This window comes from Telopea speciosissima, chromosome 8, assembly GCF_018873765.1.
Source record: "Telopea speciosissima isolate NSW1024214 ecotype Mountain lineage chromosome 8, Tspe_v1, whole genome shotgun sequence".
Classification (NCBI taxonomy): Eukaryota; Viridiplantae; Streptophyta; class Magnoliopsida; order Proteales; family Proteaceae; genus Telopea; species Telopea speciosissima.
The window spans coordinates 22,946,890-23,018,978 of record NC_057923.1 but is presented as its reverse complement, the minus strand read 5'-3'; the positions used below and the strand labels follow the sequence as shown (position 1 = coordinate 23,018,978).

The window sequence follows — 72,089 nt, the reverse complement described above, 5'->3', positions numbered from 1 at the left end:
TCTACCCATGATAAGAATCATTTCTTTTCATAGGTCAAATATTTCTTTTGAGACGATCTTTATCTTTTTAAGACTTGTCCAGATCAAGTAATCTGGAGATGTGTTCTTGATCATGAGCAACAATCTGTCTTATCTTTTTGCCATGATCAGGCTTGTAGAGGCCACTTTGGGCCTAATAAGACTGCAGCCAAGGTTTTATAGTGTGGATTCTATTGGCCTAGTCTATTTAAAGATGCTTTTACTTATTGTAAGGCGTGTTCTTCATGCCAATCTTTAGGGCATCTTTTTAGGAGGAATATGATGCCCCTCAACCCAATTCTGATGGTTGAAGTGTTTGATGTATGGGGTATTGATTTCATGGGGCCTTTCCCTAACTCTTTTGGTAACTTGTACATATTACTTGCTGTGAACTATGTGACCAAATGGATTGAGGCTATTGCTTGTAAGATCAATGACCACAAGGTGGTTGTGAAATTTCTAAAGGAAAATATTTTCTCCCGTTTTGGTACTCCCCGTGCTACCATTAGTGATCTGGGCAAGCACTTTTGCAACCGGCCCTTTGAGGCCCTCATGAGGAAATATGGTGTCATTCACAAGTTGCCCACCCTACCATCCCTAGACTAGTGGCCAGGTTGAGGTCTCAAATAGGCAGATAAAACAAATTCTTGAGAAAACCATCAACCCGAACCGTAAGGATTGGGCTAATAGGTTGGTAGATGTGTTGTGGGCCCATAGGACTGCCTTTAAGACCGATCTTGGTCAATCTCCGTACCATCTGGTGTATGGAAAGACGTGTCACTTACCTGTTGAGATTGAGCACAAAGCCTTTTGAGCTATTAAAAAACTCAACTTTGATATACTTTCTGTAGGTGCTCATAGGAAACTCCAACTATATGAGTTGGATGAATTAAGGAATGATGCATATGAGAATGCAAGGATTTACAAGGCAAAAACCAAAGCTTTTCATAACAGGAATATTTTGAGAAAAACTTTTGAGGTAGGTCAAAAAGTTTTATTGTACAATTCTCGTTTGCACATCTTTCCAGGTAAACTGCGTTCTAGATGGGATGGCCCTTATATTGTTTAAAAAGTTTATCCTCATGGGGCTGTTGAGGTTGCCAATCCTAGTACATGTGCTACTTTCAGGGTAAATGGCCAAAGATTGAAGCCATACATTGAGATGCCTACTCCACTGGTAGAAGAGGTCATAGATCTCCATGAGCCTCTTTACCTCGGAGAATGACCTCCTGGTATGTTTGCCCTCCCTTGTCCTTACTCTTTCTTTTCTGCATGCATTGGGGACATTGCATGAATTAAGTGTGGGGGGTGTCTTGGACTTGAATGGTGAATTTTGTGAATTTTGATTGTGGCGGTAGTTTGGTTATGTGCATAAGTCTCTTTGATTGCAAAGCGAGAGAAAGAGGGAATTAGGTGCCCTAGCATGCGAAATAATAAAAAAATTCATTTTCAAGGATGGTAATTGGTTTGTATCCGGTGATGGGGATTGAGTTTGAAAATATGAGTGCTACTTCATTTGATGGTTAGATTCTTCTATGTGTTTTATGGACCTTTTGATCTTTTGGCTAGTAGTTGAGACCAATTTATTTATGGCAAGGCATGAAAGTGAATGAAAGAAAAAAAAAAAAAAAAAAGAGAAACAGAAAGAAAAGTGGAATTCCTTGGGACTAGATAGGACATTGTGCCTCATGAAGCAGGGTGACTTGATCGAAATTCCTTGGAAGGAAACTCAAAAAAAAAAACTCTTGCATCAATGTCTTAAAGTCTTATTAGATAAATGCAAAAAGCGAAGCTACCAAGTATTTGGGTGTCTGGTGTATGCTCCATCATGTCATTCAGAGAACAGTAGTAGAGTAGAAATAGAGTTTGGGGTTGAGAAAGAAAAAAAGCTTTTGCCTTAATGTCTGAAAAAAAAAGTATGGTAAAAAATACTCAAAGCCTAAGTCTTTGGTTCCATCGATGCTATGAGTGGTTTACTTGAAGGTGAGTACTGTCCATAAAATATGAGGAATATCCCTTGACCTTGATGCATGCTTGTTGCTTGAATTGATGTGGGGTGATAAAATTCAAGTGTGAGGGAATCTTTGGCTCCTTGATCTTTAGTTGAGTATTTCTTTGAGATTGTGTGCACTATCTTACTTATGCCATGAGAAAAATTTACATCATTCTTTTTGATTTATTGAATTTTGGGTGTATATTCACTGCAAACACCCACGAGACACAATTTGTCCACTAAGGGTAACCTTGGGGTTTAAAGGCTTGTTGCACATGCTAAGTGCAACCATGATTCCTACGAAAGTAAGTTAGGATTTTTTGCATTCTAGGTTAGTTTTTCTTTTGCTTTACTTGAGGACAAGTAACGTTCAAGTGTGGGGGAATCTGATGAGCACATTTATGTGTGAAATCTTAGGGCATAAAGCATACATTTTATCACATTGGACAGAGTTACTTTGGTGCTTTCTTGTGCTTTTCAGGTTTTGGACTATTTTGGGCTGTTCTAGACTATCAGGAGCTGCATGTCCCAAGTTACAAGTAAAGTTGCCATTTTTCTTTCCATGGCTGTAAAGAGGACTAAATGTGGAGCAAGATGGATGTGACAGAACGCAAGTACGCATTCGTTTAGGCCACCATGTAATCGATTATTCTTTTCAGGCCAGGAAAGGATAATGGGTCAGAAAGGAGCTGTAGTGCAAGCCCATAGTCATTTTACCACTGCCCAAGAACATTTTTGACATTATAGAAGATATTTCTAAGCAATGGTGGAGATCTACTGCAAGTACAAGACCGTTACGGCAATTTTTCATTCTTGAAGAGAGAGAAGGATTGCTACCCACATGGAGGGACCCACACTGCCACTAGATTCCATTATTTTTTAAGGCCCACTACTGTCCACAATTTTTATTGGGCTGCACCCAGTGCTCCACGATTTTGCTTGAGGACATGATGGGCATTGTGTTATTTGATTGAGTGAAAATCCTAGTCATCACCCTTGCTTTCTCTCTCCTCCAACTTTTCAAGAGCAATTTTGGAATTCTACGTGGGATAGATTTCTTTTGAAAGATATTCTCTCATCTATGGAAGGTTGAAAAGTCAAAGATGCCTTGATCTCATTGCTTGGAGAAGATATCTACAAAGAAAAGGAAGCACAAGTTAGAACTAGAAAGTTACTTTTGTAAAAATAGAAGGTTTATGTTGCTAAGATCCTCTTCTCTCCCTCTTTCTATTTTTTCTCTTTTTTCTTGGGAGTCAAGCATTGTAAAGGAGGAAAGAGAAGAGAATATTCTCTTTTCTTAGGGAATATTTCTCCTACCACTTCCCTCTTCTCTCTTCTTTCTTCTCCTCCTTTCCCCTTATAAATACCCCCCTACTTCTCTTGTAAAGTTTGTTCATTCACTTAGTGAAATTTCTTCTCTTCTTCTCCTTCTAATTTGTGATTTTTGGTTTTCTAAGTTCTAGTTTGCTTTTATGATTTTTATTTCATGGTTGTAATGCTTTTGATTCATGCTTTCAATTCATGTCTTCAATATGGTTGTAATAATTCTAGTTTAGTTTCAAGCTTTCTAGTCTAAGTTCCTATGTTGATGACAAGACTTGGAGATTTAGAAGATGAAGCCATGGTAAGTTTATTCAAGTGTTCATGCAAGGCTTAATTAATTCATGCATGCAAGTTTAATCCGTTTCAAGCACATCTAGGTTTTTATTCTCTAAACCCTTAATCTCATTCTCCCTCTCTTCTATCTCCTTCTCTCTTCTTCTATCTCATTCTCTTTCTTCTTCTTTTATTTTTTTTATATGGTTGTGGTGTGTGGCTGCAATTTATCCCTTTCAATCTGTGTTAGTTTGATAGGTTAGATGGATATGTGTTAGGACGCCAATTTAATTCATGTCAATTCAATTCGTTAGATGCTTGTGAGTTAGGATGCGTTAATTTTCATTAGTTTAATTAGTTTAATTTAACACTTTAATTTGGTTCACTTTGCATTACTTTTAAGTTAGTTAAATAGAGTGGCGTATATCTCCTTAAGTTCGACCCGTAGCTACAATTGACCCGTATGCTTGCGGTTATTATTTTGTGCAAACACTTCCCACCCATTTTTATCCGACGAACAAAAGGGGCCTTGGGAAATATAAGAAAGAGAAGGGTGAATTGTTATTTTACAAAGAGTAACTAACTTTACTTAGAAAGTAATGCATTTAATGCCCCTCATTTACCTATTTTATTGTTCCTTGTTCAAAGTTCAAACATCATGCATTCAACTTTGATTTTATTTACATTATGTTAAATGTATTAATTATTAAAAGGAACATGATTCTTCACTTTGGATTTTATTTTTATATTAAATATATTAAAAAAAGAAAAACCTGACTCATTTTTCACCAAGTTTGATTTGCTTGACTCACCAGGTTTTGAAGAGGACGAGTTGAGTCAAAAAACCTGGTTTTCCAACTATGCCATATCCATTAAATTCGATCAATTAATTATTTAATTAGCAAATCCCAAAATTACCCTCACATAATAACACTTTATTATGTATCAACCCTCCACTAATTAACATCATTGTTATAGAATCTAGGACATGTATTTAAATACTGTCTAAACCTCATTCCATAGTATATGTCCATATTAGAGTGTCTGTGTATGTGATCTGATCCGCAAAATCGATTAAACATTTTAACTAAAATATACATATAAGTATCATTTTATGTGAAAATATATGTTTGCAAACCATTTTTAAAATGGTACTGGATTCAGATTTTGATCCGACCATCCACAGACAATCTCTCTCGATGTTCCCCAATCAGGAAGTGGAGACCATGTTGAGTGATTCTTTCACTCACAAAATATTCACATGTTCCCAGCACATCGGCTTTGGTTCATAGAACCTTAGTAAGTGATGAACCAAAGTACGTGTTCTCATTTTGCAGTGACAAGATCCTCTCAGGTACTGGGTCTCGGTGACACATGTCTATCCCAAACATATATCTGATAGTAACACATGTGGGAATCGACATAAATAGATTCTTTGCCAATACACATCTATATGTGTACTCGCATTCATACATTGACATCAACATGTCTAGGCGTACCCAATGCGATAACTATATGATAAGGGTGCCCAACCCAAACCCTAATCGTGATTACCATTTAAAGTGTAAACTTAGGGACATATAATGCTCAAAGAGTTTATATCGCATGTGATAAAATTAAACTGAAATAAATAAATAGTTCAATTTACAATAAACCGAGTTTGATGGACACATAAATCCAACAGAGGAATGGTAGAATATTTCGCAACAAAACACAACAAGTTCAGTCATTGTAAAGGGGATCAAAGCTGATGTTGTGGATAGATGCCGCTCAATTTACTTCAAATCTGTGGGGAGTGTATTGCCCATGCTCAGACATAGAGCGGGCCGAAATGACTGCCCCACCCCCCATGAAAGGTAGAAATCCCAACCCCTGATGCCAATACGCATCCTCTCATTGGCCTCCTACGCGTAAGGGCCACACTCCCCACAGAGAACACTGACCCATTAATTTTCTATCAAAAAAAAAAAAACGTCTGATTGAAGTCTAGTAATGATCTTATTCCTTACCAAAGATGAAAACGTAGGCTACAATTAGAGATTCAAAAAAAAAAAAAAAAACCCCCCAAGCGCCGTGCAGCTTGAACCAAATGATTCACTCAAATAAAGCAGAAAACTTTTGATCTTAGCTGTGCTTGGTTCGGGCTCAAGGTTGGGTTGCTTTCGACTTGGGCATTGCCAACTGAAACTCAGGTTGGGCCCACCTAGCCTGCCAGCCTTCCCCATTCACCTGATTGATTTACTTCTTTCCAGTTGCCACAGATGCCTTGCCCATCATCTTTGATGGCATGGATGCAACATAGGCTATGGAATAAACTTGTATCCTTCAACTTTCTTGTTTATCCTGGGCCTGATCCATAGGCAAATATCCCTAATACCCCTTCGTTAGGGTCTGTTTTTCCTCCAAGTGAAGCTATTTCTTCTTCTCAGACAACCATGTTGGGCCGGCCCATCAAAATGGACCACCCTAGTTGAAGAGAGTTTATTTTCAATCATAAAAATTTGGAGATGGCCCATCATATTGGCACCTCTAGATGTTTTTTTTTAATGGTAAACAAAGTTTTGCTGATAAGAACTTGTAGTACACATGGATTCCAAATTACAAGTGCTTCTAGAAGCTATGGAGTGGAAATTGGCCAATCAGTCGTACACATCAATGATCGGGCCCTCCTACCAAGGGAGTCAGTGAAACTGTTTATCTCGCTTGCAATAAAAGCAAAAGTACATGATTCTGAACTCAATGCCAAATAAGTGAATTTTTATCACCTCAAGTACAGTACATCTCAAGGGCATAAAAAAGGTACATCTGATGGTGCACCTTAAAGTGATTTTGTTTAAAATACTCTCCCAAGTGCATGTGCACAGTCAGATGTACCTTTTTGGTGCACCTGAGGGTGTATTGTACTTGAGGGGATAAAGGTCCCAAATAAGTGATATCCTGGATAATAATAGGGATCATCGTAATTGGTGGATCGATGTGGTCACCAATAAAAAGTAAAATCAGTATTGTGTCAGATTCTACAATTAGGTGGTCCAAACTATCTTCAATATTATGTAGATGTATATCTGAATTGTCATTGCTTCACCGATGAGAATGGTTGAAAACATAGCCGGTATAAAAGTAGCATGTATTGGTCTGCTTCTACCATCACGAAAAGAAAACCTAGTACCTCCATTAGAGCTATCAGACTGTAGGGATGCATCACAATTAAACTTTGGAAGAGGCTACCATGATGATTCATGTAGTGGCATGTGCGCAATCGGGATGATATATAGTAAGGGATGTATGAATCTCGAAATTCATTGAAAGCCCGTTAATCGGGAGACCATGAATGCCTTTTGAAAATGAAATCATTGCGCGCCTGCCAAATATATCAGGAAATAAAGCAACGACATGAATTCAAAACAGAACTGAAACCAAGATTGGCTAATCACCATGACAGACATGAAACAGTAGCAGCAAATGAGAAGTGATCAGAGAATCATACAAGTCTGTAATAAAACATGTGTGAATTCTTGTACAAGTTTCAAAATTTCAAGAGTGAGAGGACAAAGTGACACCCAAAAAGTAGGCAAGTGGTTTGGGTGCACCACTTTAACCAAGCAAGCATATAACCCTCTCTCTCTCTCTCTCTCTCTTCAAACTCCATAATGTCCACACATGTTCTCTTATGAAGAGAAGAAAATGATTAAGAGATTAACCTTAACCACTTCAACAAAGACTGCCGTCCCTACATTATGTCTCTCTCAAACCTCACAGGCATTACAAGTAGATTGGAAGTTGAGTGATTCATAAAGTCCATGCTTACGTGAAAAAAGGGTTCTTAAGGAGATTCACCACAATGAAGCGTCTGTGTCGAAGATTAGGGTTTTTTTTGTCCTTTTATTAATCTTTGGTTGAAAGCATGTTACTTGGCACAGGAGAGTGTGAGTCGTTCCATCATTTTCAAGCATTGGATCAGATAAGAGATATTGAGAGAAAAAAAGAAGAGATATTTTTTTTTTCTAGGTTTTGCTATGGACTTGAATTTAGAATAGGAAAGTTTGACAGAAGTCGGTGGTAGCTACTCAATTAAGTTTAAAGCTTTGGATATTCAGATATTGGGAAATGTGAGGTTGGATGTGAGAGGAGAATAAGAAAGCGAAGGTGATGAAGAAGATGGTAATTTTATGATGAATTGAAGCTTGAAGAAGAAACATTACCTGATATGTTTTGGGTTTAAAAGCAAAAAGATTGAAGGATGACCATCACTTACTACATTTGAAGTTTGAGTATCCGAATATTGGGACCAAAAGAAAGAGAGAGAGACAGAGAACTTTTTCCGGATCTGGCTCTTCAACCGTGGCGAGAGCTGGACGGTCCAATCGAGCAAAAACAAAGGGGTATGGTCATTTCACAAGGGACCCCCACCTTTGAAATGACCTAAAACCTCCCTTGTTTAACTGGGATGGACCCTCGAACTCCCACCACGGCAGGAGAAGAGCCAAAATGGCTTTTTCCTTGTTTTCACGAAAGAAGAAAGGTATCTTGACCTGCACATTGGAATCCATATCATGTGGAATCAGAGAGGAATGATTGAAGTTCAATCATGACCAAATTGCAAGTGGCGGTCCCAAAGCACAATAGAAGGTTGAGAGAGAGAGGAGAGGACATCCGGACATTATATACTTCGCTCTCAACTGACCTCAAAGGTCCAAATTTTGACGATTAGCCATATTTTTCTCCAACCCGCGCCTGCATGTCTTGCCCTTTTCATATTAATTAACAGTTAACATAGACATAGACATAGACATGCACAACACAAAGATATACATACATACATACATATATACTTACATAGAGAAAGAGGGATCCACCACTTTTCTTTCATGCCATATAGATTATAAAGTATTGCTGACACCCACGAGGAAATTCCATTGCAAGGGTCCATGCCAGGTGATAGAAAAAGAGTTCACTTGTGTATGGATTGGAAGTAGTTGGTGTAAGATTACAAATTTGAGCGGCTAGTCAATAGGGGTTTTCACAGGAAGGTAGGGATAAGCAAGGATTCAAAACTTGGAATGGTAATTGAAATTGGTCCCAAAAATCTTAGAATCGAAACCTCATATTTGAAACCCAGCAATTCGGTCCCAAAATTTACATAATTGGCAACTCTGGAATAGCTGGAATTGAGATTGGTCGGTCAATTCTGATCCAAATCGGCTGATTTGATCAATCCAATTCTGATTGAGTGAGTTTGAGAGAAAATATTGATTTCATTGAGTGAGTTTGAGTTTACAATGAGAGCTGCTTATATAGCTCAAGAGAGGAAACGGATGAAGAAAGAGATAAAGAGAGAAAGTGAGAAGCTATCTCATATCACATGTGATAATACAAGATTGAGTTGGATTGAACATCTATAATCACATGTGATAGGGATAGAAACAACCAAGAGAAGATGAATTAAAATTGGAAGACATATGCTATATAGACGGCATGGGTCTCTTCTAGTAGATCCCATTATTACTCCCCCTCAAGTTGGAGCATGGAGATTGTGAATGCCCAACTTGGAAAGAAGAAAGAGAAACTGATCGCGACCAAGAATCTTCGTGAAGATGTCCGTGAGCTGTAGACGAGAGGAAATATGTGAAGTGGTAAGGCACCCAGATGGAATTCGTTCACGAACAATGTGGCAGTCTATTTCAATGTGTTTCGTCTGTTATCTGAAATACCGGATTCGCGACAATATGAAGGGCAACTTGATTGTCACAAAAGAGGCGCATTGGAATGGAAGAAGAGACGCCTAAATCCTTTAGCAGTGTACGTAACAAAATGAGTTCACAAGTGGCCACTACCATGGACTGATACTCCTCTTCTGTCGATGAATGGGAGACGGTAGTTTACTTCTTGGACTTCCAAGATAAAGGGCTGGTGCCGAGAAATGTGATGTAGCCAGTAATCGAATGGTGGGTGGAAGGGCAAGCAGACCAATCAGAGTTTGAGAATGTGGTGATAGTGAGGGAGCTCCTGGCGGAGATAAAGAGCCCTTGGCCCAGTGAACCTTTGAGATATCACACTAGGAGGAGGGTTGTGTCCCAGTGAGGCTAGCGCGGCTGGTGAATAAATTGACTCAAAGTGGTCATGACATAGGATATGTCGGGCCGTGTAATGGTAAAGTATATTAGGCGACCAATGAGACGCCGATAAGGAGAAGGATCGGTCAGAGGCTGACCAGTGTCAACGGCCAAGCGATGATGTTGTTCCTTGGGAAAAGTTGTTGGTTTAGCTACCAATAGCCTAGAGAGGGTAAGGGAGGGGAAGAACTGGGAGAAGAACCGGGAGGAGAAGAGAGCACACCCTCGAGGGTGGGAGAATTGGGAGAGGGTAAGGGAGGAGAAGGGACCGTGGTGGGGAAATTCTCAGGGGCGAGGAGAGGTATGACCGAAGGTGAATCAGTGGGGGAAGGGGAATGGGAAAAGGGAAAATGGTTTCATGAAAAATGACATCGCAGGAAACAAAATAATGGTGAGTGGTAAGACCATAAACATGATACCCCTTTTGACCATATGGATAGCCCACGAAGATGCAGCGAATAGCCCTAGGATCGAATTTTGTTCGGCCAGGGGCATGGTTATGAGCGTAGCAAAGACACCTAAAAACACTTAAGTGGTCATAGGAGGGAGAAGGATGAAAAATAAGCTCATGAGGTGTCTTGCCATGGAGATTAGGGGTTGGTGGGCGGTTAATGAGGTAGGTGGCAATAAGGATGCAATCCCCCCAAAAAGGCAAAGGTAAATGCGCCTAAAAGCTTAGAGCACGGGCAACCTCGAGAAGGTGCCTATGTTTACGTTCAGCGACCCCATTCTATTGTGGAGTACCCACAACAAAGTGTTGGTGGATGACACCCTGTTGGGAAAAAATAATTGTATTGGTTTGGAAAAAAATTCCATGCCATTGTGGGTATGGATCTGTTGTGTGAAATTGAGTTTTGACCATAGCGAAGAAAGAAAGTAAAAGTGTATAAGTTTTGGATTTATTTCACATTAAGTACACCTAAACATAATGTGTGTAATCGTCGACAATTGTTAAGAAATAATGAGTCCAAGTGTGGGAAGGGGTGTGATAAACTCCCCAAATGTTAGAATGAATTAATTGAAAAGGAATACGACATCTATTAGTACTCAAAGGACAAGGTAAGCATGTCTATTTTGCCAAGGGACAAACTTCTCAATTTTTTGGTGAATGTAAAACGGGACTTGAAGAAGAAATAGATGACTACAAAAAAGATAAATGATCCCGGGAAGGATGATCCAAGCGAGCATGCCAAAGTGTGGAAGAAAGAGAATGAGGAATGAAGGCGGGCACCGACGGTGAACAAGACAAGGATGCAGGGGGAAGAGAAAAGTGGAACAACGCGTCACGTAGAGTTCCCGCCCCAATCAGCCTCTTCGTTGACAGGTCCGAAAAAACACAGATAGAAGGAAAAATAAAATAGCAATTAAGAGAAGTAGTTAGTTTACTAATAGAGAGTAAATTCAACAAGAAAGAGGGAACATATAAAACATCATGAAGGAGGATGGAAGGGGTGATGACATGTACTATGATGGGTGACAGGCATAGTGGTGCCATTTGGGAGGCAAACGGGAGTGGGTATTGCAAACCATGTGATTAGAAGCCCCACTGTCAAGTAACTAGGGTGATGAACTCATATCGGAAATAGATAAACATAGTCGTGTAGCTACAAGATTGGCACTTGCAACAGAGGTGTCTGTTCCAAGCAAAGAGAGTAATTGTTTGATCTGGTTGGGTGTGAGTTGGAGTGGATGAAGGGGTGATGACAAAGGAACCGACACCGGTGGGAGTAATCGAAGGAGGGGGTGTTTTTAGTTTTCACCTGATTGGTAGAAGTAGATGTTCCTCGGTTAGATTGATTACCAGTGGAAGGTTAGCGGTTATGTGAATGTCCAAGAGGATAACCATGGAGTGGCCAACAGGTTGCCCCGGTATGACCATATACTTTGCAGTGATCACAGAAGGGTCTATTCTGATTTGTATCTGGATTGCTTTGAGTGGAATTGATGTTGGGAAATTTTGGTCACTGATTCTGTGAAGCTTGTGAAGAACGATTGGTGGCCATGGTTGCTGTGTCAGGAACTGGTGGTTGAGAGATAGAACGTTTTTGCTCTTCTTGTAAAAGAAGATGATAAGAGCGATTCACGTTTGGGAGAGGATCCATAGTGAAGATCTGTGAACGAATTGGAGCGTAAATATCTGAAAGCCCCATGAGGAACTGATAGACGCATTCCTGTTGATTTGAGAATGAAAAGCACCTTGTGCAGCACAAGTGCATGATGGGACGATAGTGTAAGAAGCAAGTTCATCCCATAGTACGTTCAAGCGTGTAAACTAAGTGGAGAGAGAGTCCATTCCCTGCTGGATTGTAGAGATCAATCTCTTGAGGTGAAAAATATGGGGTGCGTTGCTGCAAGTGAAACATTCTTCTAAATCTTTCCAAACTGAAAAAGCCGTTTCAGAATATATCACACTATCGGCAATTGTCCGGTTGACAACGTTCAAGAGCCAAGAAAGAACCATAAAATTAACCGATCCCAGATCTTAACTTTAGAAGAAGGAGAGATTGGGCGCTGAAGAGAACCGTCAACGAACATCATCTTGTTCGTGGTATAGAGAGCCATGCGCATAGCACGTCACCAAGTTGGATAATTGTCTCCGTTGAGGGGAGTCGAAACAAAAACCATACCTAGATTGTTTGAATGGTGGAAATGATATGGAGAAGAAGGGTTAATACAGCCATAAGCACTTGTCGCAGAAGATGAATGGCCGATGGGAAGAGTACTAGCAACCTCATCCATGAGAGAGGAATTGGTTGCCATTGGAAGGCCGATGAAGAGAGAGTTGGAAACTCAGTTTTGGATTCTCAGATTACGTGCTCTGATACCATAATAAATTGAGAGAAAATATTGATTTCATTGAGTGAGTTTGAGATTACAATGAGAGCTGCTTATATAGATCAAGAGAGAAAATGGATGAAGAAAGAGATAAAGAAAGAAAGTGAGAAGCTATCTCATATCACATGCGATAATAGAAGATTGAGTTGGATTGAACTTCTATAATCGCATGTGATAAGGATAGAAACAAATAAGAGAAGATTAATTAAAATTGGAAGACATGTGTTGTATAGACGGCATGGGTCTCTTCCAGTAGATCCCGCTATACGTCGTCTACACAACACATGTATAATGGTTTGATTGACACCATTGGAAGACCAATCACAATAGTGATATACCAAGGATTCGAATAGTGATATACCAAGGGTGAAGAATCCTTGGGAATTGACGTAGGTCAAGAGGACCGAACCACTCAATCATGTTTTTTCTTCTTTGTGGTTGGTTGATGTTACAATTTAGACTTACATTGCATTCATTTTAGTTGAGGCGAAGTTTCAGCGACGATTCAGGGGTTATCTTGTGCTAGAGCTCTTAATCTCTCAAAATTTTGGCTTGAGTGTGACTCCGATGTTGTGTTCATCCTCATTTCCAAAGGCTTAGTCCCTTGATTTGTGCGACAAGAATGGTTCTCCCTTCAAAGATTTCTTAATTCCATCGAATGTCTTGTTACGCATTGTTATCAGGAATCAAATCCTATAGCGGATTTTCTTGCTAAGTCTGTTGCCAAAGATGAGGACACTTCTACCATGATTGATTTTCCAAGTTCGATTGTTTCAGATCTCTAGTTGGACGGACAAGGGCGATCCAGGTTTTGGGTTTGTTGAGATTTTTATAGTCTTTATAGGTGGGAAGGGCTGACTTAGCCTTTTGGGCTTCTCTATCTAAAGCTTTTGTGTCTGTCTTTTTTGCTTGTATATTCTCTATTCTTTTAATACAAATCACCTTTAAAAAAAATTGTTATTTTATTTCACATCACCCAATTCATTCCCTCTTGGGTTGCCAAACAATCCGACAAGAAAGACTCCAAACTTACCTCTCCTCGGACTCCCAGATATAAGTAGGACCAGCACTGGGTAATGGCTCCTTTTTCACTAGCCAAGCTCGGTGGGATGAACTCTAAATTTTGCACTTCCCTTCTTTCACGCCTTGACACTTAGGATTTTCTTCTTTGACTCGTTGATACTCTTTAGAGTTATGAGTTTAAATCATTTGAAGAAGGGTTTTCGTACCATCGACCCTCTATGACATGCAATTTTCAGAAACCTATCACAAGAATTTAGGTAGACAAATGAAAATAATAATTAAAAGGGAAAGAAAACAAGACCGCATCAATTTTGTGGACCTTGACTTTATATATATGGAAAGAGAACGCTACCTGGTCACATGCGGCGTGCGGCCCTTCCACCCAAACACAGGACCGCATAAAATGACCATCACAGTCTAAAAAATTTTCACCTTTTTATATGGCGCGACGGTCATATCACGTGGTCCTGTGTCTGGGCATGGGGACCACACACCACACACAACGAGATAACGTTCTTTCTCCCACACATATATATATATATATATATATATATTTATTTATTTTTGATGAAAAAAAAGATATATATTAAAAAAACTAAGTACATAATGATACCTGGGACAAATCACACCATTTAAAGCGTACTATTGTAAAGTTGTTAGTCGCTTCGGCAGATTTTGTTATTGGGGAGAGTTGGAATCTTCCTCACGTGAAGTCAGATTTTTTAAAAGGGATTTTTGATTCTGTGTCTCAGGTTAAAATTCCCCCCTCTCCTTTGCAAGACAAGTGCTTTTGGGTTCATAACCCTGCTGGAATTTTCTCTGTGAAGTCTGCTTGGGAGGTGATTCGTTTGAAGAACCCCAAGCCACCTTAGATCTCCACAGTTTGGAATAAATCGTTGCTCCCCTGCTACTCTATCTTCGGTTGGGGTCTCAATGGTAAACTTCCCACAGATGACCTTGTCAAGCGTTGTGGTGTTCCCCTCCCTTCTCAGTGTTGTTTATGCTACCAAGAGAAGGAATCTTTTTCCCACTTATTTTGTGAGTGCAGCTTCTCCCATTTATTCCACTTTGCTTGGCAGCAGCACGACTCTTTCTTTGACTTGAGCTCTTGGTGGAAGAGAAAGGCTATGACGGTCTCTTTAGAGGATGTTTGGCTTTGTGGTCTTGTTCTAATCGCTTATTTTATTTGGCTGGAAAGGAACTTAAAAATTTACGAAGGGAGACCGAACAACCAGGCCCAGGTGTGGAAATTAATTTGTAGGGAATTCTCTTCTATGCCTGCAGCAGTCTCCTCCCATTCAATTTCTATTCAAGATTTTGTGATCGGGAGAAGCCTTAATGTTGCTTTAAGAAGTAGAGGTCCGTCTCGGTTTTTGGATGTTGTTTGGTCTAGGCCGGCTCAGGGATGGACCAAACTTAATATTGATAGTTGATCTCTTGGAAATCCAAGTCGGTCAGGGGCAGGGGGTATTTTCTGGAACGCCCAAGTGGTTTTCTCTTTCAGAGAATTTTTGGATCAGGTGACAAACTTTGAAGCGAAGTTTCTAGGTTTTATCTTGGGATTAGAACATGCTAGTTCTCTTGGCATTTCTAAACTCTGGATAGAGTGTGACTCGGTGGCAATTTTTATGTGTGTTTCTAAACTCTCTGTGTCATGGTTCTTATGCCAAAGGTGGTATGGCCTGCATTCCTTCTTGAAATCGATTACTTGGAAGATAGCACACTGTTTCCGGGAAGCTAATCTTATTGCTGATTTTTTGACAAAATCAGCGGCATCTCAACAAGTGTCATCGGTGATGATGACTTTGCCAGTGTCGGTTATGAATGATCTGGTTTGGGATGCCTAAAGTAGGACAAGATTTGTCGTAGGTGGAGATAGTTTTTTTAGCTTTCAAATTATTTTGTGGTGGGTAATCTTTCCTGTTAATGGCATTTCCGAAGGTGGGATTGGTTTCCTATCAGTTTTTTTTTTTGCTGTGTTGAGGTAGTTGGGTTTCTGTTCCAGCTTGGTTGTTTTTTTATTTTTTTGTCCCTTCTCAATACAAATGATCCTTTTGCAAAAAAAATTCGCTTCGGCTAGGTAGACATACATAATTATAATGTTTCAAGATATACTAGATAAGTTAGAAGGTTTCAAAATATCACTAAGTGTTCTATTGCAACACTAGATTTCCTTGATGGGGATCTATTTTTTCCTTTGCTTCCTTCCACCCTTTGAACAATCCAAAAATTTCTGCTTCTATTGCATCATGTATATTCAAGCTATCTGCATCTGTTAGGAAACTTTGTCTATCTATCAAAATACAAAAAGTCCACTTTGCTATTTTTAGATCGGATTCAAAAATTCCTTCAACCATTAAAACAGGAAAATCCAGGGACAGATTAGCAGAGATCCTTAAAAGGTGAAGGGAGGTGTGTGCTTGGTGATGATGCCATTGAATGAGTCATTGGTGATGGTGGATGAAGATTCAAGTCTTTAATCCATCTAGAAAGATTATGGATGACCAACATAGGGTCAGCCTTCCCCGCACCCATTAAGACATTGTTTCTTACAGACCAAATATAATAACAAGTGATAATAACAACAGAAAAAAACCATCTTAAAAATTGTTTACAAAGGCCTTCAAGTCAAGGAAGGATTCGCAGAGTTGGATAAAAGGAGCAGAGAGATGCTCGGTTCTTAATCCAAGTGGACCAGAAGCCCAAATATGCTTAGTCCAATCACACGATAAGAAAAGATGCCAAATCGGTTCATTGTTAGAACCACAGAAAACACAAGAAGGCTCGATGGGCATCCATTTCAAAAGAGTTGCTCTGACAGGGAGTCCTGCATTTAAGACATGCCAAAAAAAGATTTTAAATTGAGGATGAATATTAATATTCTAAAAAAATTTCACCATAGGAAATGAATTGGCCTAGGAGCATGAGGCTTTGCAATGAATTTTGTAGACTGTTTTGTTGAGAAAATTCCAATATTGGAAATGGTGCATTTCCATAAATCATCACTGGAGGAAGAAATATTAATCGTAAGAGCATCATGCACAGTCATTGGAGAGTAACAAGATTGTAAAAGTGAATAATTCTTGATACATCATGAAACTGTCCCCCAATAGAAAGATGACATGTGTATCCCTTCGGGGGCGAGGATGGAGAGAACGAGGAACGAGTAACCCACGGGTCGGCCCCCTGAAGGACAAGGTCGGTCCTTGATCGATCTAGCCGTAGTAGCGACCTGATCTTAGTAGCGGTTTGACGTGGCCAAAATGACCAATCCAGATAAGACGAGGCGTAGTGGGTTGGAGAACTTATCCCTGACATTAAAAGGACTCCTAATCACCTAAATTCACGTCGAGGGAACTTCCTTTCCTAATAAGTCACGCCATTGCCTACAGGACTCTCCCAATCACCTATAAATAACTGGATAACCTACTTCCATGATCATCTGAATTCAACTACCATTATCTGTTGCTAAAGAGTTCTGACTTAGGCATCAGAGTGACTGAACAGGCTCCGCCCGGTCCTCTATTGCTATTTGCTTCTTTGCAAGAACGGCATGTTCCACCCCCAGTTCTTGACGCAACAATTTCAATGATTGTTGTTCATGAAATCATGCACCATACATAAATTTGGTAAACGGGAGGTCATTTGTGGGAAGAAATTACCTGAATTGGATGGTATCCATGGATCATACCAATAGGAGGTAGACTTACCATAACCAATTTGACGAAAGACCATCTTCTTTAGATCAGGAAGGGTTGATGTAATGTTGTTCCAAATCCAAGATCCTTTTTTGGAAAGAGTTTTTGGATAAAAAATGGATCTTTTAGGGAAATATTTAGCCTTTAACACCTTTGCCCACATAGAGGAGGTTTCATTTATCAGTCGCCATCCCAGTTTTAAAAGTAAGGCCTTGTTATGGACTTCAGATTTCCTGAGTCCAAGACCCCCCTCTCCTAGAGGTTGGCAGATCTTATCCCACCCAATCAAGTGGCATTTTTTCTTATCTTTATGATCATTGTTCCAAAACCAAAGATAAATTGAATCCAATTCTTTGCAAATTTTCAAAGGGAATAGAACACATGACATGAGATAAGAAGGGGTAGAGGAAAGAGCCGATTGAATTAAAATTTTCCTCCCAGCATATGAAAGGTTATTGGCCTTCCAAATTGCAAGTTTTTATCTGACTTGGTCCATGATTTGGGCTAAGTCCTTACATTTTGACCTAGAGTAGCAAAACTTGGTCACTAGGTACAGAGAATTACGGTTCAATTCTTTCAAGTGCAACAACCGACAAAAATGCTTCTTTTGAGATGCCCTAACATTTTTGCTAAAGAAAACCTCACTTTTGGAAAAATTCACCTCCCGCCCAGTAAGATCAGAAAAGAGATCTAAAATAGCTTTGATTGTTAAAAAATCTTCATCACAAGCTCTGCAAAAAATAAAAGTATCATCTGCAAAGAGAAGATGAGAGATCACAGGGGCAGTCCTGATAATTTTAATTCCTTTGAAGAGACCAATATCGATCTCTATAAGCAACCAGTAGTCTTGAAAGAACTTCCATAATCAGGAGGAAGAGATAGGGACTTAAAGAACATCCTTGTCAAAGTCCTCTAGAGGGTTTTAGATAATCAAAAAAAATTCCATCAATTTTAAAAGAGATTTATTTATTTCTTTGGAAGTTTATGGAAGTAATGTACAAGCAGGGGGTTGATGTCCTCATGATATTATTTGTCTTTGAACAAAAGAAACATCAAGAAAAAAGTGTTTAGTAAAACACCTCTATCATAAATATTTGAGCAATAATTATCCATGTGGTTTTCACAAAGAAACCTTCGCCATATATTGTGTCACGTGCCTATTTTATACTAACCTAGTTTATTCCTATCAAACTAGAGTATGGAGATTAGGGATAACTCTTCCCATTCTCCACATTGTGGGGTTGACAACTGGGTATAAAGAGGTAACGTCAACATATGATAGAAAAGACCTCTTTCATTCATTTATGGATAGAGAAAGACATGACAACATCACACATTGTTTATCTCAAAAGGACAACATAACACATTGACTCTAGGGTTACTCGGGGGAAGCTCTTGTAGCGCAGTGGTACTGGTAGCCCGCCGGTGTATTTGATATAAGTCCATGGAGGTCTAGTGATCCACTCTCCTACCCCTCCCCTACGTCATCTTCTACCCATGGTTTTAGTGCACTTTGTGATCTAAGAAGTTGCATCATGGTTCTAAGTATCGATATCGTATCGCTTGTATTGTATGTAGCCGAGCTTGATACTGTGCAAATAAAGTATCGGTGACACAGTATGGATAAGGCGTAAAATGATTAGAAAATTCATTTTTTAAGGAGATTCAAGAGTAATTTTGTTCGATACAGCTGATCCGTTTCGATATCATGTCGATTTTGCAAGTGACCGATACCTGATCCGATCCTGTGCACTAGAACCATGAGTTGCATCCTTACTTGTAATGCCTTTTTAAGATTATACATTTTTTTCAATGAAGTTACATCCTGTCATTTCACATAAATAATGTATTATTTGTACTGGAGATACATTTACTTTGTATTAGTGCTTTGTGCGATGATTGGCTTTATGGGATGGTGGGCCTTAGCTCTGAAGTCACTACTGCTAAAACTAGGATCCGATTCCTCTACTTCCAAGGTGGGCAGTAATTTCGTGCGCCCAACTTTGCCCACCATACAAGGAGGGCGGAAAGTACCCCCTTACCCCCTCTCGGGCAGGGCGGTCGGGCAGGGGCAAGGCGGTACTTTCTGCTGCCTTGTATGTGGGGCAAAGTTGGGTGCACGAAAGTACAGCCCGCCTTGGAAGTATAGAAGTCTTTTCCCTAAAACCATGGGCGCTTGCTGCACTGGACGTAGAGTTACTAACTAGGAAAAGTCTAGTTTTCTATTAATAATAAACAAGGCTTCATCTACGAGAATGCCTTTAAGCAACCAAAAATAAGTTCAACTAGAAAGAAAGGTGTCCGCCCAGATTTCTACTTACACGTTGGGAGATTTAATTCACGAAGTATTCGATAAAGAGACTGCAAGTGAGAAAGACTTGGACAGGACAACAGATGACGCACTAATTACACCTCCTGACTAAACACTCGAGTGTTGACTATTGTTACAATGTTTTATAAGAGAGTTATCGCTATTGTAGATTTACGAATAGACGGAATGATGCTTTGTTCACACCTATGTCCAGAGTACCATACATCTGAACAAAAAGAAGATCTATCATCAGAGGACCAAGCATATTGATAACAGAGTGAACTTCATTCGAGATGTGATTTCAGGGTCTTATTATAGTGAAGAAGATTGCCACAACAGAAAATCCAGCTGACATGATGAAAATATTGTATTAAATAGCTTTCAATTTTTTGGAAACTCAGTTTTTTACCCCTACATTAAATAACTTTTTGTACTATATGAGAAACAAAAGTTGCACCATTAATTAATGTATGGGAAAAAGAAGGCTGCCAGGTTGTGTGTCGTCTGCGGCCAAACATAGGAAGGGAAAAATGATTGCCCGACCCCCATGAAATGAAAAATGCCACCCCTATTGAATGCCTCCACATGCTCTCTCATTGACCCCCGCTCTAGTGTTGGGGCCATGCAATATGGCAGTGACCCCCCACCCTTAAATTGTTTTTCACTAAAAACAAAATTAATGCATGGATAACCAAGTTTTGCCTTGGGAGAGTTATCCGAGTTGTCGAAAAAACACGAAACCTGGTCAAAAGATTCATGAAGATTCATCTAGGTTTAAGAAATGGCTAGACCATGTTCGAGTCAGTTCGAATTTTTATTGCCTCAATATTTTTCCCCAAGTCATGTGAAACTCAGCGACTGTGGTGTTTTTTTTCATTGGGTCATACATTATTCATTAACCTTAATTTTGGTCTACAACTAAATAAAACCCAAAAATTAATTTTGGTCTACAACTAAATAAAACCCAAAAATTTTTGTTTGTAGCCTTCCATATGATCGAGTCCTTTTTTCTTCTCATCTGTGGAGCAGCCATAGTCTCACTCTCTCCTCACTTGAAGAAAAAGAAGGAAGATGTTAAAAAAACTAAGAAGGAAGAAGGAACATGACTCGCCTGACTCGCCCGACGGTCCCATCTCGCCTGACTCACCATATTTTGAAAAAGGCAAGTCAAGTAAAAAACAATCTAATTTTCTAGGGGAAGTGGTCCAAGTGAAGGCATAATAATCAGATGGTTAGGATCATAAATTTTTGGAGGGCCCATTGACTGGTTCAAATCCATAAGAGCAGAATAAAATGCAGAAGTTAGCTAAACAATACTGGTTCGGTATTTTAACCATAAGAGCAGAATAAAATGCAGAAGTTAGCTAAACAATACTGGTTCGGTATTTTATAACCCCCTGGGCTCCTTCAGTCCTTTTTAATTGGCAATTTCGATAAGGTCAGTATCAGTTCATCGCCTGTGAAATGACCATCTCATCCCTGATTTTACTGTCGTTTAATGGAGTTGGACGGTCCAGCTCCCGCCACAGTTGGATGGAATCCTTTTTCACAAGGTCAGTATCAGTTCAGTGTTTTTTTTTTTTTCGCTAAGAGGATTCATTAATAAGAAAAAAAGAAAATTAAACACAAAGAAACAAAGACCCGGGCATACCCAGGCAAAGGATTAAAGGAAAAGCAACCTCACCTACGGCAAAACCATCAGTATCAGTTCGATGCTTGTGACTAAAAGATACCGATCAAATTAAGGAAGCTTACCGAAATAAGAAACCAACAAAAAATAGGAAACGGAGGCAAATTAATGATCTGAGTTCCATTAAGTCCTCTCTCTATATCTATCACTAGTGACTACTCCCTTTATGAGAAGCTGTGAATGAATAACGATTTCCAATCCTGATTCTGGAAGACAAGGACAGAGCTTAGCTTACCATTGAAGAAAGTGGATATGAAGAAGGCTTTAGCTAAAGTATATTAGTTGTAGGCAAAGAAAAAGAAAGAAAATTGGAAACATGAAAGCTTGGGGAATGGGATTAATTGGGCGGTCATGTTATATTTCTAACTTCTTAAGTTTGATTCTCAAAAGAAAAAGAAGAGAGAAGAAAGGAGATGAAAAAAGATGGCGGTTGATAGTAAAGGACAAAAGACAAAAGGGACCAATAGGAATGGCCGCCAGGGATCAAAATGGACCGAAACAATTATTGGTGGCCCTATTTCTGCTTGCCGTAAATGGAGATTTCAGAAGAAGGAAACCCTTTGATGTTGATAGTACGTGACATTCACACACACACTCTCTCTCTCTCTCTCTCTCTCTCTCTCTCTCATATATATATATATATATATATATATATATATACATATATATTTATTAAGAGAACGCCACTTGATCGTGCGGCACACGCTGCCCTGTGTCGAGACACACGTGTGGTATGTGATTGGGTGGCATTCTTTTTTTCTGAAAGGCAGCATAAATCTTGTGTCTAGCCATAGATGAAGGGTGCGAAATGACCGGCTTAGTAACATGAAAGGCGAAAATCCTGTCCCTATTGATGCTCCCATTAGCCTTCATACTAATGCAATGGCCACACAACCTTTCAAGGAACCTTCTCCCATATATATATATATATGGTACCACTTTCTTCGATAAGTCACAGTATATATGGTAGGGATTTTTCAAGTACAAATATGAATGGATGTGTTTTATCCTTATTGAAAAATTCCATTTATCCTTATCAAAACAATTGTGTATAAACAAATAAATAAATAAATATACACACACACACACACACATATATATATATATGTTAGATTTTAGTACGATTATTTGACAGACCATCAATAGTATGTTAGGGTGTGTGGAACCTTTTTCCCAATTCGAAATTATGTAGAATGTATACATAAGATGCAAAGTAAATATAAAATTCTTGGAAGAGAAAACCCTACTTGGTCGCATGGCTTCTGCATCAGTGTGAGGATCAATGGGAACGCATACCCAAGCATCCAATATAGGGGTGTGATGATCATTTCACCACCCATGTGTCTGGGCGTTCAGGGCGGCACCAAGTAGCCTTCTTTTTCCAAAAATTCTCTTAGTAGATATTTTTTAAGAAAAAAGTGATGATCAAAATATTACCCATAGAATTGGACAAAAAAGGAAGGGGAGAGAGGAGAACATTAAAAAAATGAAATAACTGAACCGAGTCAACTCCACTTTGTTAGTGGATAAAATTAGAAACAATAAAACCAAGGACAATAACATTATTCAAATGAACCTTTCATAATTAAATCAAAAGCTTTAGTTGCCTTTATATCTCCACCAATTTTATTTTACTTGATCTTGCATAGCAGCTTAATTCATTGTGGGAAGTGCCTTCCCATTCATGCAAGCATTGTGTTCAGAATGAAAATCGCATTCCATTTCCTTCAAATTTTGTCACCACTATGTATGAATAAGCTTAATTAATTATTTAGATTGATTAATGGGTGAGAGTCAAATTACATAGATCGATTCTGGCACATTCTACAATTTTAGGGATATACTGATCCAACCCATTGTGGTTTAGGGTTTAAGGTCAAGATAGTATTATATATACTATGTTTTGGGTTCCTACAACCCTCATTTTATGCTTCTCCACTTTATCACAAAAGAGAGAGAGAGAGAAAGAAAGAGCAAAAGAAGGTCCGAGGTGTTGTGGAAGACTCAGATCAAGGTTGTGTTCATCAAGTATTCGATGAAGATTTTCTTGTTATTCTTCACTAACATATAAACTGTGCAAGATACGCATGAATCTCATCTCTGTGAATTGTTACATCGTGTTCTAGTTTCACTGTATGGTTTGCGATCGGGATTTTTCCCCAAGGATTTGTTCTAATACACCAAGCTACCATGATACAATCTCTCATGTATTACATACTTAATCAAGTTTTTGACAAGGATCAAACATGTATGACTTGGCTTGGGGAGATTAAGATAATAAACATTGATTCATTGGGAAAAACTAAAAGATATAGCTTTTTTGTTCTTGATCGATATCGTTGTCACCTACATGTGTTATCAATTGGAATTGTGTAGAGACTCTGGATCATTTGTTCTTCCAGTGCCATTTTTTTTTATGTTTTATTTAGGATGACATTAGTAGCAAATGCTGATTCTCTCCAAGAACTCTCATAGGTTCGAGCAAGAATGACACCAAATTAGATCATCCTTCAGTGGAAAGACAAGTTGTAACTTTATTGGGATAATGTCATTGTGTGCAACGGTGTACCAAGTGTGGTATCAGAGGAATCTTATAAGGTCGACAAGAAATTAAGTCGAGAACATTTTAGCACCATCAGCTTCGAAATCATATGGGTAGCTGATCCGGATTCCGAAATCAAAACCAAGATGGAATCAATCATTAAAATTGTTCCTGACAATGTAAGTAACCTGCACATTGTGTCTTGTTGGAACATTTCAATCCCCTTCTTGGATGTAGTCATTCCCCCTTAGTGGCCAGCCTTATTGGGCAGTACTCCTCTCTCTCTCTCTCCTCCCTTCATTAATTAACTGGGTGCCATTGTATTTAGTGCGTCTGTTGAATATATTTGTCATTCATCTGTCCCCCCCCCCCCCAAAAAAAAAAGAAGGAAAAGATTGGGTATGCTAGTGGTATACCATATAAGCTAGCACTGTATGTATCTATCTTTCTCTTACTCCTTTTGAGATGTAAGAGAGTCATTTCTTTTTTTTTTTTTTTTGATAAGAGTAAATGAGTCATTTCAATGAGAGGAAAAAAAGAAATAGACACATAGGGTGCTCTTTACCTTATACCACTAACATACCCATCCCTCTCAACAAAAAATGAAAGATTAAGTTGTGAGGGTCGTTATAATTTGAAATCTGAACACTACAAAAAAAAGCATAAAATGAAAAAGAGAGGAGAAGAAGAAGGATGATTAATCCATTCAATCATTACCAAAAAACAAAAAAATCCATTCAATGGAGAATCACTAATACAAGTTTAATTAACACTGTAATTAATACGACAAAAACAAAATCGATTTTCTTTACCCTCATCCTAAGCTAGGAACAAACTCACAAAGTATCAATCCCAATTGAAACACCCTCTCCTAAACACACACACACACACTCTCATGTAGTCCAAAAAAAAAAAAAACAAATATCCCAAAAAAAAAAAAGTCAAAAAAGGTAAACTACTAATCAGAGAAATATTAGCAATGTACAAGATTTTTACAGTGTATTACAGTCAGACGGCCCCACCAACAAGCAACAACAGCAAATCAGCTTCTTCCATTCTCAAATTCTTCTTTCCCAAGGCTGTTTTTTCATCTTGTGGCAGCCTGGCGTCGATTGGACTCATAACAAGGATCCAAGCAGCCCTTGATGAGACTTCTTGATATGAACCAATTCGATCTCTTTTTTCCTCAAAAGGGTGGAGCGGCTTCTGTGGTACCACCACCTTTCCTGCCATTGTTCCTTTCCATCTTTTGAAACATGGAAGGGATCGCACCAGCCACCACCATTAAGGATCAGATCAGCTCTGATGCCTTCTGACAGAAATGTAAAAAGAAAGAAAGAAAGAAAAGGAGTCATCAGATCATGATAGTAGTGGTGGTGGTGGTGGTGGTGGAGACGGTGGTGGACGAGGAGAAGCGACTACAGTTAGATAGATGCTTGGACTCAGCTTTCCAGCAGCGCTCGATATCTTGAGCTATCCTCCTGGCATCCATAGACGCTCCCAGCAATCCACGTTTTGTGAACCCCACTGCGTAAAGCCCACACTCCCCTTTCCATCCATTTGGGAATGGCTTCTTAGGGTACCCATCTTCTTCTGAAAACAAATCTCTCTCCTGTCCACCAAAGTATTACTCATCTTTCAGATTTCAATCTTGATTTTCCCACTTTTATAAAGTCATTAGAATCTAATCCCAAGCAAACCAAGAAAAGATAGAGAGAAAGAGAGAAAGAGAGAAAGAGAGAAAGAGAGAGAGAGAGAGAGGGGTGGGTAGGTTGTAGATATACCTTTAACCAAGAAGGTACGTTGCTTTTGTAACCAGTTGCAAAGATAATGGCGTTGAAATTCTCAACCTTTCCATCAACAAACTCCGCTGCGTGATGCGTTAGTCGCTTTATTCCTCTGCAAACCTGTACCCGAGAATGAGAAATCGATCTAGAATGTATTGAGGGAATAATCCCACATCACATATTATCAAGAACAGCCATAAGAGACCACTCCACTTTGAATCAATTGATTTTAAGATAGAAGTTTAATATCGTATGAGACATAAGAGCGACAAGATGCCATTCCACTTTGAACCAATTGATTTTAAGATGGAAGGTTAATATGTATCAGATATAAGAACGAGAAGAGGCCACCTCACTTTGAACCAATTAGTTTTAAGATGAAAGCCTAATGCATTTTGAGAATAGAGAGAGAAGTAAATCAAGCAAACCTTTATTTGACCGGATTGGATCTTAGCGAGAGTGCCTGCGTCCAAGACGGGAGTCTTGCCGGCCATGCTCTTTAGCTCGAGTGGGCCGAGAGATGGACGGCACAGGCCGAGTCGTGAAGTGTCGCCGATCATAAGACGAGAGACGAAGAGCAAGAATCTATCGACAAGGCTTACTGGGAACCACTTGAGCAACCACATGGACAGCCCGAAAGTTGATCTTCCCAGCATCTCTCGTGGCAAGACGTGCACCTGCAACCCCCCATAAAGTGATCCTCATGAGAAGAAAAACCAAAAAAAAAAGACTTTAAAAGATCGCCATAAAAAAATAAAAAAAAAATTAATCTCATCACCATTCACCAATAAAGATAATGGGTTATAATGGGACGATAGGTCAGTGAGTGAGCCCCTACACCTCTCCCTATATTCCACTCTCCCTTCATTACTGTCACTTGTGCTTTGCTTCTTCTCTGCAGAGAAGAAGGTAGCTTTAGGGGGAAAAAAAAACAATCGCATTCAGACTTTCTGTGGATATGATATCCAAACTCCAATTGCGCATGCGAACGAATCCCAAGAAAGTGAAACAACAAAATGTGTTTTCTTAACTAAAACAAAAAATAATCATTCAATAATTGAATATTAATAGTGGAGTGGAGTTCTTCTTCTTCTTGCTTATCACTAGCACTGCACAGTGTCAACTTTATTTCTATTCATATCTGGACTCTGATAAGGTCGTGTGGATTAAACTTGGAAAAAAATAAAAGAACGAAACAGGAAAAATGGAAGGAGAGAAGGTCACAGACTTTCTTTAAGGTATGTATATTACATTCCTCTAGATTCGGAATAAAAACCTTACAGTCTTTTCTGTTAGATATGTTTCGGAATTTATGGAAAGTCAAAAATTTCCCACTTGGGTTTTGCTTATGTAGTTGGGATTCTTGGAGATTCTTGAAAATCCGCAACTGGGCTTTGTTCATCTCTACTTGGAGTTGCTTTTCATATTTAGAATCTTTAGAAACATTCTAAAATGGGTTTTTGATGAAGAGAGAGAGAGAGAAAGGATTATACTTACTGTGTCTCTGACCACAAGTGATGGGCGAGCATTATGATCGCAGAGGTCTAAACAAACTTCCATCCCTGAATTGCCACAACCAACCACCAGCACTTTCTTTCCGTCGAAGGTCTGACCGTTCTTATATTGACTCGTGTGTAATTTAGAACCATTAAAATCAGTCATACCTTCTATCTCCGGCAACACTTCCTCTGCATTCTCTCCGGTAGCCACCACCAACCACCTAGAAACGTACTCAGTCTCTTCCTTCAAACCCATAGTTTTCACTTTCCAAAGTCCAAGGCTATGATCGTACTCTGCACTCTTCACAGTCTCATTGAAACTAGGCTTTATATCAAACACCTTGGCATAAGATTCCAAATACTCCAAGAAATGTTGTTTGGTTGGATAAGTAGGAAAACCAACAGGAAATGGCATGAGAGGAAGCTCACAAAATTGCTTAGGAAGATGGAGACAAAGACGATCATAAGTTTTGAGCTGCCAAAGAGAAGCTATACAACTAGCCCTTTCAAGGATTAAGCTTGGAACTCCACTTTCTGTGAGACAAGCTGCCGTGGCCAAACCAGATGGGCCGGCACCGACAATTATCGGACCAGGAACACAAATCATCTTGTTGTGGAAGTTGTCATGAACCATTTTGCCTTTTCTTTCTCTCCTCCACAAGTCCATGAACACTGAAGAAGGGTTGTTTTTATGAGAATGAATGAAGCAACCAACCAACCCGGAAAGAAGGAAAGAAAGAAACAGTTATAAAAGTAACTGTTTTTGTTACTTAGGTAGTTAAGTAGTTTCAGACTTAACAAAGGAGGAGAACCCATGTAACAAGAAGGTGAGTTCTTTCTACTCGTTGATGATAATACAAAACAGAATCCATAAGAAGTACTATCCCCTCTATAAATGAGATTAGGGCGGAGAGAGAGAGAGAGAGATTAGGGTGAGGAATAGGGGAATTCCCTCAATTGATGGAGTTGAATTGGATTATGGGAATAGATCTTCAATGGAGGGGAAAGTGGAGTAGAGGAAGAGGAAGAGGGAGGGAAGTTGAGAGTGATATGTGTATATTCGTTCGGTTCACTATTGTATTGAATTGATTTCTACATTTATATACGCAAGGTGAAAGTGCTCAAGATTATAATGGTAGTGGAATATTAATTTCTCTGTTAATAACTCCTTATGACCGGTTACAAAAACCTTCTCCTCTAAAGCCTATGGAGACGTCACTCAATCTGTCATATGTGAGAGAGAGAGAGAGAGAGAAAGAACTCCTTATATGGGTTCTCAATTTCTTCTATAATCTAACAGGCTTAGGCATAGGCAACATGCCAGCACTGCAAATGGGTGTGTGTCTGTGTGGGTGATAAGAGATTATATTGGAGATTGGGGTCGGAATGACCTAAAATCCTCTGCAGTGCACCCATCTGGCAGTGCACTGAGGTGTTGCGAGCTCAACACGTGGATGTGGACATGGCAACATCCAACAGTGCAAATTTTATTTTATTTTATTTTATTTTTCTTCTCAAAGTTGATACCATTGGATGTCGCGGCATTCCCTTGTCGAGCTCGGAAATCCACACTGCAGAGGATATTTTTCCGGATGGAATAAGACAAGGGATGAAGAGAATAAAAAATTTGTTCAACGAGGATTGCTTTAACCTTCTCCTTTCCTGTCCTACCAGAGTTCATAACCATACGATTGGAACTTTGAAGAGCCACCACCATTAATATGGACGGTCCAATGAGATGATTGGAGTTGAATGGCCCACATGTGGATTTAATTAAATCTGAGCATTTTGATTGAGAGAGAGTGTTTTGAATCACTGCATCGGCATTGGCTAGACGGCAAAAGCAGGAGTCTTGAAAGTACCAAAACACAGAAGTCCCTCAAACTCCTCTGCCACTATTGATAGTTTTTCGTACAGTATTGCCCCTATTAGAGCAGGGTTGGCTCGAGGCGAATTATTCCCCACCCACCAGGCCTAGAATCAGGAGAATCTCTTCCCCTTATTTTTTTCGAATTTTAGATCAAACGTAACAAACAGTATATCCCTTCTACCTAAGATTCTTTTCCCCTCTCTATCATTCATTTTAATTTTCAACGGCCTAAGGTACAAAAGAGATTTCCATGCTTTCTTCTTTCATTGTTATTTTTATTTTTTGGGTAGATTCTTTCTTTCTTTCTTTCATTGTTATTTTTTATAGATTCTTTCTTTCTTTCTTTCTTTCATTGTTATTTTAGACCTATACATAGTTACTTACTCTTGTAAATCGATCGATATACTTGTTAATTGTAATAACTAATGATTAAATATAATTTCATGATTTTTTTTTTGGTACAAAAAAAAATATTTAAGTTCCAAGTTTTATGGAGAATTGTGTGGGGTCTTTATGTTTTGTATTCTACACTGGCCCACATAAATATTATAGGGTTATATATGTTTCGGTTAGATTTTAGGTCCATTAGATGTACATGTGTAAAATTGTAGTTATGTGGGATTAGGGTTATTAGGGCTTGATATATTGTTTCTATGTGAAAAACCCTAGACACAAGTAACGGAGATCACATTATGAAGTGGAGAATGGTGTAGAATGTTTTATTGGTTTAGTGAAGAATTCTCTGGTTCTGTCAGATGGATGTAGGCATTCAAGCCTAACAACGTTAAATCCTCATCTTCTTGTGTGATTGTTTTCTTAGTTTCTTCTTCGTGTTTGTATATTTGTTCTCAACAAATGGTATCAAGCAAGGTTCGGTAGATTGTTGCAGATAGTGCATTGAGATTTTGGAACAGGTTGTGCAAAAGAAAAGTGGAAGAAGGTACAAAAGCAATTCATTTTTTCCTTCAAAAAAGTGTATGGATCTATTTTCCTTTTACAACACACATGCTAATGTATGAAAGGAAGAAGGTGCACATGTGAATGAAGAAAAAGATGAAATAAAATGGGTTTGAAACCCATGGCTTGAGGAAAAGTAGGAGTACTGCGGCCAATCTTGATACTCACCTGTTCATAGTGAGAAAAGGGGTGCAACTCCTCATGACACTCTCTTCATGGGGTGGGAGTGAGGGGAGGGAAGAAAAAGAAAAAGGTAAGAAAGAAGAAAAGTGGGCATATGGTATGCCCTAGGAGAGAAAAAATATCATTGGGTGGAATCTACAGCATGAAAAGTTTGTTCACATGTGGAGCTTGGTGTTTTCAAGGTTTTCTGATGCTACAAAAGTAGTAAATATTGCAAATCGAATTGATTTTGCTACGTTGGTATATATCATGCAAGATCAACGATAATCAGGTTCGTTGAGGTTAATAGCAAGCACGAAGGGCATAGAATGGGTAAATCAGATGGTGGTGAATAGTTCAAACTTCTTTGTAAAATGCTTCAATAGTCATAAAGACTTCAGCTTTTGGCAACAACGGGTAAAGAATATTCTTATGGGTGAGGGGAGAGTCAAAGCTCTTAATCATAAAATATGCCAAGCTGGACAAGATGACAAAAGATGAGTTGCTAGAGGTGAGGGATCTAGCAAATAGCATGATCCAGTTTTATCTTGCAGATAACACCCTTTGCGAGATCATCAGGTTGGTGGATCCAGAGGAAATACAGGCTAAGCTAGAGAGCAGGTACAGATCTACATCATTGACAAACCTACTGTTTTGAAGAAATAGTTATATGGCCTTCCATTGTCAGAGGGAGTAAATTTGAGGTGTTGTCAGAGTTCTCCGCTCTAGATACTAAGACCAAAGAGGAGTACAAAGCACTTCTAATGTTGGATGCACTATCTATTTCATTTGGTCATACTTTCACTGTACTACTATTTTGTAAGGATACTCTCTAACTTAACGGAATTATTGCTGCTTTGCTGATAAATGAGACATGGAAGAAAAATAGCAGTGAGAGGGCTTTAGAGGAGGGTAACACTTTCATTACAGGTAGTGGTTAGGGCAAAGGCAGATTAAATGAGAGACATATTGAAAGGTCACAAAGTAACTTGTCATGGGAAAGTCATTTAAAGAGAAATTGTCCAAAGTGTTAGGACGATAAAAAGGAGAAAGAGGACACGAAGGAGAATACTGGAGATTAGCATCCAATGTTGTTATCATGCAAAGATCCTAGAGTAATGGAGATGTCTAGCTCACTACTTCCTCAAGTACTCGGATTAGTTTTCTACATATCATGCATGTGATAATGGTACAGTCAAAATGACAAACAATGCTAAAAGCATGATTATCAAGATCCAATCTGCATGTTTGATTGGATTATGCAAAAATTTACTGGGGTTAGACATGTGTCAGATTTAAGGAAAATTCTGAGTTTATTGGGGATAGATTTGAGAGGTTTCAGATGCTCATATGAAGATTTAGTTCTTTGGGTTGGTTTCTAGACGGACCATGTTTGTGATGCAGGAATAGATAATTGGAAACCTACATATTTGCAGGGAGTATGTTGAAATTGCCCATTGGAACTCAGGAAAGAGGTACAAGTGGACGACTAAGTCTACAGATAGTTTAGGTTGTGAACATACAAATCTAGAAAAAAACCTATCTCTTCACTTTGAATCTTATAAGTGGAAGTGATCTCTCTGATCTTGTTTCAATGACAGGAGAGGTGGAGCCACATCACATCCTATGATAGTGATTTGTGTTGGGCACCCCGAGTGGGGGGAGTGGAGCTATGTTGGTTAGGGTATGACAAATACATCGATACAATGGCAAAGCTTGCACAATCAACATCAATACCATTTTTTCTTCAACGTGGCTTGCAAAATCCAAGTCAAGGTGTAGACTGTTAGGTTTTTATGTCTTATATTCCACAAAGGGCCACATTCTTTTCTTTTGATAGGTAATATCAATTTATTAGAAATAAAGGAGAATATATATATAATAAAAGGAAACTGACCTAGTGTGAGGACAATTGGTTTTGGGAAAAATTGTCCTCAAAACCTCAATTGACAAGGAGTCGCCACATAGATTAGGGTCTAGGAACCTTACTAAAAATAAAACAAAATAACTCCATCCAAACTGATCCAATCCAAAGATTGGGGTCCAAGGAAGGTGTTAGGCACCCCAATCTACTTGTAAAAATTGGACTTCTATCCTTGGTCAATGTGTTTTGAATGGGCCAAAATTGTAAAGATACAAACATGCTGAAATTCACACATACATCACAAGAGGGGAGTAGGGATGGCATACCTTAATCCAGCTTTATTTGCGAGGTTATTATATTGAAATTTAAAGCATTCATGGCATGATTAAAGGGGAAATCCTATACTAAACATGTTGTAGACATTCAATATACATACAAAAATTACAGATTCGCCGTTCATCTCACACATGGCATCAAATCATGAAAATGATCAACATAAAGCATAAGAATCAGGGGAATCCTGGCAAGCATGATGGACATATATTAAATAGCCTAAGCATGGTGATGAGACCTATATGACTTAAGAAAATATAAATAAAATGAAGAAATTGTGTGTTTAAAGTTAACAAAATAGCCCCAATGACTAATCTAACCTAAAAGGGTGGAAACCACGGAAAGGTGGTGAGGAATGGATCTATGACCCAAAGCAAGGATAAAAACGACCAAAACAAGGAAAAAAACACCTACAATTGGCCTACATAGAATGAAAATATTCAAATCAAAATGTTCAAAAGACGCTAAACAATGAAAATGGCGATTTAAGATAATAATAGAAAACCGGTGAAAAACAGCTTACTAGAAAAGAAAAATCCTAGAAACAATACTAAAATGACAGTGAAAATTCTGGAAAAATCAAAAGAGAAGGATAATGGGGTGAGAAAAATGTGGTAGAAAAGGACCCTGGTGCAACCCAACCGATAAAATAATATAACTGTACACAACACTATTGTCCCATGGAGGGCAACAATGATGTGCTCTCAATAGAAAATATATATAAAATTAATCAAATATCCAAATGGAACAAAACAAAAACTAAAAGAAAGAGGACTTACCTGTCTACAGCTTTCATGAAGGGAGGAGAGTGGTTTGAGTGGCCTAGACTCAGGTTTAAGAAGCTTCAATACGGAACTGATGCAACAACACATCAAGTCAAACTCCAAATAACACTCCAATGCATGAGAATTCATGTCATATGAGTATGTACCCATCGGAATCTCCCTAAAAATTGTAAGGGGTCACCTATTAATAGCCCTAGGGTCCCAAAACCGTGCAAGGTATGGGTTCTTAGCTTCCATTTGAGTGGGATCTTCTTACTTTAAGAAGAGAGGACAATCTTGGCCTTGGATGGAAGGAGATCGCTTCTGCTTGCCAAAGGAAGGTTTATAAGGTCTACTTGGGTGTCCTTTAGGTCCTAAAAAGTGTCTAGGGTGGAACTAAGGTCGTGGGATTGAAAACCAAAATTGAATCCTGTAGACACTGAATTTTGGCCACCACCCTTGACGATGATGACAACGGGACACGGATGGATGGAATCTCACCCCGAACCTAGAAAAATCTACAAAGAGCCCAAAAAACCTAGAGAAATCCGCGAAGGCCCATAAAACCCCAGAATTGGAGTACTGGAAGCATATCTAAAGCGCGGCACTGCGGCATTTTAGCCCTTACAACATGGAAAAGCCAGCGACGCCGCGATTATAGGGGGACCACAAACTTGCGACAACCAGATGGCCTCATCTGCGGTGCCACGCACATTTTGTCCATGGCGCCACGAATGTGGGGTTCAGCCCTATATATAGGAGGGACCCCCACCCTCAGGAAAAAAAGAAAAAAAAAGAGTGAAGAGAGGGCCTAGCTCCATGTTTTGTGAGATTTGAGAGTGATTTCTCCCCCTAGCCTCCTTGGATGAATCCCAAAAGTCTCTTCCTTCACAATGGTCATGGGTAGGTTCGTCGATTACCCTACTTGAGGAGTGATCCAATCAATCCTGCCTTCCCCGTTGCCATTATGACTATTATTCTGTTTGCATACAGATAACAAAAGCCTTCATCATAGCCGTTATTCTGTCTGACTAACCAGTTTTTGAGTAAGAAGGGTGACGATCAACCGTCTGTCTCTAACTGAGTCAGGGGACAACAGATACTCTGAGGCCCATTGCATCTTTGCATAGAGGTATAATTGTTGTACTTTATTTTGACACAATGTAGTCCTTTTACTCTCACCACTTTAGTGTACATAGTATTTAGATGTTCTTTTTGCTTTCTTTCTATTGACATAGATTCTAACATAGCAAATGTTTGCTATTATCGTGTTATATAGTTTTGGTAACCTTTATAGTCTCATATGATAATATAGAAATGCCATAAGGAGAGAATGTTCGACACCTAGCATCTATACTAGAAAGACCGGTTTAACTAGATGAGGTGGGGGTGCTAATACCTTCCCATTCTCGTAACCTGACCGCTTACCCATTCTCTTACCAGACCATATGGAATCATGTGACTTTATCCGTTCAGATGAAATCACACCCATTGGGTCCTAGGTCATAACCCTAGGTGGCGACTCCTTTATAATGATCTATCAACCATGACCCCATCCCATGATTGTCAAATAGGAATAATTCTTATATACCTTTGTTGCCAAGGGGACCTCGAAAACCATCGAATCCTGCCCGAAAGGCGAAGGAACCCCGCATCCAGAGACCATAGTACCTACAAATCGTAAACTGAGATTCACCAAATTCATGGATTCTCACCAAAATGGCATGCGGTGAGGGAAAACCGACGTAGTTTTCCCATCAACTAGTGTTTTCGGACAAGTTGAACCTGATCCAAAAATAGCACCAAGGGAGGGTTTTAGCCGAGGTCTAAGCCTATTCCAGTTATGTTCTTGGTCTCTTCGGTCAGTCTAGGTCTATATAAGTTTGTCAAAATCATTTATCATTATCTTAAAAATCATTTTACTTATTTTTAGCCACCTATACAATCATGGGGACTAAGAACACTGCCAAAGGCAAGGGGGACACTATTGGTTATAATGATGGGATCACTTCCATGCCTTAGAAAGATTCTAAACTTATCATCGTCTAGGGCTACTCGGGGCAAAAAATGGGGTGTCTACACCTAGCCTCTCAAGTAGCAACAAAGCGAGTCAAGGGGTGGGCTTCATTTCCATCCTCCATCCTCCCTGGCTTGAGGAAAGTTTGGAACTTTGTGAGTGAGTTGGAAAGATGAATTGTTGGTGACGGCTTGAACATTAATTTCTAGTATGACAGATGGTTGGGAACTAATTGGATTATGGATTTGTTACTTGAAGGTTTTCCAGCGACTCATCGCTTATCTGCGTTTGTTGTTGATTTTATTAAGGATGGGAGGTGGTGCATGCCCACGGTTTCCTCCCCTGAGTTGAATCATACCTTTGATCAAGTTCTTGCAACTGCTCTTCCTTCGATCCCTAGATTCGCAACAAGCGAATCTGGTCTCTTTTAAATTCCTATTGCTTCTCAATTGCTTCAGCTTGGGAAGGGTTAAGAAGGGAGAAAAAAAATGTGGTAGGGTGGTCAAAGATAGTATGGACTAAAGGTCTCCTTCCTTGTTTAGTTTTTTTTTTTATTGGAAATTTGCTCATGGATCCCTTACTATGGATGCTCATGTGGTGAAATGTAGGGTGCCAATGGTTTTTAGGTGTAGTCCTTGTCTCAAGCACCAAGAATACTTCAACCATATTTTCCTAGAATATGAATTTGGCGTCAGAGTCTAGTCGAACATCTTGCAATTTGTAATGTAGCTCGGACTTATCCCTCCTCTTAAGAGCTTTTCTCTTGGTGGAATGGGAAAGCTTCAGTTATGTCTATCCGGAACCTATGGATTCCTTTGGGCCCCGTTTGTTTAGCGAAATAGTTTACAAGGGGTAGGAAATTTGTGGTAAAATGCTGACATGTCATTGCAACAATCCCACCCCAAGCTGTTTGTTTGCAAGGGGGTGGGAATGTTGAGATAATGGAGGGAACATAATCATTACCATTGTCTACTGACATGGCATTGCAAATCCCATAATTTTCCCACCCCTTGGCTTTACAAAGTCCCACGAAATACGCGGATTTTGCAGCTTTCCCATGGAATGCTATAGTAATCCATCAACTCTTTACTTTTTGAACACATGGGACCCACTCTTCAGTAATCCCACAGCTCTCCCACCTCATAAACCCCTCTAAACAAATGGGACCTTTGTAATTCTTGTTCCATTCCATATTTGGGCTGAAAGGAATCGTAGGAGGTTTGAAAATCATACATTGTCGCATGCTTTAGTGACTAAGGTAGTGTTGAATGATCATGTGGAGTTCTCTATTGTTGCCTCTATCAATGTTAGGTTGATCGTTGTTTGTTACTATCCCGTAGGCTTCATATCAACCTTGCTCCGTCAATTGTGGTAAGGATACATGAAGTGTTCTTGTAAGGCCGAGGGGGGGGGCTTTTATAAGCTAAACATTGATGGATTTTCTCTGGGCAACCTTGGTCATTCTGGTGCAGGTGGTATTTTTTGTGTCAACAATGGAGCGCCTTCTAGGTGTTTTGTAATTTATAAAGAGGCGTCCACCAATTTTTTTGCAGAATTTGGAGCTTTCTTTGTTGGCCTCAGCATGCAAAGGAAATGAATGTAGAGAGGCTTTGGGTTGAATGTGAGTCATAGTCAGTAGTGAGTTGTATTAGCAGCAATAATGGAGATCCTTCAAGAAATATCTGGATGAGTTCGATCACTTGGTTTGTCACCCATTTCTACTGTGAGGCGACTAATGTTGCAGATCATTTGGCCAAACATGCAGCTAAGACTATGACTTTTACATCCTGGGTTGTAGAATTTCATAACCAGTGATATATTATGGGATGCTCTAATGAGACCTAGATACAGGTTTTCTTAGTGATTCGTTGTTTACAACTTTTCTTAGTGATTCGTTGTTTTTATTGGTTGCTTTGCTATGCTGCTAATGGCCTTGCCAAAGGTGGAATAGTGATTCAACGGTCTATATCCTCTTATTCTTTATTCTTTTATTTTTTTTTTAATAAAGTTCATTTACTGACCCTTAGCGCACAAAAAAAAGAGTCAAGGGGATCCCAAACCCAACCCAAAATGGGGGAATGCAAAGGCTGCTAGCCATTGGACAAGCCCCACAGATAGTGAAAATATGAATTGGACAAGAGAGGCCTCATATTGGGCACAAGGGAAATCACCTTAGGGACCAACATGGATGAACACACCATTTCTCCACAAGAAACAAGTTCCTAGGCGATCTTGGCCCTTAGGAATAGAAGCATGACAGTGTATATGTTTAGACTAATATATGTTTGGGTTGAATTTTGGATCCATTACATATACATGGGTAAAATTATAATGATGTGGAGATTAGGGTGTTTAAGGTTTTTTTTTTTGGATAGTTATCACTTACTAAAAAGAAAGAAAAATAATTACAATCCAAAGGGAGAAAACCCCTTCACCCAAACAAGGGAAAAATCAATCGGGAGGGGAGATGCTCCAAGGACTAGGCATAATGAAGGGCTTCCCCTCTTTTTTAGCTAAAGGATCATTGGATTAAAGAGGAAAAGAAAAACAACAGGCACAAAGCCCAAACATAAGTGAACTAAAACAACAACCCCAAACAGAGGGACATCCCTCAATTACCAAAACCGATATCTCGGCAGACCCATGGCATCACGAGCCAATTGATCCTCAATGTGTCTAGGAAGAGCACAGTTGGTCACTGAAGAACCCAATTTCGCTGCCTGTTTGGCCAAGAAGTCCACTATGGGATTGGCCTCCCTGAAGCAATGAGTTATTTTCCAGTTGCAAGAGTCCAGATACGGCTCGAGAACCATCCATCTCTGCCTAGCAAACCACGGGATGTTCGAGGACTGGATAGACGAAACCACTGAAGCCGAGTCGGATTCAATCCACAGCTCTCTGAACCCCATCTCCTTGGCTTTGGAGAGACCACCAAGAAGGGCCTCATACTCCGCCGCATAGCTGCTAGAGATCCCCAAGAACCTGATAAAGGAAAACACCACTTGCGCTTGGTGATTACGGAAAACACCTCCCGTGCCCGCCCTTCCAGGGTTCCCAAGAGAGCTACCATCAATATTTAGTTTGATCTAAGTAGGCAAAGGCTTACACCAGAACACCTCAGAGATGTCGTTTGAAGACGAGGTAGAGGTAGCCAGACCTAGAGATCTGGCACAGCTCAGGTCTTGAACTGTCTTGACTCTCTTAATCACCATCTTACATTCCCTTATCTCACCCTTAATTACCTCAAGAATCTGCCTTTGGCTGCGATAACAGTTCTCGTAACACCTTCTGTTCCTCTCCTCCCATAAGGTAGCACAGGTGACAACGGCCCCTACAGCCCAAGGATCCTTCACATTCGTGCATCGACGCTTTCTTTTCCACCAATCCCAAAAATCAACAATGGAAGCTGGCTGATTCCGACCAATGCCAAACCAAGAGCAAAATTCCCCCCACACAGCATTACTAAACTCACAATTGAGGATCAAATGAAGGGCTGAATCGCACTGCTTCTTACACAGCATGCATCTGGATGCTAAACTAACAGCCCGTCTCTGGTATTCCTCCTCTGTGGGGAGCCTCCCATGCACTAATCTCCACCCAAACATAGAATGGCGAGGCTGCAGGTTTTTATGCCAAACAAGTTGAACCCAAGGAGCTTTAGGACCCTTCAATCTCAACTCTTCCCAAGCCGACGCCGTAGTGAAATCACCCGATTTTGAAGGGCCCCAACACACCGAATCCTCCACATAATAACAAGGAATATCAGTGCTTTTAATCACTTTGAATATCTCGATCAAGGCAGTCGATCTAACCGTAGGAAGCCTCCAACCACCGACCTGAATAAAATCACCCACTCTGGTCCCCTTGTTCCTGAAGAAAGCATCATCGAGCCTAGTAACTTCTTTAATCGAATTCGGCCCCAACCATTTATCCGAACAAAATTTTATCTTCTTGTCGTTCCCCAAGATCCAACGTTCGTTAGCCGACACAAAGCCCCACACCCTTCTAACACCTGACCATATTGAAGAGGCCCTATACCCTAGCCGAATATTACCCCACTTATTGACGAAGCGGTGGCGCAAAAAAGTGCAGGAAATAGAGGCCTCATTTCTGATTTTTCAGGTTAGTTTACTAAGCATGGCCTTATTGACATCCCTGAGGCGCCTGATCCCAAGACCCCCTTTGTCCTTAGGTCTGCAAATTTTATCCCACCCTACAGTAATGGCCTTAGTAGTCTCCGCATCACCAGTCCAGATAAAATTCCTCATCCAACGTTCCAAAGTAACAATCATAGACGAAGGCCACCAGTACACTAAAAAGCTATGAATAGGCATATTCGACACCACTGACTTCACTAGCTCAACACGCCCCGCCATCGAGAGGAGTTTACCTTTCCACCCTGCAAGTCTATTGTGCACTTTGTCAAGCACAGGCAACAGCATATTTTTCCTGACACGACCCTTTGAGATATCCATCCCGAGGTATCTAGTAGGAAAGTTACAGATCGGCATTTGAAGCACCTCCATGATCACCTGGCGTCTCTGAGGAGGGATGGAACCCAGGAAAAGTTTGCTCTTTTCCAGATTAATGCGCTGCCCAGAAAACTCTTGGTATTTGCAAAGAAAATCCTTAAGGTTCCTTACATACCTGATAGAAGCATTAGTGAAAATAAAAATATCATCTGCGAAAAGGCAATGTCCCGACGTGCGCACACCCTTAGGACCATGAAGAGATTTAATACTTTTTTTTTCCAGCAAGGCAGATTACCCCCTACAGAGAACCTCCTCCACAATAATGAAAATCATTGGAGAGATAGGATCCCCCTGATGAAACCCTCGTTCAACACCAAAGAAGCCCACCGGACCTCCATTCACAAGAATCGAAATTCTTGTGGAGGAGAGCAGAATCCTCAGCCAATTAATCCATCTTTTCATAAAACCAAATTTTCGTAGCACTTTGAATATAAAGTCCCACGAAATTGTGTCATAGGCCTTTTGGATATCGATCTTCAACCCCAAACCCCCTCCTCTGATAGCCGCAGACATCAAATTAGCAAGCTCAGACGCTAAGGTGATGTTTTCATGGATAACCTTCCCTTTCTGAAATGCACCTTGTTCCGACGAGATCAGCCTAGAGAGGACTCCTTCCAACCGGCATGCCATAATTTTGAACAGAATTTTACAGAAGAAATTCCCCATGCATAACGATTTGAACTTATCCAGAGAAGCAGCACCATTAACCTTGGGGATCAAGGCCAGAAGGCAGTTGTTAATCCCAGCAGGGATGTGGCTAGAGGAAAAAAAGAAGCACACTGCTTTACACACATCCGAACCAACCAACTCCCAACAAGCTCTAAAGAAGGCACCTGGGAAGCCATCAGGCCCTGAAGCACTGTCCGCATCCAAATCCCACACAGCCGCTCGAATCTCTGACTCACACGGGACCGAGTCCATACGAAAAATATCCGCTTCCTCCAACACCTGGGGCACACAATCCAGAATCTTTGCATGCTCTGTCACCTCCACCACCTTATGAAAATTCTCAAAAAAATCTACCACGTGGTGTTTGATCAGATCCTGATCGACGAGCACCTCACCATCAGCCTTCTTCAAAGTACGAATGGTTTTTCTAGCACGCCTCAATTTCGTAGTGAGATGGAAGAACTTACTACATCTATCACCCAGAGTCCTCCTTTTTACCCTGGATTTCTCAGCCCAAAGCTTCTCATATCCCTCCATTTCCCTAGAGTAGGCCATTTTTGCATCGCTCTCACAAGCAAACAGCTGGTAGGTCATCCCTAATCTATCAATCTCAGCCTGCACCGACTCCAACGCAGTCTTAGTTGTTTGCATCTGAACCTCAAAGTTAGGAAAATTCTCTCTAGCCCATGCCCTCAGAGTAGGCTTAAGTCTTTTCAATTTCTGAGCCAACACAAACGAAGAAGAGCCACTGATCCACTCCTTCCACGAAGCTTCCACCATGCCCATGAAGGACTGATGCTCCAACCAAAATCTCTGAAATCAGAAGGGGGAGTTAGTAGGCCTTGCAATTGATTTAGACACCACAAGCAACAGAGCATGATTAGAAACAGTCCCAGTGAGCACCAGCTGCGAACAATCCCCAAAAGCAGCAAGCCACGAGTCATTACAAAAGCTCCTATCCAAGACAACAGAAACATGACCACGCCTTCTGTTATTAGTCCAAGTGTACTTAAACCCTTAGGAGGGTACAGGCATGAGCGAACACGCATCCACCATTGCCCCAAACTCCATAGCCGACCCCAAACTAAAAGCCCCTGGACCTTTCTTTCCATGCGATTCAAGAGTTGCATTGAAGTCCCCAACGACAAGCCAAGGTAACGAATCTAGAGGTGCCATCGCACCCAGTTCCATCCACAAGTCTCTTCTCTGCGCTCTCAAGCATTTCGCATGAATAAAGCTCAATTGAACTTTCCTATGAACCCAATCAACTGTCACTATTAACTGCTGTTCTGAATCCATCACCACCGAGGGCTTCGAGAGACCTCGCTTCCACACCACCCAAAGGTTAGGGACTTTGTTGAGGCGCTTGTTGACAAAAAAATCCGCCTCAAAGCCCAGCTTATTAAAGAACAGCAAAGGGAAACTAGATGCATCCACCATCGGCTCAGCAATACTAATAATATCTGGGTTTTTTTCTTTAATAAAGCTTCTCAAGGCAGTCCTAGCAGCTGCCCTCTTAATCCCTCTAATGTTCCAGTAAAAAGCACGCATTAATAACGTATTTTTTTACCCACCCGAGCTGACTTCCTGGTAGCCTACTCCTCTCTATGTTTCCCCTTTACTTTACTCAATAGCACAACATCAACCTTTTCTAAAGCCATGACAGCATTGTCAATTGCCTCGACACTTCCGTGGTGAATCACAACCTCCCCAGCTCTCACTTGCGTAGGGCCAATAGACATAATGACATTCTCTTACGAATCAGAAGCAAAGCATTGATCACCAGAGTCCCTTCCACCCTCCACCTCTTCACACCTATCTGCGTGTTTGCTGTCGTCAGCTGAATCAAACTCGGGCTCGGATTCTGATCCAGAGTCTGTGTCTGACTCACCAACAACCAGAGACCCAGCCTGAGGGCCAAGGTCATGGTGCAACACCACTTCTAACGTGCCCCCACCCACACCCAAATTACCAACCTCCTCAACCGCCACGTGGTTAACCAACTGCGCGTTACTAGCCTTGGCAGAGTACTATTAGGATTCTGCCTTCCCCTAACAGACTCCACATTCCATGTACAATCCTCCAAAATAGGAAACTGAGGGTCTCCACCAACTCCTTGATTGTGGTTTCCTAAATCATCACGATTCTCTTGGGGTGAGCTGGTTGAAGGGCTTCCCCTCAGCTGGGGAGGCCTTAAGGAAATTTAAGGAAACAAAAGCAACAACAGAAAGAGCCAAGAAGGAAGGACAAAGGCTAAAAAAGAAACACATAAACATCATCTATGGATCTAGATTAGAAAGGCTCCCCATTTCTCCACAACGAAATTTTTTTTAGGGGATTTTCCCCTTGTGTTAGTGACAACACAACACCGGTCCTCAATCTCTCAATGGACATCTCTAACAATGGTGGAGTGGGTCCGGGTTTTATTTCAAAAAACAAGAAAATCCCTCTTCCTCCAAATATAATCAACAATGCAATAGATCCTATGGTATCTCCCTTGAAGGTTTTACTGATCTTCAAAGCCTCCTTGATAGAACTTCTCCCCAGACTCCTTGACAGGGCACACAACTTAAGGATGTCACCCAAAATATGGATGGTGAAGGGAAACTAAAAGAAAAGGTGGTCACTACTTTCCAGACCAGCCCAAACGGAGTAGCAAAAGGGGTGAACAAAGATATTCCTCTTCAATAACTGGTCCTTAGTATGCAACCATCGAATAATCATCTCCACACCGTGAATGAATGACAAGGGATGCAAATCTAGAACCAAACATAGGAGGTCCATACCACTTAGAATTGATGGTTCCTAATGAGGTCCTAAGAGGATTTGGAAGAAAAAAATATCATTACTCCAAACAATAGAGTCCGGCCTGGTCCCACTACACCTCTCAATGCTTCTCAATTGGGCCCACATCGTGATAGATCAACTGAAGAAAATGGACCAAGGTTCCATCCCTCATCTATGAGGATAGATTGAATCAAGGAAAATCTGTCAGACCCTGCATCATACCGAATGCGATCACCGAATATAGATATCAATTTGCCAGATGGGTGCCACGGATCCAACCAAATCTTGGTGGATTTTCCATTCCCAATGATATGATGAATAATAGGACAGATATGGTCTCTGCATATCAAAATTTTCGTCATTTATGAGGATAGATTGAACGAAGGAAAAACTATCAGACCCTGCATCATACCGAATGTGTTCACCAAATATAGATATCAGTTTGCCAGATGGGTGCCACAGATCCAACCAAATCTTAGTGGATTTTCCATTCCCAATGATATGATGAATAATAGGGCAGATGTGGTCTCTGTATATCAAAATCGTCCTCCATACCCAAGGACAATACTGGATAGGCTTTACACTTCAAATGGATTATAATTGTGTGGGGATTATAGTTTTTAGGTTATATATATATATATACATTGGCCATGGTGAAAATCCTTGCTTGTATTATAATTGTGTGGGGATTTGGGTTTTTAGGGTTTTCTATATATTATCTGTCGAGAGGATCTTAGATACAAGAAAGAGAGATCACATTATGAGGTGGAGAGTATTTTTCTGTTTAGTGAAATTTTTTGGTTCTCTCGAGTGCATATAACCGTTTTTGCTAAAGGTCAGCAAAGATTAAATATGTAGGAAAAAAAGAAAAATAACTATTTAACGTCCAGGCATACCCAGACGATTACAAGAAACAAAATAAGGCTTCACAAGAGCAGCACCTTAACAACTAACAGAAGAGCCAAGCCCCTCCCTACTCAAATCGAAATCTAGATCACCCTAGAGCATCCTCCAACAAAAGATCACTGACCACCGTGGGGAAATCAGACACCACTGAAACCGACTCACCGCTTTTAGCAGCAGCCTTAGTCAAATGAACTGCAACCGGATTAGCTTCCCAATAACAATGAGAAATTTTCCAGCTAATAGACTGAAGCAAGGAGTGCACGACAAACCATTGCTGCCAAACAAACCAAGGGATAGACCCCCACTGAAGAGCCCTTGTCACAACTTTCGAATCACATTCAATCCATAAACGAGTAATCACCAAATCCTTAGCCCTTAAAAGACCATGGAAAATAGCCCAAAACACCGCCACATAATTCGAGGCTGTTCCAAGGAAAAGAGAAAAAGCAGAGATAGGAACCGCCTGATCATTCCTGAAGACCCCACCCGCTCCAGCTCTACTCGGATTACCCAATGGCTAGCCATCAGCGTTGAGTTTGACCCAACCCTGCAAAGGGTGACACCAGCGAACATTCCGGATAACACGATCCGGCTTTGAAAGAAGCAGAATGGAAAGGCGACGAGCACACACCAAATCTTGAACTGATGAAACCGGGTATTTAAAATTAGGCGAAATCTCCTTGATATAACCCAAAACCGTCCCAACACAAGCCTCGATCGACCTTGCATTATTCTCAAAATTTCTGCCATTCCTCTCCACCCACAAAACATAGGGAACAATGACCACTCCAGCTAGCCGCGCATCCTTCATCGGCACCACTATACACTTCCTTTTCCACTACACAACCAACTCGGCAAAAGAGACACCATCAGGCCATTGCATGCCAAAGAGATTCATAAAGAACTCCCAAACCTGCCTAGAGAAAGAACACTCCAAAAACAGATGAGGATCAGTTTCAGCAGTTGCCAAACACAACTCACACCGAGACACCACATGGATACCCTTCGATCTCCAGGTTTCCTCAGAAGGAATTCTCGCTAGGAGGAGACGCCAAGCAAGGAGGGACTATCGAGGAAGAAGGGTCTTGCTCCAAATCACATCAAATTACTGGACCTTAGGATGTTTACTCCTAACGCGATCCCAGGAAAAACGCACATTGAAAGCACTAGATATTGACAAACCCCAAAAGTAAAGATCCCCACCCGGAGAAAAAGGCAAGGGAAGAGCTCTGATAACCAAAAAAGCACCCTTTAGGAATTGAGAATTGACATGAGGAAGCAACCACCTCGAGCCTGACATAAAATCTGAAACCTTGGCTGGTTTATCAACAAAAAATTCCAAGTCCAAGCCTGACGCTGCAGCAATGGACTCACGCCCAACCAACAATCCGTCCAAAAATTTATTGAGGTTCCATTCCCCACAACCCATCTCTCTGATTGCTCAATCACATGCCAAACTTTTTTAAGGCCCAACCAAATGGAAGAGAAAATTTGTTGGCGCTTTAAAGAACCATCATCATAAACAAACCTGGCTCTTAAAAAATTATGCACCATCGAGGTACCATGTTTGACGGACCAGGCCAACTTGCAGAGTAGCGCCACATTGATATCCCTCATTCTTCGAATTCCTAGGCCCCCTTCCTATCTTGGCCTACACATCGAGTGCATGTAACCATGTTTACCGAACTGTGTTAAAATTCACATGCTCTTATATGATTGTTTGTCTGGTTGCTTCCTCGTATTAGCGAATTCAGTCTATTCCTACAAAACCTCGACGCTTCTGATGCTTTTTTAGGCCCTCAAGGGCATTCCCGAAACTTCTCCTTTAGAGTTTCCTTTCTTTAAATTTCTCTTTTTTCTTGATTTTCTACTATATTTTTTCTATTTTTGGATCAAAAATAGAAAAAGATTTCGCCAGCGAATTGGACTTTTCACCTACACAAAAGGTGGGATTTCATCAATGAAGCCCAATATTTGCTAGCAAAAACCTATTAAAATTGCATTTTTCTAGTGAAATGGGGGGTTTTGGGGCTGATGAATGTGGAGATTCAAAGAAAATGGTGGTTCTACTGACTTACTAGCAAATGTTGAGTGGGACCATCCTTTTTTTTGTTTTTTATAGGGGGGGGGGGGGGAGAGAGTGAATAGTACATCCCGGATTAAATCGAGGCCAAGCTTTATTAAATAATAGTGTTCGAAGGGTCTTTTAGGGTGGCAAAATTCAGTGTCTCCTTTTGATTCCTATTGATTCAGTTTAAATAGTTTAACTAAATGACTTGCTTCTCAGCAGCACTTGGACTCTTGCACCCCATCACCCTAACATGAATTTGGTGGTTGCAAGTGGATTTACAAGATCAAATGGAAGGCCGATGGTTCTTTAGAATGGTACAAGATCGCTTGGTAGCAAAGTGTTTCCATTAGCAACATGGAATTGACTACACCGAGACATTCAATCCTACCATCAAGCCCACCACTATTTGGACAATCCTATTTGTTATAGTCCCTCAGGGTTGGCCCATACGTCAGTTGGATGTTCTTAGTGCCTTCTTAATGGTGTCTTAACTGAGGAGGTCTATATGGCACAACCACATAGTTTTGAGGACTCCTCTCATCCCACGCATGTCTGTAAGTTGCACCACTCTCTATATGGGTTAAAATAGGCACCACAAGCTTGGTTTCATCGTCTTTCTAAGTTTCTTATACAGTTTGGGTTCCAAACATCTCAAACAGATTCCTGATTATTTATTTACAAGCATGGTCTGACAACTAACCATGTCCTAGTTTATGTGGATGGCACTCTCCTCACTAGTAGTGATTCAACTATGTTACCTCTCTGATACATCAACTTAAGGATTTGGGTCCTCTGAGTTTCTTCCTTGGTGTTGATCGAAGCAATTCCTCATTTCAAGGGACTGCTTTTATCTCAGCAAATCTATATCCTTTACATTTTACATCGCACAGGCATGGCAGAGTGCAAACCAGTTTTGACCACTAATTCTACTGGCTCCACATTGTCTCACTCAGAGGGTGTGCTGCTTTTAGATGCCACTCAATATCACTCCATTGTTGGGCCCCTCCACTACCTCACACTTACTCATCTAGATGTGGCTTTTTCACTGAACCGTGGTTGTTAGTTCATGTATGCTCCGACTGAAGATCATCGGGCTATGGCTAAACGCATCATTCACTACTTACAACATACTTGTACTAATGGTTTACTCTTTGACCGCTCCTCTGATCTTCAACTTCAGGCTTTCTCTGATGTTGATTGGGCAGGGGATCCAAATGATTGCAAATCCATTGGCAGATATGCTATCTTCCTTGGCACTAATATCATCTCTTGGTTGTCTCATAAGCAGAAGACCTTTGCATGATCTTCTACTAAATCCAAGTACAAAGCACTTGTTGATGCCTTTGTAGAGCTCACTTGGCTTTATTCTCTTTTTCAAGAAATTATTTTTTCTCCCTCACCCTCCAATTTGGTGGTGTGACAACATCAGCGCCACCTATCTATCTGTAAATCCTGTTTTCCATGCACGCACAATGTATGTTGAGATCGACTTCCATTTTTTCCATGACAAGGTTGTCAAGCATAATTTGTCTATTTGATTCATCTCTCTATTTGATTCATCTCTACCACCGACTAGCTTGTGGCCGGATATCCTTACCAAGGGCCTGGCTACGAACCGTTTTCAATTCTTATGCGACAAGTTGAAGATTTGACCCTCTGAATCCTCAACTTTAGGAGGTGTATCAACCGTATAACTTGTTACCAAACTCATCTAGGACTTTTGTTTTTTTTTAATATCTAGTGTTTCTATTCTTGTTAAACTCTATCATATTAGGGTTTCTCCATTGTATTTATTTGTAAATCGTATTATTACAGACTAAGGAAAATTATTATTAAACCATGTTCTAGCAAACTCTAACTACACTATTGGTACTTCAACTCCCCCCCCCCCCCCCCTGCTCTTTTTCTCTCGCTCTCTCCTTCTCTCCTATAGTACAATGACCTATCTATTTATGTCGTTATTCAAGCTTTGCAGGAAGGATGATAGCATCATGGCAACTGTTTGATAGATGACCCATACGATTAGACCAATTCAGCATATGGTACAATGGTCAAACATTTTTCTTGGGAAAATTTTCAAAAAAATTGACCCTTTAACCATCCCTTAGAAGTTTATTCTCCGACCTGACAATTCAGTTTTGGATCAATCCAATAAATTTAAATCCCAATTCAATGTCAATTGGCAATTCTACAACCCACTTGTCCATTTTTTAATCTCTTTAGTAGATTTAGATGATATGTTTAGACTTAAAACTTATCCCATTAACTCCTCTGGGTCAGATTTTTGGATATGTAGGTATCTCATCTTATCCCCCCTATTAGAATGTTATTAAGCTAATAAGAGCCCTTTTTTCCTACCAAGAGGTTAGGTGTATTCTTGGTTCCTTGTCAGTTAAATCAACTTACAGACTTGGTGAGGCTAGCTTCCAACTCTTTCTCTTTCAGCACAAAGAATAAACACCATTCCAAAGGTTATTAGGAAGACTATCTGGCATTCAAAGATCACCACAAAGTCTTTCATTTGGAAGGCATGTATTAATGCCCTTGCTGTGATGGAGAACTTGAGAAAAAAAGACAGATTGTGACTGTGATTTGTGCCCATCTTGTGGAGCTCTGATGGAGCTTGTTCAGCATGCTCTTATTGAGTGCCAAGTGGTACAAGAAGCATAATTTGCCTCATGTGTTGCTATGAGACCCTTCTACAATCAAGGGTTGGATTTCTATGAGTGGGTTTTATTGTGGTGGGGAGAACTCTAGGGAAGGCAAGTTTTTTTTTTTGGGAAGAAAGGGAAGACAAAGTTTGAACAACAACAATTTTTTATGGCCATGCTATGGTTCTTTGGAGTATTTGGAAGCATAGTGATACACCCAAAAATAACTGATCAATAAAGGAGAGACATGTGGCAGAATCTTACCAATCAACTCGTTAGAATGACAACATGACTTTCCTTGGGGGGCAAGGAACTGACTCAAGGCACGACCTAAAGAGTAGTTAGAACCAATTAACATCGTGTAGGAGAAGATTCCGTTTCCCACTAGGGAGCATCCCCCTTGATTAAGGCGAATAACTATCCCATCACAGCCACGTGCCAGAAGATAGAAGGAAGGGAGATTCTCATCCACCTTGATAACCGCCCAAGTATTAAAGCACAGAGGGGGACCCAGGTAAAAGGATCGGACAACTTTCTTATTGCTCTCTCCGTACCCCTTTGATAAAAACTCATTTGTGCGTCAGACTAACTTAGGCATCAGAGCGTCCCCCCTCAAAGTCCGCTATGGATCTCTTCAATGTCCTTTCCCTTTTTGCAAGTCGTACACATCACCAGGAGACTTTTCGACACCAACACATAGGAACTCTAGTGTATCGTTTATTTTCACCTCCATTCTTTGAGTGGATTAGGGCGGTGGATGGAGGTTTTACAAGAGCTATTTGGATGGAATCTCATAGACAATCACTCATGTTTTTCGTGAAGTGAATGTAGTAGCAAATCAACTGGCAAAGCACGCGGCAACAACAAAAATATCTTTAGTCTGGGATTGTTCTCCTTCTTTTGTTCTTCAGGATATGAGCTAGGATTCGCAAATGAGGTCCAGATATAGATTCTCAAAATTTTTGTTCTATCTTTTGATTGAGTCTATGTTCTATTGATGGCAATGCCGAAGGTGAAGCAGTGGCTCGATGGTCTTTCCTAGCTCAACAAGTATGGTAAATTGAGTTAGGATGCAACAAATCACCTCTTTCCTTCCTCAATTATTGTCGACAAGACCCTTCCAATTAAGTTGTGGTTGAAGATGGCTTTACTTTCTGGAATTAGGATGGTTCGTGTTCATTATGACTCCCAAGTAGGGATGTAAATGGAACGGATTCGGATCGGATACGAATCAGATGTGATCGGAGTTGGATATTCCCTGGCCGAATATGGATACCTCTAAACGGATCAGATTTGGATTTGGATGCGGATCGGATTCGGATTTTTGACCATCCATTTACATCTCTGCCTTATGTAACCCGGACCTTCCTCCTAGCGGATACAATTCACTCTCAATCCATATCTCTTAGATCATGATTCTCTTTTCATCATATTCTAGAACTTGTTGAATCTTCAAAAAAACCTCAAAATCATTATTTATTTACTTTCTTATTATTAAGTATTCGGATTTTTTTCCGGACGGATTTTAATCAGAGTATTCAGATTATTTTTCGGATATCTCTAAACGAATACAGATGTCCCTAAACGGATACGAATGCGAATACAGATGCGAATTCGGATTCGAATTTCGATTATCCATTTGCATCACTACTTTCAAGCTCTTATGCACTTCATTATGGAAGTTTTAGCTCAACCACAGATAGAAGTATCACATGTAATTAGTGATATTAGGTCTATTAAAGAGTCTTTTTTTTTTTTTTTTTTTTTAATGATTTTTCTTTATTTTGTAGAGAAGCCAACTCTCATGTTCAAGGGTTAGCTAGATGGGCCTTGGGCGATTCAAGGTTAGATTTCTGGGTATCCTCTTTTCCGGAGGAAATCCTTCAAACATGAATAACATGTAAGTCTATTAAATGAAATGCCAAACGTCAATTAAGTTTCAGAATAAATTAACAAGAAAAGTTTTGTGTGGGGGAGTGTACCGTCCACGTCTAGACACAGAGGAGAAAATTATCATCTCCAGTTCTCTACCCGACCCAGTTCCCCCGGTGCCTATAATAAGGGAGGGGGGTGGGGAGAGTTTGGGCAGGGGTAGGGTGGTCGTTGTGCCCCCCCCCCTTCATTAGAGACACTGGGGGAACTGGGCTAGGCAGGGAATTAGAGGGGATGAAGATACGACATAGAAGAGGTCGAAATGACCACCCCGCCTCCCATGAAAGGCGGCAATCCTACCTCCATGATGCCAACACACATGCCCTCATTGTCCCTCACACATAAAGGGGCCACACTCCCCCCACAGAGAACATCAACCCATATAAATTCAATACAGGGATACCGAATTAAGCATTGGTTGAACTTTTGAAAGGTTTTCCACCATGGTCTAAGTGAATGGTATTGATTCGACGATTGATTACCTTGGAAACTGATATGATATCGATACGGATTGATCCAGATGACAATTTTGCTCTTAGTTTTCTTTAAAAATCAAAATTTTAACTATTTTACCCTGACCCATACTGTTCTATCGATTGGCCGCCTCCGTGACCATGATGTTCAGTATAATGATATGCTTGTTATCAAAAAATATATGCTTGGGCCCTAGTGGTTCAACAGTACGGTGTCCCTTCAAGCTCGGGCTGCAGAGTCTAGATTATAGACTTATAGTGATTGAATGAGTACTGAGGTAGACCCTTTGACACGTTTCAATCATGAGAAAAAGCTTCACAAATTTTTTAGGGCACATATGCTCAGCTCCTGCTTTACCAATTTTTTAGGGAAATTTACTTTACGGGGCAATGTTCTCTGTGTCGCAACGCAGCTTGTGCCCAGACACATGGGGGTAGACATAGTGACCACCCTGCCCTCCTACACAAGCTGCATATGTACCTGCTATGTACCTGGGCACAGCTTGCACTACTGCACAAAAAACAGTCTCCCTTTACATTATTAGGCAAAATCAGGTTTGCTCTTGAAAAACTATCCCCTCCTAGTTTCAATCAATAAAACATATATTGTTTTGAGTTTGGGTTTACAAAATTTCTCAAAATAGTGTTTATCCCTCAACTAAGAACATTTTTTTGACAATTTAACCCTTTCACTTTTGTAAGAGTAAATCTGATTTTGGCTAATAATGTAATTTTCTCTATTACTTATTAAGTGTGAACTTGATCAATAGTAAAGATCTCTAGAAGACTTTCTGGTAGTGGGGATGTGATTTAATGGATGTTGACTCGTTCCAAGTAGCTCACCCCAGTCTCTGCCTAGGATTTGGTTAAATCCAAAGACAGCCCAGTCTCTTGGTGGAAAGTAGTTTGGTTTAAACCCCACGTCCCAAGACACCTCTTCATCATGTGGTGGGCTCTGACTTGTTCCTCAGGTCACCCAAGAGTTACTTCGGCATACGAATATCACTATTCCAAATTGTTGCTTATTTTGGAATTCCATTGAAGATATTGATTGTCTCTTCTTCAGATGCCTTTGGAAAAAGGTGCTTAAAAAATACTAGCCTACTCATCTTCCATAGCATACCTTCGAGGGGGGAATGAAGATGGATTAAAAAAATTTAAGGGCAATTCGATTTGTGACCTTGCAGTCAAAATGGCTTTTTGTTCCTTAAGATATCGATCATATTTGGTGGGAAAGGAACATTTGTAGATGAACCTCCTCCAGATCATTTTATCAAATCTTGAACTCTATAGACTTTGAAGTTAAAATCAAGGTTAATCACCTTAAAGCATTGGCTCCTGATAGTGATAGGAATCATCAAATTGAATTCCCCCCATTGGGTGCTTGCATTTTTTGTGTTTCTTCTTTAATAAAGCATATATGTATATAGAGAGAGAGAGAGAGCAAAAACAGATATTTTTTCCTTCTCTTATGGTGGAGCAATAAATCTTTTTTCCTTTTAGAAGAATTTGGATATGGGCTTTGGATCATGGTGACATTGGGCTTACGTGAGCCTAAGATGTAAATTTCTTTTTCTGTTTATTGGAAATCCTAAGATGTAATTTGTTGAAGGACCAGGTACTTACTTGAGGGACTTGGGAAGATTTGCAAAAGCTGGAATTTGTCTCTTTCCATGTCCATATAGTCTCAAATAATATCATCTTCAAGAGCCATTCACAAAAGAACAAATATAAGACAAGGTGCTGTGAGCAAAATACCAAACACAGTAGAATTTATATTAAAACAAACTCCTATGTAATGACGACCAAATCCACTTATATTAACACCCTTAAGTCAAAAAGTGATAATTTATACTTTTTGCCTCTAAAAAAGGATAAAAACTTCTTAAATAACTCATTCTAAACCATAAGATAACCACTAAATGGTTTTATCTTTTACTTTCTATCCTCCTTCCACTCTATAAAGGAAGCATTTTTTTAATGAGGTCTAAACTTAAGATCCAAGTAGTTGTGGTTCATGTGATTGCACTAGAAACCATCTTTCCCATTTCCACTCTAGAAGGATTTCATAATTCCCTCAACTCCATATTTTAATCTTGTAATCATTAGATTGATTGGAATGTTATTTCTGACCCATGAGGAACTTTTGCATTAATTAATGTCTAATCCAAGTAAAACACATTAAATTGTCAATTTAAGCACCAATTCCAAACACTTAGTTGGGAAGTACTAAAAGCTTCATAAGACTTCTTCTGATCACCACCATTTACTAATTTCCTGTATGCCACCCATCAGCACTTACCCACCCAAGCAAAAGTCCATTTCATAACTAATTGGACAGTTTAGGCTCCTCTCACAGTTTTGATCAATGTTTGATTATGTCTGCAAGTGTGGAAGTAAACATAGGGAACTACTTGCAATTAAGATAAGTTGGTCCAAAGTACCTTTAGATTGAAATAAAATAACAAACAATTCTAGCAGATTTTATAGATGGGGGGTGGATTTGAAATCCAAATTAATTAATTAAACCTACTTAGATTAAGGAAAATAGACAGATGGAGATGTCGTAAGGGTGGGATGTAAGAACTATACAAACTTAACTAGTTAGAGGCAAAGACAAACTAGGATCAATTTATTAGGTACTAGTGTTAATGGATTAAGGAATCAAACTTTTTTGAGCAGAATACTGGGGAAAAATTAAAGAAGACCAGTCTTTGGTCATAACTCATATAAAGAAAGATGATAATGATGACCTGCTGATTTCTTCTTGAGATTTCACCATCTAGGTAAGAGTGTTTAATGATGCTTGGGGATGGTTAAAGGTTTAGAGCTTTTGTAGGGTCCTTTTATGATTATGTTTTAATGTACTTAAAGTAAGTGCTTGGGTATCCTAGAGAACTTTAACTAAAACAAAAAAATAATAATAATGATAATTGTTGGACTTAGAAGTTTTCATTTATATATTAGGGAAAAAGATCTTTACTTGGTGGTGTTTCCTACACTCTCTCACAGGACACCGTGAGAGGATGCCTCTGCCCCCTGGGTAGATAGATACCCCCTGGCTAGCTAGATACCCAAGCGTGCTCACCCATTGGCCCAGATGCTTGTGTAGAGATTATGCGACCAAGTAGAGATCTCTTGCCCTATATGTTATATGTTTTTGATATGAAAATCATTGTATAATTTGTGTTTGGGTGTACTACCATGTAGGTTAATGTGCTAATATTTTTGGTAAAATATTTTTCATATATAAATATACAGGTAAATATATATGTATATAAAATTACATATATTTATATAAAATATTATTTCATATATATTTAAAATATTTTTTTGGGTAAAATATATAAATATATAATTATAGTTATTATAAACCACAATTATGTATCTATATATGACCACAGTTTTTAGAAAGTGTGGCTACAAGAGTAGTAGTTTAACATGGTTTATAGAAACCGTGGCTAAGGAATTAGTCAATGACTACGATTACCAATAACTGTGGATAAAGAATAGCATGTTACCGCAGTTTTTAAAAACCACGGCTAAATATTGGTATATTACCAGAGTTCCTAAAAACCGTGGTTAAAAAATGATATATGACCACGGTTATGTAAAACCGCAGTATATTTGCAATCCCAAAGTGTGGTTTTTTAGCACTTTTTTTGTAGTGCTAAGAGAAATGACTAAGTCTACTATCCACGATTTTCTGTGAATAGGGACAAACTACTGAGCTTAATTGGCAGACCAAAAATATTCTAAGTCATAGTTCACGCATAATCGAGGTTTAAAGGTTTATATCCGCAAATGATCGTCGTGGTCTTCTATATGATCCTTCCGTAAATGTCCTAGAGTGATTTAGACAAAGCCTTCTTAGACAGCCCACGATTTTTTGTGACTAGCTTTCGTCCATGTCCGATAGTGATAGTCTTGAGTTCCTACAGTAGCGGTCTTCTATGACAGTTTTGCAGTCTTTCGTGTGATAGTAATAATTACTACATGGTTATGGATTTGAATGGTTTTGATTCATCATTAATTAACCACTTGGACTCTAACCACTTATGTGGAATTCTTAAACATCTTCATTGATGTTGAGGAGCTCTAAGAACCAGTTTTTTTTTTTTTTTTTTTTTGAAAATCAAAAGAAGAATATTGAAACCTAAAATGGATTAATGCTTCCAAATATTTTGAAGTATAAATGGTTCTCCAACATCTACTTTTTCTTAAAAATTAAAGTGGAATTCAAATGTTCAAAGGAAAAACTGAGCTTGACTCTAACGGCTAGTTCGTTTGCCTATAAAATGATGGAGTCATTTGGTGTCAATCAATCAATTAATAAAAAAGAATACAACAGCAAGAGCTAGAGAAAAAATCGATTATCATTTTGAAGAACTCTCAAACTTCATTGCGTACATCATCTTGAGAAAGTTATTGTTGCGTGACTGTGCTTAAGTGTCTACATCATCTTGAGAAAAAGGCTGAAAAATAAGAGCTTCAACGTTGAAGTGCTAAAGCAGAAATCATTTTGTATTGATCAAAGTGTGCTTAAGTGGTTTATAGTTTCATGCTTAAAAGAAGAAGCCATCTTTGCTGTAAAAGTAAGCTTGTATGGCTTGAGATGAAATCCTTGGCCTATGCGGCCTGGGTGGAAATCCTTGACCAAGGTCTTCCAGGTGCTCAATCTGAAAAAGTGATTTAGTTGGAGTGAGGCTTGATTCTTTCCTAAAAAAAGAATCAGTTAGTGGAGAAATCCTTGGTCCGTGATCATGATAGTGGACGTAAAACAGTTGGTCTGAACCACTCTAAATCGTTATGTGTGCTTGATTGCCTCTTGCTTTCTCTATCACAATCTTTCTCTTGCAATCAGTCTACATCAAGCATCCGGTAATATCCTTCATGGCACCCTCCTTATTTATTTCTTATTTATTTTCTATGTTATGCTATTGTCTGATGTTAGAATTAGTTTTGGGTATGTGTTTTGTTTGTTATCTTTTGTTCAAATTAGTCACAACCCAATTCACCTTTCTCTTGGGTTGTACTCAACAACAGCAACGACAACACTCAGCCTTATCCCAACTTGGGTTGTATTCAATCCTACAATAATAAACAATGAAATCATACAAGACCCACCAATTAATCTTTTAGGGCACTACTACCTTCATTCTACCAACATTTTTCTTGGAAAATTATCTCTTATAAAAGTCATAATTATTATTATTTTGGAGAAAAGCTCTCTCTCTCTCTCTCTTAAAATTCATTTGCATAGCCTTTACACATATTATGGGGTAGAACTTACTATGCATGTTAATGCGTTTGTTTGTTTAAATATTCAAGCCACTCTCTAGATAAAATTCATTTTTTTTTCTAATTTACATGTCTATAATTATAAAATCCCAATTATTTTCATTATTTTCTTCTTCTTTTTATCCTTATCATCCAAATTCTTGATTAGTACCATGCATAAATAAAGGAGAAAAGTTCCTCCTTCCTCCAAAGATTAGAAGTGTTGTTCATCCGGCTACCTCTTAATCCATCCATTGGATAAATAGAGCACCTCCTGGAATTGTCCACTTGTTCAATTATGTGGTCCATATAAAATTGGTTTTATAGAGAAAATAAAATTAAGCATTAAAGTAAAGATAAAATATTGTTTACAGTACCATTAACTGAGATACCCCTTTCAAGCTTGCTTGCTTTGAAGGCAAGCTTGTTAAACAGAGAAACCACCCAAGAATTCCCATCATTGCAGAAAGAAATTGTTTGGGAGTATGAATCCAAAAACTAAAAAATATAAAAAGAGTTCCACATATTTTGTGATGTCAGAGGATCCTTGATCATATCCCATAGCTCTTGAGATGTATTTTAGGCTTGTATGTTAGTCCATCCATAAGTATTAACAAACTGCAAACCATTTAGAAGTCTTCTAGCTTCTGCCTCTATATAAATGCTTGTGAAAACATTGTTAAGTTCAACAAAAACAAAAGTCTTGTTATACAAAATGCCAAAAACCCATCTTGATTTGTTTATACATCTGTTAAAGTATCCTGCACAGATTAAAATAGGTACAATTAGATATATAAGATATGAAATTGAGCAAGGGGGTGAATACACTACCATTTTCATCGTTGCATTGATTTATATCTTGTAAGGGGAATGGGAATAATTGTAGCTAAAACAATCCAACGATTAATGTTGTCAATGATATACTTGGGATTGGGGTCTAAACCCCCTCATAGCTACTTGATTTATGTGATTCTAGATGAAGTATGCGGATATGGCAATGATACTAAATAGCCATCTGCAACTATTTTTATTGGGTGATAGAGAGTGGAACATATTTAAGAAAAAAACTATAGGAGAAGCATTAATCTAATTAAGGGCTATGATTACTATACTAGCCATTGGTTAGATAGAGGACCATATGCATTTATCATCCATTAAATTACAAATCCAATTTCAATCATATGACCAACTATGTTATAAATTTTTCTTTAATCTATCAAATAATATATTTTTTTCTTTAACTGATCAAATCTTGTCTAGAGATTGATCTATTAATTTTGTCACCTGTGTTATTCTTTTGAGTCAAAATTTACCAATTGTCTAGGATTTGATGGAAATTTTACTGGTAACTAAGTTTCCACCTAGTAGATTATTTATGCCTATATAGCCTGGATAAAAACTGGTTTTTTTTTTTGCTAAAGGTCGGCAAGATTTATGCCTATTTAGTTTATCATTATTATTAGCAGTTTAAGTGGGATTCAAAATTTTGTGACTATTAGGTCCATGCTCCCCTACATATGTACCAAATTCGAGTTCAATTGACTCTTCCAAGTGTAAAAAAAGTGTAAAAAAATTGTGAAAAAATTCCAAAATTTGAAGTAGATTATTTATAATACATGGGAAATTTGTAATACAAGGTTGATTATATAATTGAATTAGTGCCCAAAGTTGACGCATGGACCAAAAACATGATGTCCTTTCCCAATCAATGATTCAAATTTTGTAGAGTTAGCACACCATGTAGTCCATGGGACAGCATTCCTTATGTACTCCACGGGTCCAACATGCTTTATGACTTATTGTTGTTTTTGTTGTTGGGGAAATCCTACAATCACTAGGTCTAGCAAAGTAGACTGCTTCATGACCTACAGTGTGGTATTAGATGGATGGGTCCATGTGGTGGAGGACCTCGTGGTTGTGGACATGTTACTCGTAATTGAAAGGAAAATAAGGGAGTAGAGGAGGTACTTGGCTTAAAATTACTAAGATGTCATTTTGTAATTTTATTTCTATTTCTTTTGTATCGTTATTATAAGTTTAGGGAGAATGTTCTCTATGCCGCAGCGCAGGCTGCGCCCAGGCACATGGGTCTACCACTCAGGGGGGCAGGGTGGTCATTGCGTCCACCCCGATGTGCCTGGACGCAGCCTGCGCTGCAACATAGAAAACAGCACCCCATAAGTTTATCATTACTTTGAATCGAACTTTTGGTCAATTTACTTACTTCTTGTGGGTTAACATTTCATCATTGGAATGAGTAAGGGTTCTTCTATTAATTGGATCCACACATCTAATACCACTTTGTAGGTCATGAAATGTGATGCTTATTGACTAGATAAACTGAAACTAAAAGGATTTTCTTCTTTTTGTTGTTTTCAACATTATTATAAGGGAAAAAGAACTCTGTCCGGGAGTGCGGCCTACACTAGCACTCACATGAGTCTATCTCTCTCCTCTCCATATGAAAAGACACCTCTGTGGGCGCCCCCATGTTTTGAGAAGGAGAGAGATAGACACATGAGAGTGTTGGCATAGGCCAAACTCCCGGACAGAAAACTACTACTACATTATTATTATTATTATTATTATTTACGATGCTTTCTTATGTGGTTAGTATGAATAGGTTAGAGAACCACACACCCATCTCAACTGGTTGGTACACCAATACACTAAAGAAAACTGTAAATAGATGTGGCCATGCCAAAGTTTCTCTACATTACAAATGTAATACCCTGATTTTGGACTAGGAGTAATTTGGTCTTTTTATCTAATACAGGATTGGCACAAGTTGAAGTGTAGGACCTTGGACTTGCTGGGGTATACGCATGATGGTAAGTAGTGTGCCCTAGTGTAACACCCTTAATTTGAATTATTCCTTGCCTAAGGCCCTAAGTGTAGAATTAAGATTTTATTTATAACATATATAATTTGATTTGAAAAATAATTCTAAGTTAGTAACCTAGCCTACTGCTTAGACATTTAATTCAATTTGTTTTAGGTCTAAGGTTCTATTTTTTAGAGGTGCAATTAAATATTTTATTTTTATAATTTTATAGGGCTTAAAAAGGGGTTTCCACGATTCTAACTTGAGAGTCTTAGATTTTAGCTAGGGAAGTATTATGGATTGATAAGAAAATGTGAGGTGACAGTCTCCAATTGGCTGAAAACTCAATCTTGGAGAAAGAAAGTCTTCATATAATAAAATCCCAACAAAAAAGGAATTTAGCTAAAATTAAACTACCAAATCTAAAATTTTAATTTAGAAATCTTAAGTCAAGATTCCTTTTAAAATATTTTCATTGGAGGAAAAGTAAAAAGATCTAGTTAGAAACTAAATAAAATTCTTCTCATCTCCTTCTTTTTTGTTAGGATTAAATTCCAATAACCAAATCCCAAACCTAAGGGTGTCAAAATGTAACCAAAACCGAATACCGAATCCAAAACCGAGCCGAATTAATCAAACCGAACCGAATTAATCCGGTTTTGTTTCAGATCAAGCAAGTAAGGTTTTAATTCGGATCGGATCGGATAGGGTTTCGATGTAAGAACCGTTGGTTCTAACCGAAACCGAACCGAATGACTGAATAACTTAAGGGTAGACTTTTTTTTTTGTTTGTAGAAACTTAAGAGTAGATTTCAAATTAACAAAATAAAGATATGAGTACAAATAAAAGCAAGAAGGGAAGGGTATACTTGAAAGAATGAAGCTATGGTGACAGAAAACACTGTCACCACTTTTCTTCAATCTCATGATAGAAGAAGAACATCGAGCAAGCGGTAACCCATCTCCATCCCTATTGAGATAAATCCTTCAAAAGAAGTCCAATCAACCCAAGATTTTAGAAGGAGTTTTCAAACTTACAGATCTAAGAGTGCCCAACCACCAGTTGAAAATTGAAATAGTTTCCATATGTTGACCTTTTCCAGAGAGAAAGAGAGAGAGGACTTTACTTGAAATGAAGGAATGAAGTTTTACAGAAAAATTAGTTCAATTCAAATGAACCCATAGAAAGTTTAACGCATATGAAAACTGAAGAAGTCTTATAAATGAATCAAAAGCAGGAAGACTTACTAGTAACCCATTTCAAAAGGAAGCACTTCCCACCAATAGAAACGACATCCTGAGGCTCCCTGAACATAATAACCAATTGGAACTGTAACCGAACCAAACCGAGCAGGTTTGGATTTGGATCAAATTTCAGAACTAACTCGGTTTTCGGTTCGATTTTGGATCATACTCTCACTTTATGGAACTGAATCGAATGATCAAAATTGAGCCGATTGACACCCTTACCCAAACCCCATTCCCTTTATCATAAATTTAGAGAGAGAGAGAGAGAGAGAGATAGGAAAATTCGTGGACTATAGAGAGGAAGAGAAGAAGAAGAAGAGAAGAAAAAGAAGGAAGGAGAAGAGAGATTCAGACTGTACAAAATCAGCCACTTGACGTCCAATTTCAACCCTTTTCAAAATCGAATTGAGAAAATCTTATTTCATGATAAAACGTAGCCTCATCTCTTATCTTTGGAACCCAACTTGAATCAGTCCAAACGGAGATCTTATCAGAGAGATATCGCTGATTTATTGAAGGTAGGTTATTCTATCAAAAATTTGTGTTTCCCAAATCCAAGTTTAAACAATACCTTGATGTTGATTTCATAATTACCTTAATCACAGGACTCCATTAAAGTGATTCTAAATTAGGAAGATGTATATCAACATCATTGAAACATTGATTTGAGGTCACTTATAGAAATCCTAGTTACTTCACATAAGATGAGTAGATCTTCAACCATTATATTTGATATTTTCCTTACATATAAAATTTATTTTGAAACATTGTTCTAAATCTGAAATTTAGTTTTAGATTGAGATTTATCGTGCCAAAAACATATTTTATTCATGTTTTTATTCAAATAAATTATTCACACATGATTGCTTATAAGGAATGGTGATTTCTTTATAATTTAATTCACATATGTGTATGCAGAATTTTTAATAATGTCAAGTTTATAGACTAATGAATCCAATGCTTATTTGTTGATAGTATGATGAAGGTCTATGAATGATTCTTCATGATTATAACCTAATGCATGATGTTTTTGGATGATGCATAAAAATCTGATTTTGTTTAGGGTTTACTTTTAATTTTCATTGATATTAATGTTGGATAAGTGATTGCGAAGATTTTGCCCAATCTTTTCTATTATTGTTCTTCACTTTATGTATTGATATGTTGATGAAAGTTACTATTTTCACACTTTAGTTTCATTATTTTCAATAGCATGTGTTAGGGGGGAATTGGGGAATTGCTAACCCTAGTTAAGTTTCGAATTTGGATGTATAGCTTTAAATTATAAGCAAACCCTTGATTGTTATTTTTGTCGTTTATCTTACCGACATTGGTGAATATGTTGGGGTAAGGATAAGTTGACGAGTTTTTGAGCTACGGGCTTATCTTTATTGGAGCTATATGTCTACTAGAAAAAGGGAGATGATAAAAAACTCTTCAAGAGGGCATTACTGGTAAAACCTTCAGGGGCTTTAACTCGGTCTGGGGCAAGTTTGGTCACTAGTTTCTCCATTAGTTTCTTGATGTTGAAAGGGGATAGTGGTGTTGTAGTTGATCATAGCTGGAGTTCATACGCCACTATTATGAGGGCCTTGACCAGTGTATGGTAACTAGTTCACACTAATCCATTAGGGAGTGATGTGTTTGTTATTTTATATTCTTTCGATATATCTCTTGTTGATTGTTGTCATATATACTTTTCATTACGGTAGTGGTGATAAACAAATATGGTTATGATCATTTTGTTTTGTTTTTTTCGGATCTATAAATATACATATTATTGTATGTCTTTACATTTTGTATTACTTGTGCATATTTTCACACATGTATAGTTGTTGTAGATTTACTTGCTAAGCTTTTTCCGAAGCTTACCCTCACCACTTATCAGATGAACAACTTTGTGAATGCGAACCTGGATGTGAGGATATACTAGAGGAGGAGGTCCAAGAGAATGAAGCTTTTGGATTAGAAGAGGACAATTGCTATTAGAAACTTTACACTTTCTTTAAATTTTAGAAGAACTCATAGTTTGTTTGAGTTTAATTTAAGTTTTAGAGATTGTAACCTTTATTTAAGAATTTTAAGTTTAAGTTGGAAGTTGTAATAGCTTAGTTTAACTACCCTACTTTAGTTGAAGTCTTAATCTATATATTTTAGACATGTGTTTGTGTTTTGGTTCTACTCCGATTCATATCTCGTTGACATAAACGATCTTGTGGACCTTCAATGTCCCTAAACCGCTAAGGTGGTTTTGGGGGCGTTACAACAAAATATTGTCTTTATATTGCAATAGGTTTTCCATACTATACAGCCCACAATAGAATCTATGGATAGACCACCAAGTTTATTATTATTATTTTTTTTTTTTGGAATTGGGAGCTTATAGATATATATTTTATGCGAGGGGGGGGGGGGGGACACCAAGGAGAGTTGATCTTATGACCTTGATCTTACTTTTGAGGTGTTGGCTTTTGCCAACTGAGCAACCCCCTTGAGCAGACCACCAAGTTTTGTTCAGTTAAAGATTGATCTGGTCGTTTCAACTATTGGATATTTAAGGAATAGTTTCGATTGATCGCGTTTTAAATTTCGAAGTCAAATTTCATGACCACACATATGTCAAATTTCAAAACTCGACTTAAACTATCATACATCCTCATGTATTACCATGCACTCTCTCGTTAGTCCAATTGTTAACTTGCAAACTCTTTGTAGTCTTGGATTTTTTTATCAATAGTTATTTGGTTAACTGGGTAACACCATTTTCACTGAAACATGATTGACGAACTTAGGGATCCTAGGTCTATCTGTTGACAAAAATTTTTACCCCCTCGAACCTACCATAAATTATTTTTTTGACAAACTAAGAAAACTGTTCCTTTCTAGTTTGAATAATTATTAGATGTTGAATCCTTAAATTCTTTTTGTGCCACATATTACCAAATTGGAGAAGAAAGTAGCCACTAGGTCAAGTTGCTTGTTAGGAACACCAATTCTTTAATTAAAAAAATAAAAAAATGAAAGCAATTTAGAGTCCAATGATAATGAAAGTGCTTTTATGAAGAATGCAATTTCTACGGTCATGGGATTAGCATTTAAACCTAATACGTACATAAAAGGTGGTCAAAAAGATGTCAATTGGATTCCAATCAGATAGCTGACATCTCAATAGGATCGGTAAGGCCATTTCATCTAATAGGGGGTTGAAATGACCACCCTACCCCCTGCCCGAACACACTGCCCAAGTGGGGTCCACTCCCCCCCTATTAGATGAAATGAAAGAAATGAAAGGGCAGATAAATGGAGACGATAATTTTCCATATACTTTCCTCTAAATCATTTTCTACCTCCAAAGATTAAATCTTTTGCAAAGAATCATGACTAATTAAATTAACTTAGTGTGTTTTTTTTTTTTTTTTTTTCTTTTTTTGGGAGCAAAAATAAAAAAATTAACTTAAAACAAAAAGAGAGAAGGAAAATCAGCAACGTGTTCGTTATATAATCTTAAAAAATTAGGGAAGTCAAACTAAGGATTAAACAAGAAGAAGAATGAGAAACAGAAGGAAGAAGAAGAAGAAGATCCCTAATAATTCCTAGGTAAGTTTGTCTCTTTATAAACATTCCCTCGTGAGAGATGATGTAATTGAAGTGTAAAGTCATCAATGCCATAACATCACTGTCAACATCATGACACAATGGAGGTAAACTAGCTAAAGGGCATTTGTAAACTCATCTAAAGTAGAGGAACCAAAAAAAGCTAAATGGGCCATCTTATCCCTCTATGATTGAAGAGAAGACATTGATGTTCCGAAGCAAATCACCCTTCTCAATGATGAGACATGGGTTTGGGAGGAGGCATTGATTCTTCTTGTGGGCTGTCTCTAGAAATGAGAAAATAAGAACAGGGGTGGGGTGGGGCTGCAGCAGCAGAAGAAAGAAGAAGATGCGTGTGGATGGGTGACGATGTTTGGATAAGGAGGAGGACAAGGTTGCAGGGAAGGAGGGGCGGGATAGGGTGGGGGTGGGGTTGCAGGGAAGAGAGGGGCAGGAAGGCAGGTTCAAGGGTAAAAATGTTAAATAATATAAGTAAAGGAGGGAGAGACATTGTAGTGGCGGGCTAGTTTTGTAAATCTAAACTCAATGTTGTATGATTTTGTTAAGTGAAAGAGTGGCTAGTTTTATAAAAAAAAAAAAACTCAAAAGTGAATAATCTTGTAATTTTTCTCAAGTCATAACCCTTTAGTGCAACAAAAATGTGTCTACATTGATGCAAAGCAAAAGTAGGAGACTTTTGAGTTATATTTTTCTTTGGGTAAGAACTATTTAAGACCTTAAGTGGGGAATGAACCAAGGACTTAGTGACTGTTTTCTAGTAACTAAGGTTGTGTTTGATATGCAATTTTGGAATGCATTCTGGGTCGATTTCGCATTCTCAGAATCTCAGGTGATAAAAACAATGCATTCTAGGCTGGTTAGGCATTCTTCTCAATAATGCGAAATCGACCTAGAATGCATACCACACGTTGCCTAAATATTAGTTTAGTGTTAATTTTCGGATGTAAAACTTGTCTCTTGGTGGTTAAATTAACTTTAAATAAACAAATTGAAAAGACTACACGTGCATCTGAACCATTCGATCTTAACAAAGTTAGCTGCGTGATTGGCTAACTTCTCCCCAAAAATGATTAATTTGAACAAAATCAAAAAGGTTTGTTATTGTTAGTGCTTTTCCAACACTCTCACAAAATGGTGCAAGGATGGTGTAGGTGCGGGCATGCCAAAACCTTTGACGCAGATTCAAACAAGGCTGGAGTTGCCTTATCTGACTCTCAATAGGGAATCAGGGTTTCTTCATGCCTAAGTAACTCTAACGACCTTTGGGTTAGACTAACGGTGTAGGTCTTAATGGGACTTGTACAAAAACAAAAACCAGATAAGGGAAAGATGCAAATACCTAAATGATAAATGCAAAAAGATAAACGAACAGCTCAAATAAAGGAGACAATAAACATTAAATCATACCATTACACAGAGGCAAATGAACTCCTGACTCCTCGCGACAGATGACCCAATGATTGAAAACTACATCTCTCAAGAATAAAACAAAGAGTTTAAACAAAAGACAAAAACTTAAAAGATAATAGTGTTGAGTTGTTGCGTTATTGTGTGTCTTTTTTTGTGAAAGCTCCTTGGCTTTTATAGATGGAGCCCACTAGGACTCCTTGCTTGGCGGTTGCCATAACCGCCATAGCCATGGACCCATCCTTCAATCAGTGCCACGAGTCCCAGCTTCCCACATGACCTCCTTTGGCAAGGAAGAGTGCCTCGTCACGCCCTCCTTTCTCGATCTCCTCCTGAAGTGGTGGGCCCCCACAACTACCCAATGCCGTTGACGCTTCATCTCGGCCGCCCATCTCTGGTTTTGTCTATCTCGCCACATGGCCACGTATCCCATCTCCCTTTGGCTGAAAAGTGAACCAACAATGCCCCTCACAATATCCTTGGACGACGCCACGCGGTTTGAACCCTAAGAGATTGTGCCGTGATGAATTCTCAATCCATCCCCCTTTAGGATTCTTTGCCCCTATCCCTTCAGCCGCAGTGACCGACATCCTAGACATTAGGCCTCACAACCTACATTGAAATCCATCATTAATCGATCCCCCTTCCTTTTGAATTTTAAAAAGCTGATTTGACAACCATCAAATCCTCCCTTTAGGGATCCCTATTTAAAACCCTTCCAAGTTCATTAGTTTCCTTCACTGTTCATCTTCTTCTTCCTTCAAGCCCTCTTCTCCACTCTTCAAGATTTTCATGCCTTAGCCAATGCCATGGAGATCCTTCCCCCTCTTCCTACTATCTCTCAAAGGGAAAGAGACTTAGAGAGAATAATGAAGGAGAAACAAGCCAAGCTTCCTCCTTCGTCTTGCTTTGAAGTACTTATTCCTAACCCTGAACCTCCTTCATTTCTGCTTGGTTCTGCCCATCCTTCTCCTTCTGTGGTCATCCCCAATTTTCCAAAGCACTCGAAGGAGGCGATCCTCTTCTGCTCTCCTAAACCGTTTAGTCTTAAACCTAAGCTGTTCAGCCATCTGTAGCTGGCATACCTCCCAAATTGGGAGGTCTGGGTAGACCGAATAGCAGTGGAAAATAAGGACCTCTTGATTACATTGGATATCCGTGAGGCCGTCTAACTTTCCTGCGTTGAAATGTCCCTAGAACGCCTTTTGCTTCAGGCCGCTCTCCACTTCTGGTCTTATTCCAGCAACTCCTTTCATTTCCCTTGTGGGCCAATTAGCCTACCTCTTCTTGATGTGGCAGCCCTAACCGGCCTCAAAGCCGCGGGTGAAGAATTCAATGGTGTGTCCACTAGGACCCCTAACCAGCTTGGGGCCGAGGCACATCATAACCTTGACCGAACAAAAGGGTTCAGTTACACCTTGTATCTGTCTACCTATCGACGAACAACAGGCCCTGTCCTTGGGCCGAGATTATGGCCTTCTTTCATTTTTGGATTTGCCGCTACTTGTTCTGCATTAAGTCCAACAAGATAGTCAGGACTTACCTTCGCCTGGGAAATGCTCTAGCCCAAAGCCATCCCTTAGACTTGGCATCCCTTATTCTGGCCGTGCTCTATCGCGGTTGCCATGACATGGTTACCTCCAATTTTGAGTATGGCTGAGGGCCCTTCTTGCTTCTCCAACTTTGGCTATGGCCTTATTTCTCTATCCTATACGTTCCTCCACCTTTGTATAGTCTCCAAGTGATTGACTATCACTTTACTACTGAACCTCTAGAGGATGACAAACCTTCCTTAGAGGAATACCATAATTTCTTCCTTTAGCTTGAAAATAATCGATCCCCGCTCCTATTTCTACCTTTCCACACTCATGAAGACCTCCCATCTTTGCTTTTTCAAGTCATAAAGGACCCCAGCTCCGAGCCCGAACTGTGGTGAAGATTCCTAGTCTGCAGGGACCTTCATTTTGGTGTTACCCTCGAGCCTTCAGGAAACAACATGTGTAGGGTTGAAGTGTACAATCCCCAATGTTATGCATGTCAATTCAGCCTGTGCCAGGTCGTTCCCCTTCCCTGCTACACTTCCATAACCGAGGGCAAACTAGACCGGTATATTTTCAGGAAACAAAGCTAGGTCAAATGGACTGTATCCGTGAATCTCTCCTAGTTTCACCCCCAAGTTATCATGCCAGCGCCTTCGCCTCTGCAAAGTTCACCAATTGGTGGACAACTTACTTCTCCTCATTTGCTACCAACGCCTGCCTTCCTACTAGCGAAGATTCTGCTCTCGACATGCAGATGAATGATGACAAAGGGAAAAAACCAGGAACCTCAAGTAAGTCTCTTTATAATAATGTTTTAAACTATAAAGAAGCTTTCAGTGTCAAATACCACCTAGATCGAATCATTATGCAAAGACGATATGGCCGGGCTGTAGATTGTATCCGTAGTGAAAAACGTGATGAATTCCTGGCCCGTCTTGTGACGTAAAGTTATCAAACAGGCTTACATGGACATGAGCAATTTTGATCGTTCTTTTCAACAATTCATGGATAGGAAACCATCACTAACCAACATGAGTTTCAATGTCGTGGAACTCGTCAACCCCCATCGCTGGATGTGGTCTAGCAGGGTTGAGTTTTCTGGCGAGTATGCTAGTGACTACGATGTGGATCGTATGAAGCATACAATCCAAGCAGTTAACCCTTCCAAACATGGTAAAATTTGTTGCCCTTCGCCCTTGCATTTGATCAACCTGCTTTTGCCTAACCATCTCCTTTTTGTAGAGGCATGGCCGTCCCTGTCTACGGACTCCCTGCAAACACAAGCTTAAGAAACTTTAAAGTGCAAAGGACCCTTTGCTGCTTCTACTAGCCCGAGTCTAGCTCCAACGGGTAAGCGAAGAAAGTCAGTTGCCCGCAGTAAACCTTTAAGGAAGCTCTTGCTCCAGGAAGCGCAATCAAGTGAGGAAACTTCTCATACTGCTCAAACATCACCTTCCTTGAGGAGGTCTAAGCGTCACTTGAAAAGTGTCACTCAAGGAGGGGAAGCTCTAGAAACCTTGAACCTCGATTCTGATTCCGTGGATAAAGCCCTTGCTAGCAGTTTCCAAGAAGTGGCACCCAAGTCCCCTACTCCAACTGCTCGATCTCCCTCCTTTAGGACTGAGAGCTCGCCCAGCATGTAGACGTTTCTAATCCTCCAACGATCCCCAGTCCGTTGCCAAACCTCATGGTACCCCTTTCCCTTTATGACTTGATCCATTTTGGAAGCCACTCGGTCCCAGGTTTTTATTTGACTGTTTTCTTTCTCCATCCAGGATTTTGATTTTGACGTCGTTCTAGCTGGCTTCTCAGTCTCAATAGAGGACATTGGGGGTGACCCTGTGACAAAACCGGTGTCATCTGGTCCAGATGCATCTGCCATTGAGGAAGCAAAAAAGGCATTTATCGAGTTCAAACAACTCTACCTAGATGCATATGACTTGGACAAATTGCTTGCTTTGACTGATCCATTATAGGTGCTCTCCTCCTACACCGGTCTCCCAGAATCTATCAAGGCATGGGTTTCTCAAGCGGCCTCCACCATTCTTGACTTGATTGTTAATGCTCCTCCCGCTCTCAAATCTGTCAGAGACCAAAAAAAGGCCATCAGTGACAGAGACGATCTGAACATGAGGTTGGAGGAATCCAAGACCTAACTCAGCGAAGTGGGTGCCAACACCAAGCAGATTCAAACTGAACTTGTGTTCCTGGATTCTGAGGTTTCTCGCTTGGAGGGCTAACTTGTTGTAGTCAGTTGTAGCAGGGAAGAAAAGGATAGGCTAGCGAACAAGTCATTCACGGAGTTCAATGCCCTTGTCAAGGCGGCTGGGCCCTTGATGGCTGTTGTGGTAGAGGCGACCCGTCTAAAGGTCAGTCAGACTACCTAGCTGGCCACGGCTTAATAAGAGGTGGCCGACCTGAAAAGTTGATGGGACGATTTGTGGGAAACCTTCCCAAAGACTAGTTTTAAGTAGGCCTGCGTGCCCGTTGGAAATCTAGGGCGAATGTTTCCTAGTTTAACTTTGAATATTCTCTTCTGGTAGACTTTTTTTTTTTTTATGTGCTTCCTTTTGTATGGCCTGACCATTTTAGTCGACCAATTTTGATTCTTTTAAGGCCGCATTTTTAACCCAAATCCCACATGGTGGGATAGTAATTTTTCAAGAACTTCCCATTTATGAATTTTTGGTGAATTGTCCCCTCCAACTCTTTCAATCTATAAGCCCCTACTCTGAGCACTTGGTGCACCATGAATGGCCCCTCCCAAGTAGGGGACCACTTGCCATATCTAGGATCTTTAAGGCCGATTGGTAATATGGTCTTTAGCACTAAGTCTCCTTCTTGAAAACTCTTGGGACCACCTTCCTATTGTAGACCATTTTGCCTTTTGCACTTGTATTCGATCTAGGGCTGCAAGACGCTCTTCATCTAAGTCCTCCAGTTCGGTCAGCATGGCCTTGTTATAGGTCATAGGCATAAAGCCTTGATGGAATGCTACCCTGGCCGATCTCACACTTATCTCCATGGGGAGAACCACATTATGGCCATAAGTTAGGGCGAGTGGAGTAGTCCCTGTGCTTGTTCGCTGTGACGTACAAAAAGCCATAAGACTTCAGATAACATTCTGCCCAGACTCTTAGATTATCATCAACCACTTTAGCCAGGTAGTTCTTCAATATCTTATTACTAGCCTCAGCCTGACCATTCCCCTAAGCATAGTAAGGGGTTGACTGGGTGATTGTGATCAATGCCATGATATGATCACCGGTAAACACTGAGCCATTATCACAAGTGATGGCCTTAGGTAGGTCGAATTTATGGATAATCTGAGTTTTTTGAAATTTGATGATATCCGACTGATTAACTGATTTCATGGGCACCACCTCCACCCACTTTGTAAAGTAATCAGTTGCTATGATAACGAAGTAGTGACCCCTGGTGGAAGAAGGTCCTACCTTTCCTATCTGGTCCATGGCCCACCCTCTGAACGACAATGGTTTTACCACGAGGTTAAGTTCCACTGCTGGTGCTCGTTGTACCGGCCTATGGTGTTGGCAGGCCTCAGACCCTTTGGCATACCTGACACATTCTACTATAATGGTGGGCCAGTAATAACCGTGCCTTCGAATTGACCATCTCATCTTGGGTTCAGCTTGGTGAGCCCCACAATTCCCTCATGTGTCTCTGCCATAACCACCATCGATTCGTTAAGGCTGATGCACCTTAGCAGTAGGTCATCTTTTCCTTTCTTGAACAAATCTTCCCTGATCAAAACATAGCTCAAGGCCTTATACTTAGTTTTCCTATCCACGTTGAGGCTGGGATTTTTCAAGTATTGGACTATAGGTGTCCTCCAATCGGGTTGTGTGTCTTCCACCTAGTTTACATCTATCTGGTCAAGGTCAAGGATAAATGAGAACAACTGCTTCTATATTACAATGGTCATCTTAAAACAACCTTCGAGGAAACGTAGTCCTGAAGCAGCCTGTGCAAGGCTGTTAGCTGTTTGATTCCTTGACCGTGGGACATGCTTTACTATGGCATCGTCAAAATAATCAGATAATTTGTGCACCAACGCGTGATACTTGATCAAATGTTCACTCTCACAATGGTATTCTCCTGTTACCTGCTTAATCACCAACTGAGAATCCCCATGATCTCGACCAATTGAGCTCTCATAGTTAGAAGGACCTCCATACCTATGATAAGAGCTTCATACTTGGCCTGATTGTTTGAACATGAAATGCAGGTGTACTGCCAAATGAGTCTCTACCCCCTCTGGTGACTATATGGCCACTCCAACCCCATCTGCTTGGTCAGTCCTAGAACCTTCAAAAAATAATTGCCAAGGAAACAAGCCAATACACGATACTTCTTTTAATATTTCACCCTCCGCAGCTAATATCGGAGGATGATCGGCCAAGAAGTCCGTTAATGCCTGACCCTTGACTGATTTTTGGGGAACATATTAACTCGACTAATGCCAGTGCCCACTTCCCAATTCGACCTCTGGTAATAGGCCGGGTCAGCATGTATTTGATGACGTCCGTCTGGCAAATGACTTTCACTATAGTTGCCACTAAGTAATATCGTAACTTTAAACATGGAAAGAACACAGCCAAACAAAGCTTCTCTATGGTGTGTACCTTTGTTCTACCTCTGTCAATGTTCGACTAAGGTAAAATACGGCCTGTTCAACCCCTCCTTTGTTGTTTTGCACTAGCAAGCTACCCACAGAATGTTCCGATGTCGATATGTATAGTTTTAAGGGTATCCCCTTTCTTGGTGGCATCAGAATAAGGGGCTTAGTGAGGTACTCTTTAATCTCATCAAAAGCCTTCTGATGATTATCAGTCCAACAGAAATCCTCGTCTGCCTTTATCCATAGTAAGGGAGAAAACACCTTGGTTCGGCCAGCGGAGTTAGAAATGAACCGTCGGAGGAAATTAACCTGACCGAGGAACATTTGTAGCTCTTTTTTGTTAGTGGGCAGCTTTGCTTCTCTGATAGCCTTGGTTTTATTTTTATCCACCTCAATCCCTTTTTGGTGAACTAGAAAACCAAGGATGCTATTCGCGACT

The 72,089-nt window shown here is 39.6% G+C and overlaps 2 protein-coding genes across 2 annotated transcripts; both read right to left on the bottom strand.

The window, feature by feature from the left end:
* Positions 1-25,138: 25,138 nt before the first annotated feature.
* Positions 25,139-27,772, bottom strand: LOC122670746 (indole-3-pyruvate monooxygenase YUCCA6-like). The gene is made up of 4 exons (XM_043867723.1): positions 27,104-27,772; positions 26,035-26,283; positions 25,604-25,726; positions 25,139-25,431 (listed from the first exon to the last, which is right to left on the bottom strand). The coding sequence occupies exons 1-4, from the start codon at positions 27,770-27,772 to the stop codon at positions 25,174-25,176; spliced, it is 1,299 nt and encodes a 432-aa protein (XP_043723658.1). The 3' UTR covers positions 25,139-25,173.
* Positions 27,773-37,687: 9,915 nt separating this feature from the next.
* LOC122672168 lies at positions 37,688-41,824 on the bottom strand. Its single transcript, XM_043869667.1, has 5 exons — positions 41,303-41,824; positions 39,840-41,086; positions 39,205-39,719; positions 38,315-39,084; positions 37,688-38,158 (listed from the first exon to the last, which is right to left on the bottom strand). The coding sequence occupies exons 1-5, from the start codon at positions 41,822-41,824 to the stop codon at positions 37,688-37,690; spliced, it is 3,525 nt and encodes a 1,174-aa protein (XP_043725602.1).
* Positions 41,825-72,089: the final 30,265 nt, after the last annotated feature.

Bases quoted from the DNA above. Each gene is read 5' to 3' on its own strand.
- LOC122670746 (XM_043867723.1), bottom strand. From the start codon at position 27,772: ATGGACTTGTGGAGGAGAGAAAGAAAAGGCAAAATGGTTCATGACAAC. The intron at 26,284-27,103 runs GTAAGTATAATC...GGGGGGTTGCAG, and splicing joins CACTTGTGGTCAGAGACACA to GTGCACGTCTTGCCACGAGA. The intron at 25,432-25,603 runs GTATATCTACAA...TTTGGTGGACAG, and splicing joins ACGTACCTTCTTGGTTAAAG to GAGAGAGATTTGTTTTCAGA.
- LOC122672168 (XM_043869667.1), bottom strand. From the start codon at position 41,824: ATGCGTGCTTTTTACTGGAACATTAGAGGGATTAAGAGGGCAGCTGCT. The intron at 39,720-39,839 runs GTAATCTGCCTT...TGCTTCTATCAG, and splicing joins GAGGAGGTTCTCTGTAGGGG to GTATGTAAGGAACCTTAAGG. The intron at 38,159-38,314 runs GTAATTAAGGGT...TTGCCTACTTAG, and splicing joins GCCAAAGGCAGATTCTTGAG to ATCAAACTAAATATTGATGG.